At 32.3% G+C, this 62,074-nt stretch overlaps 2 protein-coding genes and 3 long non-coding RNA genes across 12 annotated transcripts; 2 read left to right on the plus strand and 3 right to left on the minus strand.

Annotated features, from left to right (window-relative positions):
• Nucleotides 1-29,625: 29,625 nt before the first annotated feature.
• On the minus strand, nt 29,626-31,445 carry LOC139086811 (uncharacterized). The gene is made up of 3 exons (XR_011544067.1): nt 30,746-31,445; nt 30,613-30,689; nt 29,626-30,190 (listed from the first exon to the last, which is right to left on the minus strand). It is a non-coding gene; the product is annotated as an uncharacterized lncRNA (long non-coding RNA).
• Nucleotides 31,446-31,915: 470 nt separating this feature from the next.
• LOC139086810 (uncharacterized) lies at nt 31,916-41,473 on the minus strand. 7 transcript variants are annotated; one of them, XR_011544062.1, is made up of 5 exons: nt 40,541-41,473; nt 36,441-36,680; nt 32,383-32,641; nt 32,240-32,316; nt 31,916-32,144 (listed from the first exon to the last, which is right to left on the minus strand). It is a non-coding gene; the product is annotated as an uncharacterized lncRNA (long non-coding RNA). The 7 variants fall into 7 exon arrangements; XR_011544063.1 differs by having other exon boundaries at nt 31,917-32,144; nt 36,441-36,612; nt 40,541-41,472; XR_011544065.1 differs by lacking the exon at nt 36,441-36,680 and having other exon boundaries at nt 31,920-32,144; nt 40,541-41,469.
• LOC139086812 (uncharacterized) lies at nt 34,038-36,886 on the plus strand. Of its 2 annotated transcripts, none has more exons than XR_011544068.1 (2): nt 34,038-34,202; nt 35,527-36,886. It is a non-coding gene; the product is annotated as an uncharacterized lncRNA (long non-coding RNA). The 2 variants fall into 2 exon arrangements; XR_011544069.1 differs by having other exon boundaries at nt 34,038-34,182.
• A 395-nt stretch (nt 41,474-41,868) lies between the features above and the next one.
• On the plus strand, nt 41,869-45,167 carry Eaf (ELL-associated factor). Its single transcript, XM_070635427.1, has 6 exons — nt 41,869-42,196; nt 42,291-42,383; nt 42,464-42,818; nt 43,759-44,062; nt 44,204-44,447; nt 44,800-45,167. Exons 1-6 carry the CDS (start codon nt 42,109-42,111, stop codon nt 44,898-44,900), a joined length of 1,185 nt encoding a protein of 394 aa, XP_070491528.1. The 5' UTR covers nt 41,869-42,108; the 3' UTR covers nt 44,901-45,167.
• A 3,788-nt stretch (nt 45,168-48,955) lies between these two features.
• Nucleotides 48,956-55,592, minus strand: LOC139086832 (neurotrimin-like). Its single transcript, XM_070635441.1, has 6 exons — nt 55,241-55,592; nt 51,501-51,713; nt 51,178-51,441; nt 50,946-51,115; nt 50,008-50,494; nt 48,956-49,160 (listed from the first exon to the last, which is right to left on the minus strand). The coding sequence occupies exons 1-6, from the start codon at nt 55,401-55,403 to the stop codon at nt 48,988-48,990; spliced, it is 1,470 nt and encodes a 489-aa protein (XP_070491542.1). The 5' UTR covers nt 55,404-55,592; the 3' UTR covers nt 48,956-48,987.
• Between the last annotated feature and the right edge of the window lie 6,482 nt (nt 55,593-62,074).

Genomic DNA, 62,074 nt, shown 5'->3' on the forward strand with positions numbered 1-62,074 from the left:
CCAAAACACCCAAAACCAATCCCAATCAGTCATTCAAGTCACACAAGTCAGCACAAATTGCAATCAAAAGAATTTCCTGTTTAAATAATAATTACACGTGATTCCAAAGCAATTGTGTCGTCGCTACACCAGCCACAAACGTTTACCAAATAATATATCCACATATGCTTCACATATCCTTATTGAAATTCTAAATGGGGGATGGATTTTATTATATCTATGTAAATATCAAAAAAATGTCTGTTGTCGTACAAAATGTTTATCTTCTTCTTGAGCATACAACTTTACTCTTTTTACTCTATTTTTTATGTGGCTTAAATATACAAAAATTATACAATTTTTCCTCATCTTTTGCATTTTCTATCATGTGAGTGTCTAACTGCCTGCCTTTTTTTTCTCATGGCAGATCCATGAGCAAAGGAATGAAGAATTGAAAAAAATTGAAAAAAATTGAAATTTGAATTGATAAACATGGAAATGAGAATGTTAAGAAAAATATTGATTTAGAGATGCAGAAAGTGATGCATAAGATAACATTGAGGCTAATATTTATGCATAGGAAGTTCAGAGAATTTAAAATCAAAGAAAAATTTATTAAAATGATGCAAATTAATGGTTTTAATTTGAGAAAAAATGAAGCTAGTGATGCTAAAAGTGAAGCAGAAATGAGGCAAAATTAAATAAGTGATGCTAAGATGCTGGAATTGATGCTGAAATGAAGCAAAATTAAATTACTGATGTGAAAATGCTAGAAATGATTCTGAAATGAAGCAAAATTATATAAGGATGCAAAGGTGTTAGAAATGATGCTGAAATGAAGCAAAATTAAATAAGTGATGCTAAGGTGCTGGAAATGATGCTGAAATGAAGCAAAATTAAATAAGTGATGCTAAGGTGCTGGAAATGATGCTGAAATGAAGCAAAATTAAAGAAGTACTGGAATAAAGTACTGGAAATGATGCTGAAATGAAGCAAAATTAAATAAGTGATGAAAAAGTGCTGGAAATGATACTGAAATGAAGCAAATACAAAATAGTGATGCAAAATTGTTGAAATTATACAAAAAGGAAGCAAAAATATTTTAAATCAAACTGAAACTTGAAATTAAGATGCAAACCTAAATCATTAAAATATTTCCAAAAATTCCTCAAAAAATAACCAATTTTTAAACTCCTCCACATCATCAAATTCCAAAACAAATCCAAAAGTATTCAGCCCTAAAGCATAACCACCATGTTTTCTGATGATGCCATATTTGTAAGCAAACAAATTTTTTTGCTTGTCGTACGACTAAATGAAGACGAAGAATGGAAATTTAAATAGAAAAGGAACAATGTTTATAGGTATAAGCACACTTTGCGGCTTCAAATATTTCCATTTCTGGCTTCGTCTTCAATATACACATGAACACTCTCATGCCAAATCAAATAAAATCATTTCTAGTACATTACTGCTAAATTTTAAGCTTTAATATTTACATTTATTCAGTTACTGAGGATTGTGCTGTGAAAACTTAGAATTTTAAGCTTAAAAGTCTGTTAATGTTGATTTTCAACTCATTGAGCAGCTTTAATTGATTTTTTGGAGCTCTTTGGATCATTTCTTGCCTGTTTGAGCTTAAAAATTAACTCTTTCTTCTGTTTCTTTAATGTATTAAAAGTATAAAGGGAACAAGTCTAGACATGTCAAGAATGATAATTGAATCATTCGGTAAGAAGTTCTTTAACAATAAGAATTTCGTTTGTGATGCTTTGTGAAAGGATTTGACATATTTAAGGATCGAGGAGTGTTTTGGTTGCATAATAATCAATACTTGACATAAATAGGGCGATCATTGGTCGATATCACTATAATTAGGTACCAAACTACGAAGCCATTCCACCATCGAGCCACCTCGACGCATAAAAGCATTAGCAGAGCCTTCTTCATTAGTGTCGCTAAGAGTTACTTCCTCTATTTCATCAAAAAACTCAAAAAAGCTCAATTTTTTGTTGAATTGTTGTGTCAACGAAATCATAAAGTAAGTCGGGTAATTTTTCATGACATAAAATGAACATACAAAAGGTACGATAAGTTGATAGACAGAAAAAAGAGGAAAGTTTTGACAGAAAATTCTCTCCGCTTATTTTTTTTCGGGTAGAATTCAATTTCCATAATTCTGTTGTTGCTGAAAAGTAAATGAAAATAATTTTCATGAAAAGTATATTATTACATGACGAATGAATTTATACCTTAACGAAAAACAATAAATCTTGTTCCTTCTTTTTTGTTTTTGGAGTGGAAAGAAGACAGAAAATGAATAAAGCTTATAATGAATTACTTATTTTGAGTTTTGTTACTATTGTGCCTTATATTTTAATGGCTTTTTTGAGATGTTCATTTAAATAGTCAATTTTGTGATGATGTAAATGAGTAATGGAAGTAAAATCAATCAATTTATTTGCATAATTAAATTTTTGACAGTTAACAGCTATGAAAAATTCAAATTTCAAAATTTCTTCCACTTCAAAAAGTATTTTGTGAATTTTTTGATCTAAGCATGCTTTTTTCTATCCAGTTACATCCAAACGATAGAAAAAAGTGGCAAAAAGCATTTAATCAATCAATTTATTTGCCTAATTAAATTTTTGACAGTTAACAGCTTTGAAAATTTCAAATTTCAAAATGTCGTCCACTTCGAAAAGTATTTTGTAAATTTTTTGATCTAAGCATGCTTTTTTTACTATCCAGTTACATCCAAACGATAGAAAAAAGTGGCAATCATCATTTAAAGTCAAAAAAAATCATACAATAAATACTTTAAATCGCCAACAAAGAAAAGTTCATCCTGACAACATGATTTTTCATCCAAACAGATCAACAGTCAAGCTTACTGCTGTAAATCTTTACAACATTCATGGATTAAAAAAAAAAAATATTGCCAGCACAAAGTTCAACAGCAAAATAAATCCATATTTATTTATAAAAATGTAATTGCAATTGACTCCATACAGCACAAAGAAGGAAGACACATGTACTGCAGTAATATATCATAAAATTGTGGGTGGAAAAATAATGACAATTTGATAAATGAGTCTTTATAGATTGTGACATTTCGATGTTAAATTTATAAATATTTTCATCTCATGCTCTCTGCATTTATGTTTGTCCTTTTAGTTCTTTTATGACATATAATGTTCGTGTTCATGTCAATACAACAGCAATTAATGCAGGATAAAAAGATTGTTGGAAATTTAAATGTTGTCTTTTGGATCTGACATTCTCAGTGATTCTTGTTACATTGGATATACTGATTTATTTGAGTTTGGGTAATCAAATGCTTACATTGACATACAAGCCACATGCTTAATGAATGTGCTCATTACGGTAGCAAAGAATATGCTTAGTAGTTACCATAAGATGCTCATTGTGCATAGAACGATTGTTGAACGATGAATCCACGATTCCATCTCCAGACATAAAATGAATGACTGTTGACTCAATCGTCATGCCCCATTGGATTAATACTATCAATTCTTACTGTAGTCATGCAACATAAACTCCAAAAAATCCCAAAATAAGCATTTTAAAATTGAATTTCATACAACAGACATAACAAAAAGCAACAAGCACTTTCAATCCACAAAACCTCATATTTATCGTTCAAATTATCACAACTTATCACTTCGGCCACATATCCTTGCATGTTCCTTAATATCCATGTTCTTAGTATCCAAATATGTCCATAATAAATCAAGCACAAGCTACAAAAAAATCTCCATAATTTTAATAATAATGAACAATTTCACTCCGAAAAATTAAAAAAGAAATTCCTTCAACTTCCCATAAGGAAGATATGAAAATATCCTCGAGTACTGGCTTTTGTTGTGTAATGAGAAAAGGCATGAGAGTGAAGCACTCTGTTCTATTTATGATGACATCATAAATTATTCTTTTGTTGGATGAGAAGAAAAAAATGGGAAGAAATTTGTATGTGAACGCCAAACGAACTCTAGTCGGGTCTTTTATGTGAAAAGTTAAAGCATAAAATAATGGTGAATTTCGTAAGGAATTGAAATAACAGCTGTTGATGTAAGTCATAGAACGCATTTGATTTTAGTGTGATTTAGTGAGAAATTTGGAATTTTTTGATTGGAAAGTAAAGGCACTGTAGCTGAACATAGTGGAGAAAGATCTCTAATCGCCTATTTTTAGCAAATATATGAGTTCGATTCCTTCAAAATTCATACTTATCAATCATGTTGATCTTTATTCATCAAGTAAGGCTCAATAGCTGATATTGCATCGGTAGCCTAAATAGTAGAGCGTTCGCCTTACGAACCGAAGATCCTGGGTTCAATCCCAGGTCATGGCATATTTTCGAAGCTCTTATTTCACTCCCAGTGTACCGCGACACGCAGATCTAATGGATATAATACAATAGAACGTTGTCTGCTTCAACTCAAGCAGCCACAATACTAACAACATTCACATCTTATTTTTTAAAACAGCACAAAAAAGGAACCCACAAAAAAATTTTTTTTAGCTCCACACCAAGCAGGTAATCATAAATTTTATGGCTCTTTCTTTTATCACCTTGCACAACTTTAATGTACATTAAAACAAATAAAATGAATGTTTCCTCGTTCCTTGATTAGGTGTGAGTCAATATAAATTCATGTGTCATGGATGTTGTGCGTGCAAAGTGTTGTGTACAGGAACAACAACAACAACAAAAAATCGTTATTTAAGGTAAATATCATTTGTTTAAGGTTTCCTCTATTTTGTGGCAGCTCCCTCCACCTCCTTAGCCTCTATCCATCCTTAAATAACTCTTATTTTCACCGTAATGGTTTATGAATCACGACAAAAAGTATAAAGTCAAAATGTTGTGTTGTATTTGCATGATACACATTAGTTAATAGGCTGAATTGTAAATTATATCAGCAGCATAATCTCATGAAAATATAGTAATTGTATAATTTGTAGTTGCGGATAACGAGGGAAATAATAAAATTAGAAGTTCTGTAGTTTGGAATTTAATGAGTTTAGCGTGGTTATGGTTGAAACAGGAATTTGTGAACATTTTAAAGTTTTTAATAAGTTTTTTAAATTTTATAGATTGTATAAGATTTATTAGGATTTTAAACCGTAGTTTATTTTCAAAATGAATTCACAATTTAATTTAATTTGAAAAATTTTAAAATTTGAAAATTTTATTTTAAAAGTTTAATTTTTTTTTATTTCAAATTTCCATTTAAATTTAAAATTTTGCATTCAAGTTTTTTAAAAACTATATTATTTTATTTCTTCAATTTGTAATATTTTTTAAAGTCTTAAAAAAAGTTCATGATAAAACCACAAAAAAAATTATTTAAATTTCTAAAGTTGCGCTAAAATTTTATTTAAATTTTTTAAAATTTTTTTAAAAAATTCATAATACAAATTTATTTAACTTTTAAAACAAACAAGAATGAATTTTTAAACTTTTAAATAAAAAATTAAAGAAATTAAAAAAATTAAAAAAATTAAAAAAAATAAAAAAAATTAAAATAATTAAAAAAATATATAAAATTAAAAAAGTTAAAAAAACATTTTAAATACTGAAAAACATTTAAAAAAATTAAAAATTTAAAAAAGTTTTTAAAAAATTTACTTAAATTCTCAAAAATATTTACTTTGATTTTCAAAAAAAAACTCAAATTTTCAACTTTCAGAAATAAAAGTTATTTTAAATTTTAATTTTCAATTTTTCAAAAAAAAAATAATAATAATATTTGTCAATTTTTTACTTAAAGAACTGTTTAAATTCACTCACATCTCCACCCATACTCAAAAAAGCTTTTAAATATTAGTCAGAATATATTCAACACAAAAAAGTTATGGATAAGCCTATCTGATATTAAATCAAATTAACAGCTAACCAACTATATATTTCAAATCCCATAATTTTATCACCACGTTCACTTAAATTATAAATTATTTATTAGGTTTCCAAAAAATCTATAAGCCGTAGCTATTTCTATTTTAGAAAGTTGTTTAGGTTGTAAAATTTTTAACTTTCGGGGGAAAAAATGAATTACGAAATTGAGAAACTTTATTTTTATTGCCATTTGACACTTTTTTCAGTAATATAAAGTTCTTTAAGCTTTAAAAGGATCCACTCGATTTATAAATTCAACAATTTTGGCTTTTTGTTGTGTTTGATGTGCTTTTTAATTGATTATTGTTCTTTTCAATTGTGAATCCTTTTTTTAATCACATGTGAAAAAATATGAAACTTTTTTAAGGCTTTTATTTGATGGTTTTATTATGATTGGATTAATGTTAATGATAATTTGGATGCGATTGCATTATTAATTATAATGAGCATTTAAAACACATTTAAATTAATTCCACATAATTATTGGATATTTTGGAATTAATTTTGAGAACAGAACCGATTCAAGGGTCATGATGTGCTTTTCATGCATCTGTTACAGAACTTACTTATTGGAAAAATGCTCAGACTACAGGAGTACCTAGGCTGCTACAAAATTCATTTTTTTTTTTCATGTATATACAAGCTTCTGTGGAGTAATCGTCAAGATGCTGGATTCAAATTAGCTGTTACTACTCAAAAATCATCGGTTCGAATCCCCGTTATTTTCAATTTTATGATTTTTCCAACGTTTCAGATTCCTTGACTGCTTAATGCATGAAATCAAGATATTAATCAGTTCATTCAGGTCTGATAGCTAGAGAAGCACATATTCTTTTAAATGTCGAAGGTTCAAATCCTAAGAATGACTTTACTAATGAATAACTGCACAAAATGCACGCTGTGTCGCCTAGATCGATACATTATTTAAAAAATTTGCAATCGTGGCACATTTATAGCTAAATTGACATGGGCATATATCCATTCAGCAATAAACCACAAAAACCTAGTCTTAAATCCAATTCTAAGTTAAATCCACTCCAAAATATTCTAAAATGTTTAAATTCATCTATCTTGTATTACTGTCTCTATTTGTAACTTGATGAAGCATGAATGAAAAGTATCTCGTCAATAAAAAGGACTGTTTACAGATATATACATTCACATTATGTCCATATTAATTTCCTCGAACCCTTTTTTTCTCTTCTTTACTACAATCAAATGGCATTTTAGTAGTCAAGCCGATGAATAAAATATGTTGTGTACCAAAAAAAGGAAGTTGCGAAACATTTGGCGCATTGATGATGAAAATCAGAATCAAGGCAGTCAAATATGAAATGTGTTACGCTACATGAAGCATGATTTAAGGCGAAAGATCACCAGAAAAAAAGGGGACAAGAAATTTTTATTCGAATGAAAAACTTTTCTAATTATTTTGATTAAAAATGAATAAATTTTGGAGCATTTTCCTTGCTGAAAAAGATGCTATCATCCGCTTTTCGTCCGTCTGTCTGTCCATCTCTGTCTGGCCGTCTAACTGTCCGTCTCTGTCTCTCCGTCTCTATCTGTCCGTCTTTGTCTTTCCATCTCTGTCTGTCCGTCTCTGTCTGTCTGACTCTGTTTGTCCGACTCTATCTGTCCGTCTCTGTCTGTCCGTATCTATCTGTCCGACTCTATCTGTCCGACTCTGTCTGTCCGTTTCTGTCTGTCCGACTCTGTCTGTCTGACTCTGTTTGTCCGACTCTGTTTGTCCGACTCTGTTTGTCCGACTCTGTTTGTCTGAATCTATCTGTCCGTCTCTGTCTGTCATTCTTTGTCTGTCCGTCCCTGTCTGTCCGTCTCTATCTGTCCATTTGTCTGTCGTCCGTCAGTCTGTCTGTCCGTCTGTCGGTTCGTCTGTCATCCGCCCGTCTCTGTCTGTTCGTGCGTCCGTCTGTTCATTTTTGATAGTTCGTGATGGAAAATGCGCTTCCGTCGGTCATGTATGACCATATCTATACAAGTTTGTATTTTTAAGGTCCGTAATCTTATTGGAAATGTATTGTTTTGTCGTAAATCTTGCTGAATTATTTAAGGCCAACGAATTGTTATCATGAAAATATGAGAAAAAAGTTGTAAATTGGGGGTGAAATGGAACCAATGAAAAAAGGCTCAAGTATAAGAGCGAGAACTAAAAGAGGAAATTGTTGTTGAGTATCAAATATGATTGAGGCGTGTTTTTCAAAAAATGAAGCAAATAACATTCAGTGCGAAAGTCTCGTGTGCATTATAATGGCTGTAACTATATACTTATTCACAATATATTTAAGTGCTGAATAATATGAAACAAGCTAGCAGATATACAGACAGTGATGAAAGGAAAATTTAATTTAATTTTGTATTTTCTTGTGCTGCACATGAATAAGCATGAAGAATAATTTTAAGGATGTGTGTATTTTGTGGTCACAGAGTTGTTGTTTGAGTTATTTTATGAAGTACCCTGACAGTCAAAGATACTGCTGCTTGGGATCGTAATGGTCTTTTTGCACCAAGAAAGCATGCTCTTTGCCTGTTAGTGGTAATGATTCTTGATGCCGACTCGGATTATACATGGAAAAGTCGATTTAAAGTCGACTCTACCCCATGTAACATTCGAGCCAACTCCGAGCTCTAGTTCATGGCATATACGACTAACAAAAGCTAGAATCTAACATCTTGAAGACAGTTTATTAACGTGTTGCAAAAGAGGCACCTGTGACAGGCAAAAACCGTACAAATTCTTGGTAATTTGTAAGGTTTTTCTTACAAAACCATATAAATTATCAAGAATTTGTACAGTTTTCGGCATGTCACATGTGCCTGTTTTGCAACCCTGTTCATTTCATACTTCAATTACTAAATACTGCATAATAATCCTCCATGTCTGCAGTCAAAATTAACTCAAATTTTCGTTAATTAATCAAAGTCTTTCATGATAATATTGGCAATGAAACTTAATTAAACAAAATCAAATTAAAACTTATTCAATAAATTGCAATAAAACTTTAATTTAAATCCAAAAATCATCTATTATTGCCAATCAGATATGATAAATAAGAAGCAAAACTATAAATGGCAAATTGATGATTCAATTTGACAAAATAAACCTTGAGGTGATCATTAATGAACCAACAGAAGGAAACAAAGATTGCATATAGACATCATTTGACAACGCCTTCAAGGAGTCTGTGAATCTAAATGATGTATAAAAAAAATAATACGCCCAAATGTCTTTCCTCGGATATTTTTACTCTCCTTTGGTAGGTAACATACGAGATGGTTTTTAATGATCGAAAATGGAAAAAATTGGAAAATTTATGAAGTAATTAGGGTCGGGTGAATAGAGCGCATTTCTTTGGAATAAGAAAGGATGGTTTCTGAAGAAAAGCACATCAATGAAACTTGTGAGCTTGTGACATTGCAAGAGATCTTCAACTAAGGCTAAGTCTCATAGAGATAGTACTGAATTGGAGTAGATCTGTGGTGGGCAACCTATGGCAATCTGTGTAGTAGATCATTGGAGGAAAACCTGTGAAGTAGATCAGTGGTGATCAACCTCTGGTATCCTGTGTAGTAGATCAGCTGTGGGCAACCTTGGACAATCCGTTGGTTAGATCAGTGGTCGGCAACCTAAGGCAACTTGTGTAGTAGATTAGTGGTTGGCTACCTATGGCAACCTGTGTAGTAGATCAGTGGTGGGTAACCTCTGGCAAGCTGAGTAATAGTTCAGTGGTGGGTAACCTTTGTGAACCTATTTAGTAAATCAGTGGTAGGCAAGCTATGGCAATCTATGTAGGAGCCACTGTATCAGATGCTACAGACATACTCACCCCTCCTACATTCCACCCAAGGATAGAAATTAGTATTAACTCCTATGAGAGATGGATTAGGAGTTGATATTTCGTTAGATGAAGCACGAAAATTGAGAATGGAGATGATTTTGGATTTTGTGTCTCAAAAACCATTTGAATTTGGGAACTGTAGCCCAAAACAGTTAGAGTGCAGAACCTTCCCTTTTCCCTAAAATGGATACACTCCTGGCTCCTGCTAACTCGCCATCAATGAATTAACATCAAGTCTAACTTGAATATCTCAGTCATGTAGCCAAAAGATCATACAGCAACTTCCATATTAATCCACAGCAACATTTAACAAAAAGAAATCTGTCAATGAAAATTGTAACTGTCAGAATCTAACAGAAGTGGAGATTAAAATCGGCATCATCAAATGTTCTATAGCTCATTAGTGTTGACGCCTTTCTCGAGTAAAATTTTATCTATCCCAACATAGTTGCTCGCTTTTAAGGAAATCAGAATGATATTGATGACTATTTTTTTGTGTATGCCATCAATTGACCGTAATTTACTAATGTATTGCTCGAGGTTACTTGTTATTAAATATTTTTGGTATTTATTGATAAATTGTCCAAAATATTTCAATTGGTTTTTTGGTTAAATTTTGATTTATTGATAATAGCATGAGTATAAATAAATATTGTGGGATATTTTTGATGTGGTTTTGTGGATGAGTTGATACAAAATTCTTGAAACTACATCAAATGAATGTTTACAACCTCATTATTATAATTAGAGCCAGAGTTGCTAAACAGGCACCTGTTACAGGCAAAAACCGTTTAAATTCTTTATAATTTGTAAGGTTTACTTATAAAACTGTATAAATTATTGATAATTTGTAAGGTTTTTTATAAATCCATATAAATTATCAGGAATTTGTAAGGTTTTCTATCAAAACCATATAAATTATCAAGAATTTGTACGGTTTTTCTTACAAAACCATACAAATTATCAATAATCTGTACGGTATTTACCTGTCATGTCTGTTTTACAATTTATGGATCATCAATTAACAAAAAAAAAATAGAAATAATTTCAATAATTTACATTAATTCAAAATTTTAAACAACTGTGTTTATGCAGCATGTTCTTCAAACAGCAAATTCCATTCATTCACTTGATAATAACACTCGAAAATTTTATTTTATCGACATTCGAGATTGAAATGTTTATCACAGTCAATTCATACCACATATCTCTCGCATTTATGAATGTATCGCGTACAACATCTATGTACATATCTGATGCAGGATTTTTAAAATTGATGGTGCTGTAGATTTGGATTATATGAGAATGATTTAGTTTTGTCTGTGTGGTGCAACGATGTAAAAGTGCTGGGAATTAACGGAAATGGGTCGCTAAATTCCGCAATGAGCCCTCGTACCCCCTTTTGTGCCATATGTTTTCAGTTGAAGCCACGTGGTTTAATGGAAATTTGCTTATAACTGAAAATTTAAAGTGCATTTGCTACTGGAAACTTTTTGTTTGTATTCTTGCCATCTTTTTTGACCAATTATAAATAAAATATTTTTAAATTTTTGTCTGCCTGCAGAGAAATTGACGAAAACTTTTTCGAGGTGGAGAAATTTCTCCATTTTGAAAAAAATTGTCATGATTCTTCAAAATTAACATATTTTGAGGACTAAGTATACTAAGAAAAAATAGAAAAATTAAGCATAACAAGTTAGAAAACACCAAAAATGCGCTTTATTCACTTCTTACTTATCATTATCTTTACTCAAGAGGGATATTCTGCATTCGCATTTCACTGAAATGCACCCATTATTTTGAGAAGGCAATAACGATAACAATAATAAAGAAAATGAAAAAGAGGAAGAAAATTGTAGTAAATCATACGTCATCTCACTCATACTTTTTATGAGACAAAAAAAAAGCAATTTTCAATAAAGCTTTATTGTTTTTATGCATGTAGATGTGTAAGAATGCGCTTGAATGGCTGAATCAGCGAGGAGTAAAAACAAAATATGAATTTTTAGACGACTGGAATGAGAAATGTTGCGCTTTTTTTTTCACTGTCACGCTTAATAAAACAACTCTCAATGTTGCTTACAAAAATATGAAACATGAGAGTACTTTGTTGAACATACAGAACATGTATGGATGTCATTTGTCCCACGAGAAATGATTGTTGAAAGCAGCAGTTTTCATGAGCAATTTACATGGGACAATTCAGCAAAGCATCTTCCTCATACCAAAATTTTTTTCGTGACACTGTCAATTTATACACAAGCACGCAATACGATGTTCTTCCGTCATTTGATGACACCGAAAAAAAAATCACTTTAACTCAAAACATTCACCTCTCTTTTGTCATTCTACCATTCACGCCTTTTGTTGATGTCGATTATAAAAAAATGAATAGAATTTCTGTGCTTCTTGTGGCATATAAAATGATATGAAAGATGAAGGAAGAAAATTTCCATTAAAGTGTTTACTTTTCATCATGACAAATTTTCACCTTTCGTCATTTGTATTCATGAAGAATGAATGTGGTAGGAAGTACTGCTTTCACTTGTTCACTTTAAAAAGATTCTTTTTTTGGAGACACTTTGGATGATTTGGAATTTTGAAGTTACGTTTATGTGATTTGAGTTCGGAAGAATACTTCAGACTTGGATTTTCTTTTTGTCATGTTGTGCCTCGAACCCATGATCACTTAGTTGTTGTGTTTTAAGTTCAGTTGAAGGAAATCACTACGCCACTGACCCACGTCATCTCACTAAGCTGGGGCCGATATCTTCAGTGATAGTACGGTATAGTCCGATATTGACGCACCATTGGGAAGTTACCATGGTGCTCTTGCTATGGCATAGTGGCATACTTGTACCGTACCGATGGTAAACCAATGACACACCGGCAATACGGTATAGTGTACCGTCGCAACACTATACCACTGATGTACCATTAGTAATCAGACAGGAAAGCTCCTTTGCTATACCAGGTGTAACATTGAACCTTACCAGTGGTGTACATATACCGTATTGCATAGTACCGTACCATACCGTATCGCCACCGAAGAGATCGGTTCATGGTGACAGTTGTCATTTGACTCTGCTTAATCAATTGCTTGTTTGTGCAAAGCTAGACCCGATAGATACAATTAAAACCTATTTTTGGCAGCTATATGGACGGCAAACTTAGGCGTTTTCTTTTTGGTCTTAAACGGTCATATTAAAGAAGGTAGGGTTTTGAAAGCTTGCTCCGTGGAGGAGCCTTCTTAATTTATGTCACTCGGATAGAGCTCCCGAATGCAACAGTGTGGGATCAGTCGACCTTAAGTTAAATTTTAATCTTAGATTTCATGGAAGTTGTCATGATTTATCAATTTTATCTCAACTCGAGATAAACTCTTTATCAACAACCTGCTCAACTCGAGTTTAAAGCTAGAAGTTACATTTTAGATCCTTCTAGGACCTCTCAGGCAACATCCTCTCATAGAACATAATCATAATGACAATATTATACTCATTAAACTCACAATATACACTCCACAACTATTTCAAGACATAAAATCATAATTCAATAAACCTCAAGAATCTCTCAACCATCTTATTCATTCACTTTTCCGTTAAAAACCTCTTCAACCACTTTCTATAAATAGATTTGATCTAAAGCTGTAAGATTTTTAGTCTCTATACATAGCACATTGTGAATTATGGTGACTTACGTCACCATTGCTGTAGACGCTTTATTGTTATTCTTAGATCCAAGGACTTTAAAGCAGAATTGAGTAATAAATTTCGTAGTTCATTGAATAAGAATTGAAGAAGTGGGCTTGAAAAGCCTTTTTGTTGTCGATACTCGTTGTGGGCGTCAGTGATCTTCTTAAAATTTATACTTTATCTCAAAGGATGAAGCACAAAATTATCAAAAAATTCAATTTTTATCAGAAAAAATCCTTGAATTTAACAATCATAATCCCAGCAACAATGACAATCATCTAGCCGCAAAACAAATTCCAAATCGATTTCAATAAAATTTTATCGGCAGACACAAAATTGAGGAAATCATTACAAATATTTCCCATCCACATTTGCAAATTGTGAATATTTTTTTTTCCCAAACATTTTTTCACGCCACTCAATTTTCCATCTCAATAATCGCTCATTAGAGGCACAAAAGCAACGACGACAAAGCGATTTTCCATCGGCAGTCAACTCATTGGAAGTAAAAGCCAGAGTGTGGCCTCCTCAAATTCGAGTTTTTCGGCATTAAATTGTCAAAAAATTCGAACTCAACTTATTTTAAAATCAAAATTTACGTTATAAAGAAAAGTAAATGTAACGGTCAAAAAAAATTTGAATTTTAACGATATAAAAAAATGTTTTTTGAAAAAAAAATTAACGGTCGTTTTTGAGACAGCTACACTCTGGTTAAAAGCGTTGAATATTTTTTCCTCGTTCAATTGATAAGATATATAAAATTTGGAACACGGAATTTAGAACGAGAGCAAACATACCCGAGTGACACATATGAAGGAGGGTCTCCCGAGGAGCTTTTAAGGCTCTGCTGGATAGCTTTTATTTGCACCAAACGGAACCCGCCTTTATTTGACTACCAACTGTGATTCATGGCCTCCCTCAGATGTCGCCTAAAGCTGGTTCTATCACCACCTTCCGCCTGCCAATTGTCCAATACCAAATGAAATACTGTTATTGCTAATAAACAAGATTAACCAACCCCTTAAAGCTCCATCACAGATCCTTCTTCACTTGTGCCGCTCGGAATCAAACATGCACACACAAAAAAAAATTGCCTAAAGGTGATGACAAGATTCTTAAATTCAGATTTGATTGCGGAAATTTTTTATGCGATATGGAAGAAAAATTCTACCTTTTCGTTCATTATCAAGTCATGTAGATATGTGTGTGTGTGTGTGTGCAGCATTGAGGATGATTAAAGAAATGAAAAATTTTAAAATGATGAAAATTGACTTGATAAATAAGGTAAATTGATTCCAATTTTACATGTGAAATGAGAAGGAGTTGATTAAGTTGAAGATGACTGTGAATAATATTTGGGGATTTAGGTTAAGAAGTGTAGGTAGATGAGGATTGAGGATGATCCATTCATCCTCCCTAGTTACGCTTCTGAGTCATCTTTTTGTCAGACGTAGATATGTAAAGGTCTTAAACCAGACTTTGTGGATGATAAAAAGCTCGTGGTAGACCGAAGAATTCCTGGAAGGAAGCTGTCGATAGAGACAACATTGCATTTGGTAATGACAATTGGCAGGCGGAAGCTTGCAATAGAACCAGCTTTAGGCGACATCTGAGAGAAGTTATGGATCACAGTTGATCTGTACGGTCATCGAAGTAAGTAAGTAAGTAAGTAAGTAAGTAAGACATGGGAGAGGGAGGGTCTTTCACAGGTCGACTGTCTAATTATGCCTCATTAGTGGCTATGACCGCAATGACAGAATGACCTGCAAATGACTTAATATACCAAATTCGACTATGTCTCAAAATGTAAATCGAAGTGGCTCGGTGGCGGAATGGTTAAGTACTTGTGTTCATAATTATTTGCAACGCCGATCCAGCGATCAAGGGTTCGAGACTCGGCATGGGACATTTTTCACTCGCTATGGACTTAAGGTCTGAATAGCTAACGTGAATGTTTGTCATAAAGCGACACAATATACATAGTGACCAGAGTTGAAAGGACTTTGGGAATCTGAATTCCAAAAGTTCAAAAAATCGCATCCTCTATAGAGTCTTATTCCAAAGAAAAAAAGTGAATTCACCTCCAATAGAGTCCTGATTTCAGTAAAGGCGCCTGTTCATAGAAGTCCTGCCAACTTCGATAGTGCCACAAAAAGTCAACCAATCTTCACAATAGTAACAAAAACAACAAAATTCTCACAAAACAACATTCAACACGTAATATTCAAATGTCATGGATACACAAAATAATATTAATACTATTAAGTACTTCCTCTATCCTCCTCATCATATATTATCTATGTCTCTCAATTCTCATCGTATAAAAGAGTCATTAAAAACACTCTTAAGTAGTCATAAATTTTAAAATCATTGATATTCAAGTGATCTGCATAATGTGTATTTGTATATCCATATTAAGTACTATCATCTTTCAAAAAAATGATAAATATTTTATTTTAAGTCAAAAACACTTCACATAAATGATAAACAGTCTCAATATTATGCAATTCATGCTCGTAAAAGTGAAAAGTTATTGATATGAAATGCTTTTTCAACAAGCATATCAATTGTATCATGTATGTGCTTCTCTTATTCATGTAACTTGTATCAATTTACCCCTTTTTTTCATTGAGCTTATGTTTAGTGATGGCATGTAAGGGTTAATTGACAGTATGTCTGTGATTAAAGGTTGGTATCTGATGTAAATTGGAAATTGACAGTAGTTTTTGATGTCATGTATCCTGAAAGGCACAAGGCGTATGAAAAGGTAAAGCATGTTGTCTCTAAGAAGTAAAATCTATGTCTTTATCGAATCCGACGATACGGCACAGTCAAACCAGCTTAGGAACACTAATTTTGACTATTTCTACATGGTGTCGGCTTCATGGTATCCAAGAGTAACCCTCCTACTCCAGCTCTTGAGTACCTGAACCTGACCCTACCCTAAGTATCTAAAGTATCTGAACCTGACCCTACCCTGAGGACCTAGAGTACCTGAACCTGTTTTCCCCTAAGTACTTAGAGAACCTAAACCTGACTCTTCCCTGAATACTTAGAGTAACTGAACCTGTCCCTACCCTAAATCCCTTGAGTACCTGAGCTTACCCGGGTAGGTAACGTTATCTTAGGATAACCCTCCTACTCTAGGTCAGCTTTATCCCTACTTATCCGGATAGGGTATCCCGGGTATTTTAAGATACCAGCCCCTGATCTGTGATTACAGACGCTTTCCATTTACTTTTCCAGTTCACAATTGTTCATAATATCTAGCTACATCTATGTATTGTTTATATTGCATATGACCTCTATTAGCACCAATTCTCAAAATTCACCTCCCCTACCCTCCCATATACATACATTTCCCAATAACTACAATCCAAACAATCCTAACTTTCTTACTTGTTGATATCTTTTTACATATATATGCATACTTACTTATTGAGAAGAGTTTCAAGTTGCTGCTTCATTCCCATCACAAAAGCTCATTCTTATTTGTAAGACTTGAATAAATACACACACACACAAATATTTTGACCTTCCTCATATTTACATCATTCATTCATCCATTCATTTTTGTGATACAACAAAAAAGTGTTGCTTTAAGATGCTTTTATGTAATTGTTTGCATAGTCATGAGGAAGACGAGAATGTTTGGAAAGTTATTTGTGCATATTCTTATTCATATTTATGTGTCATTATTATCAACAATTTTGATGTCAGTTGGGTTACAAAATTTGACTGGAAAGCAAAAATTTGTGTTGTCCATAAAATGGGACATGACGTATCTAGTACGAGCTGCAATCAAGATTTTCTTGTATTTGGATCGATTTTCATCAAAAACTGACAAACGGTTGTTTATTTAATATGAAACACAAACTAGAGGGTGGCTTACCACCCTACCTCCTTTTTCCTCTTTCTCTCCTCTCTCTCTCTACTCTCCCTCCTCTCTCTCTTCTCTCTCTTCTCTCTCTTCTCTCTCTTCTCTCTCTTCTCTCTCTTCTCTCTCTTCTCTCTCTCCTCTCTCTCTCTCTCTCTCTCTCTCTCTCTCTCTCTCTCTCTCTCTCTCTCTCTCTCTCTCTCTTCTCTCTCTCTCTCTCTCTCTTCTCTCTCTTCTCTCTCTCTCTCTCTTCTCTCTCTTCTCTCTCTTCTCTCTCTCTTCTCTCTCTTCTCTCTCTTCTCTCTCTTCTCTCTCTTCTCTCTCTTCTCTCTCTTCTCTCTCTTCTCTCTCTTCTCTCTCTTCTCTCTCTTCTCTCTCTTCTCTCTCTTCTCTCTCTTCTCTCTCTTCTCTCTCTTCTCTCTCTTCTCTCTCTTCTCTCTCTTCTCTCTCTTCTCTCTCTTCTCTCTCTTCTCTCATGTGAAAATTAAGCACAAAATTAACAATTCAAGCACTCACTAATGAAATCTCTCTCTCCACGTCTTTATCCTCTCTCTCTCTTCTCTCTCTTCTCTCTCTTCTCTCTATCCTTTCCTTCCCGGCAACTCTCCTTTCAAATTATTAATTTACTCCAATTTCACATCCTACAGCACAAATCTGATACATTTTTACAGTTTTAAGGAAACAAACAAAAAACTAAGGAAGTAAAGATTTACATAATTAACTCATAATGAACTGAAGCTGTTGTTCTTGTTGTATCTCGAGCATGAAAGGTGTAAAATATCATCGTAAAGTGGCACATGCATGTGAAAATTAAGCACAAAATTAACAATTCAAGCACTCACTAATGTAATCATGAACTTTATAATTCTCATACACACGAAAAAAACAAGTTAAAGATTTAAGTTACAGCATAAAGTATGCAGACATAAAAAAATAATTTCCACGTCTTTATCCTTCATCTCACTCACTCATCATGATGAACTCGTACATTTTTCATAATTTTTTAATTAGCTACAAACTCAATTTTCATCTTCGTCTTTGACTTTATTTTTCCATCAAAGCTCCATTAACCTGTATATTTATGTGATGTCTTTAGGTGACAAAGAAGAAGGAAAAAAGCGAGAACTTTTTTTTTGTACAAAAGGTGTAGAATGAATGACAGTGTCAATGTGGATATGAAGTTCTGGGATAGAGATTCTAGGTCAGGTTTGCATTCAGTTTTTGGATATTTTCTGTAGATTAAAGCCGTTCACTTATTACGTAATGCTCCTGAAGTCTCGTCTAGGGATTGTCTAGGGACATTAAGGGAACGGCTCCATACTCCATAGCCAAGATGAACTTTAAGTCTGACCTACGGACGTAGCCAGAAATATTTCCCAGGAAGGACTGGCCGTTTTTTTGAAATTTTTAAAAAACCAAACAAAGATTTTAAATTTAAAAAATACGTTACAACGTAAAAGGTTTTCCTATTCTCAGAGGGGTGGAGGGTAAGGCAGTCCCCTTAAGCTACTTCGTTGGTGTGGCCCATTGGATATACTCGTCATTTTTAAAACTCTATTCTTAAACGCTCCATTCATGTTGTAAATATAAGCAGTTAAAAAAGCAGTTCCTGTACTAATTCTTTTTGCTCTTCACATCACAGTTGGCGTCATTGCACAACAGCACTAAATAATTTTTTCACTCCAGTAAAGTTCCTAATTTTTTTCTCTGTTAATTAATTTCGTACTTTTACTTAACAGTTGGTATATTCATTCTAGTCGTACAATGAGAAACTTCAAATTAACAAGCCACACTGCACAGCTTGATTATGTTTTGTAAACTGGGTTGGGATGGAAAACTTTCAATAAGGAGGGAAGAGAGGGAAGAGAGGGAAGAGAGGGAAGAGAGGGAAAAGAGAGGGAAAAGAGAGGGAAAAGAGAGGGAAAAGAGAGGGAAAAGAGAGGGAAAAGAGAGGGAAGAGAGGGAAAAGAGAGGGAAGAGAGGGAAAAGATAGGGAAGAGAGGAAAGAGAGGGAAGAGTCGGAAGAGAGAGAAGAGAGAAATAAAAGATGAATATTCATAAAATTCCTTTGAAAAACGTCATTTTCCAAATCAACACTCTAATATACACGATAAACTCACAAAATCAATGGCTAATTACACAAGTTGAAATCATTGCAGCATAAATTGCGTAGTCAATTTTCCAATAGCTTAATTTTACACTAGAATCATTAACTCATTTAATATTTTTTCTCTCATTATGATATTATTCGCTATTCTGTTCATCTACATACATTATTTAGTACAATATACGGAAGTACTTAGCGGTTAAAAATACCCAACCATACAGATGTACAATTCTCACAGTTTGCTTGTTGTTTCGGTTTGCTCGATAAATGTCTGTGGTTTTAATTCACAAAAAAAAAAACTTTTATGAATGCTCATTTTATGAATATTGCATAATGTACAAAATGAGATGGAAAATAATTTTTATTATTTTATTCATCCTGTCGGATATCAAAAAAAAAAGATAGGATGATGTTTCTCTTGTAATTTTGTGTATGTCAATTTGATGTGAACAATGGAGATGATTAAAAATGTTTATCGTCAGAGTTGGCTTTGGTGGATATTTTTTCAATTAGGTCCATATTTAAAGAGCTTATGGGATTGCTGTGTGAGCAACGATGCAAAAGTGCTGGGAATTAGAAACTGGCAGAAGTTATCTAAAGACAGATCCAACTTTCGACGAATTCTAAATGCGGTAATGGACCTCCAGGCGCCTTCGCCAGGAAAATAAGTGAGTAAAGTCCACATTTAGTATTTAATTTGCAGCTAGCGAGTCAGAAGACATCAATAATGGGATAGAGATGAGAAAGTATGACTTAATAGGACATACACATCAATAGAAGAATGCCAGAGAAAATTTCATTGTTGGGACAGAAATACAAACTTGCTACACCGCCCTGGTTTGTAATTCACAAGAGAAACAGTGACCAGAAGCTCCAAAAGCTACTTGGCGCAGAGGAATTATGTAAGAATGTCAGCTAAATGTGCAGACAGGCAATTTGTATAAACTAGGTGACAGAACTAGCAATAGAGCCAGATGGAAAGCCTTTTGTTGTAACCTAGGCTCTCTCAAAGGAACGTGATTGCAATAAGTAGGTAAGTATTAAAAACCAGCACGAAATTTTTTTTTTTTTTTGCATCAAGGAATCCATTCAGAAAAGTCTTTGAATTTGACATTTTAGATAGTAAATCCGACCATATGACCACAGAACTCCTAGAAGGAGGCTATTGATATAGACAGTATTGGTACTTGGTATTGGATATTGGCAGCTGCTGATAGGGCCTGGGTTTGATACCAAAAACCCCTCCATCCTGAATACGCTAATTTCACAGATCACAATTGATCACTACGGACAGTGAAGTTTACAGCTTCCTACTATAGTCATGAATTCTAGCTATCTTCTCTAATTCGAATCATTTTCTAGATTTTAAAATAATAAATAAAATTCTTATTCAACTCTGCCAACAATTCATACCTATTGTGTTCTCAGAACTCAATATTTAACCGCATAATCAATTATTTATCCGGATCATTTCGTAATTACAAAAGTTTTCCACTTCCAATTCAATTTTATATTTTTAATGAATTTCCAATGTTCTTACTGAAATAATGAACAGCCAATCAACTGTGAAACAATGAGTTTAATTTCATCAAGTTGAATCAGGTGAAACTTAGATTGTTACCTAGTATTTTGACTTATTTGCATGTTCAACATTTTAAAACGTTCACACACAATAAGCAAAGTTTGAATATCACATAGAAACCTGTGCCAAACTTTAAATTCAGTTTTTAGAAACTAGCACAAATTGCTCTTTAAGGAAATCAACTGAAGCAATTTGCAAATAATTCTATTATTTGGTACAGAAGATTGTTGGATTTGGAAACCTGTAATGGATTTTCAACTGCATATAATTAAGAGTACAGTAGTAAAAAATAATACTGAAAACGTATTATTTATACATGACACTTTGCCATATACTCGAACAACCCCCGATAGCTCAGTGGTAGGAGCATGTGACCGTAAATCGTAGAATGTGGGTTCGAGTCTCACTTGAGATCGATCATTCGGAATTGTCCTTTTTCTATCAGATCAACAGATACAAATTGGATTAGATGTATCTAAAAGCTGGCTCTCGTAATGGTGCCAAATGCAATAATTTCCCTATCGACAGGGCATATCCAAGAGTTCTTGGGTCGTTCACGTCACCAACAAAATTTGGCTTAAAGACCTAGTTTAATGAAGCTTCTATAGATCTTCTAGCAATGTTCCCAGCCAAATAAAGCCTATTAATTTTAATTCTTCTCACCAATATCAGCTTCTCCTTCCTTCTTTGATCCAAAGAATACTCTCAGGATGCTCTTCTTAGAAATACCAATAAGCATGCTCGCGCTGCAAGTCTCGGATTCCATGACTTTGATTCATTTAGCGCTACAAGGTACATAAGATGCCTATTCATGACCAGTAAAAGGTGTAATAAGAACCTTTTTGATGTCAGCATGTGTCTTAAAGTCAAATTGACTGTACCCAAGAACGTACTCAAGGAGATTTTCAAGGTAAACTCCCTATCTTTAGGCCAAATGTCCAATATCCCACCCTTAACTGTACTCCTATGGTACGTAAGGTATGTTTCTAATTGTACCTTGTCAATATGACAGTCCTCACCACTCTGAACAAACTACATCAGTACTAATCCAAATAAAATGTCTAGAGACTTACCAAAAAATAAATAATCTCCAACCAATCTCCAACAAAAAGCATCAAACAAGCATAATTCATTTGTAAGAATAGGAACAGAACACAAAAAAAAAACTTTTTTAATTATTTATATGCAGTACAAAAGCCCTAAATGCATTCTCAAACTTCATAAAAAGTAGCCATAGCTGCAAGGCTTTAAAGGAAACGATAATTGAAGTCTCGAGTTGAAACTTTTTTTTCTGTATTTCATCTGACTAATTTAATTTAGATTTTCTTCATGCTGCATTCATAAAAGTTTTTTTTTTTATTTTTTTGATATTTCTCACAGCAGTAACAGCAACAACAAAAGTTGTTAAATTAAGTTTGTTATGATCCTTTTATCTGTATATGTTAGTTTTCAGGTTTCTGTTTGTTTTAAACATAAATGTAATTTAATCAATAGGAAAAAAGAGTAAACAGATTGAAAGAAGAACTAAAGTTTCCCTTTTTTTGGTCAAAAATTTACATTTTGAAAATGGTAAACAAAATTTGAAGTTAATTTTGGGATCATTTTCACATTTTATATTTGAATTTTTATTGTTTTGTAATATGTTTTCGTACCTTTTTCAATTATTGGAACGGATTGTTATAAATTTGTTGGTTAGATGTGTTTCACGTGTTAATATATTACGCATAAAATGGTCATGTGGATGTGGAGTCGATGAACGAATTTAGAAGCATTCGGGCCAATGACCCTTCAGATTCATGTCAACTTGATGCGGGCTAGGTACAGGTCACATAGCTATTGATAGTTGAACGAGTAAGGGCTCATAGCCAAACCTGGGAAACTCAAACATGACCCTACAAAATTTATAGTGACTTTTATTTGACATCACTGCCTATAGCCTACAAAAAGAAGGATAGATGCAGCAATTCTAGTACAAATGATACGAAAAAGACATGTAAACAATTTCTTATACCAAGTCTCGAATCCACAATCATTGGGTCGGTTTCGAAACTATTTCGAACCGTACGCCGTGTGTGATTTCGCTCAAGGCTTACCATCAAGGTGTACCGCAAAGAGTAAAAGGTTGGTCATCACTGATTTAGATCAAGACCCGTAAAGCGCGATAAGCCAAATTTCATTATTCACCCTACCAAAAATAACCGACATGGTGCCATTAAGACATCCTCACGTATTACCATCAGTACGACAATATAGCAGCACACTTGCAACAAGAAATCATCCAAAGCTTCTTTTTCTAGTGCATCAAAATGTGTTAAAGACAACCATAAGAATATTATCGAATAAATTATCAAAGTATGTTACACTTGCCGTGACTCAAACAATAGAATATGATGAAAAGAGAATAAAAGACAATTTTCTTCTTCCATTTCGTGAATGGAAACAATAATCTTCTTTTGAAAAGGACTTTTTTTTTATCAGCAATGAGCAAAACTATCCCCCACAAGCTGTGAATGAGATGAAAATGCGAGAAGAAAAGAAAAAAAGAAATAAAGATTTTCATTTCTCGTTGGTCAAAACGATAAGGTCATCAGCGACTACGTGATAATGAATGTGATTTTCTCTCATTTAAGCTTAAACTTATTATACAGAATTAATGAGTAGTTGTGAGGGTAATTTTGTGTGCTTGACTGGATGAAATGATGTCTTATTCGACACAAAATTTGGGTGGAGTTCTTATGGATTCCAAATGTGCTTTGGACCACAGTTGCAGAACAAGAATCGGTGAAAAGCGAAACCGTACAAATTCTTGATAAGTTGTATGGCTTTTCTTACAAAAACCATAAAAATTATCAAGAAATTCTACGGTTTTTGCCTGTCACAGGTGCCTGTTTTGCAACTCTGCTCTTGGCTCTATGTGGCTTCCGAATAGCTGCCAAATGAAGCATGAATTCGTCGTATAGACTATGAAGTTACTGTCTACGAATGAATCGACTAAATCATTTGCAATTCAGTCAAACAAAAAACCGTTACTTATAAAAAATTTGTATTTGAAGCCGAATTTTTTCGCGCTTTTTTTGAATTTTACACTAAAAAATTTTGTTTTAAGATTTATTGCTAAATATACAATGAATTAACTATTAAACTATTCATTCTGTCCTAAAAAGATGGCATAAATCATCCAATTCAACTTAAATCCTGAATATCAAACTCTAAAGTGATTAATTTTGTAAAGTTCTAGTGAAAATTTCTTTGTTTACATTTTTATTTGGTTATTTTGATTGCTGTTAGAATCATTTTTACCTTGTTTTAGCTGTTGGATGTCTTTTAATTCATATCCTTTGGTAATTATCATCGAACAATTCACAATCTTAAAGCTCGAAGTCAACTCAAATTGTATATGAAGTTTAGTCGACTTTTTCATTCAAAATGCAAGTGAACATTGAGCTCTACTTAGTCCGAAGCAGCATTATATGCAAATAAACCTTCAATTTCAATCCAAAAAACTGCGTCTAACTGCTCACATCACATAAACACATTCCAACTTTCCAGCAAACTTCCTTCTAAAAGCAAAAGAAGATTAAATTGTCCTTCTTGTGCCTCATACAGAAAAGTCAGAGGCATATTGTCTTGATTAATTCTAAAAGAAATTATGAAATTTTCTTGCCTCGTAGTCTTGACTCTCATCAACATGCTACAGTCTTTGATGTTCATTCGTAGAGTAAAATAAATTAGTTTCTCGTGTTTATACTTGAATTAGTTTTTCTGTCTTTTTTTTGTATTCCTTCATCTTCAAGTCTTCTTATTCCTTATAATTACATCGAAAAGCCTTCATCTGATGTTTAATGTAGAAAATTTATAATTATAACTAATGAATTGAAGGGCTTTTTCGAACGGGAAAATATAAAAAATAAGAAAAATAAAGTTTTTATCTTGTTAATTAAACTTTACAATTTTCATGTCCAACAAAAATAAGCTAGAAGCTCTTTTCAATTGAAAATTGTTTGTTTTTGTTGTAAATTAAGCCGTAGACAGGCTTTTTTTTGCTGAGGATTACGTTTAATGATTTTGACAAGGTTGAAAACTAATTGAAGTAACGAAATTTAAGAGAAAATAAAGAAGGAAGGATTATAGGTTGTGATGATAACAAAAGGTAAGAAAAGTTTTAAATTATTGCTAATTTTGTGAGTTTTATTAAGCAAAATAAATCTACTTAATTGACTAGCTACTTCAGGAAGATTTTAATGAAGTTAAAGTAAATTTTGAATGCAATGGGTTGAAGCTGCTTCATGCAGGGGTGCAGTCAGGCATTTTTGGAGGAGAGGGGAGGGGGGATTGAGTACTAAAAATTCTAGCAAATTGATGATTTTTCCAAAATTTGGTAGAAGGGAAGTATGGGGGGTGTCTAGGGTGTTGACGGTGTTAGGTGTGTTTGGGGTGTTTGGGGTGTTTGGGGTGTTGGGGGTATTGGGTGTGTTTGGGGTGTTTGGGGTGTTGGGGTGTGCTGGGGGTGATGAAGGTGTTGCGGGTGTTGCGGGTGTTGGGGGTGTTTGGGGGTGTTGGGAGTGTTGGGTACAAGAGGTTGAACCTTCAAAGCTCCTCCCTGTATACATCCGAGACTCTTACTTTCCTGAACTAAGAGATGATAAAAGAAAAGCAAATAGACATTATTTAATTCTGATCAAATATTTGAAAGTTTAATTTAAAATTTCCATCATTTTCTTAACAATCTTTCATCATGATGAAGCTATCCACGAACATCTGAGTATTTTAATTGAAATCCTTTGTGTATTTAAAGATTGCTGAATATCACTTTAGTGAATAATTGATTACACTATAGAGTCAATTCATTTTTTATGACCAACATTAAAACAGAGTACATTAAATATATGAAGAGATTATGGCTATATAGTGATAAAATATTATAGATAAAATATCTGGATAGCGCAGATTTATAGGAATATTATTTAAATGTATTTGGATGGGAAAAAGCTAGTCGAAAGTCAGCAGTGGCTAGCTTCAACAAACTTATGGATATTTAGTTACATAGCTGGTCGTACAGATCAATTGTGATCCATGACCTCCTACAGGTTTCGTCTGAAGCAGACTTTATCTCTGGTTCCCACTTGCCAATTTCCAATACCCAGCGCAAACTATTCAGAACTTAATATACAATCCAAAAAATGAATAAAACAACATTAAAACTAGTTTAAAGCATGTTGATCTCTAGTTCTAATCGATTTTAACCATTCGCACTCGATCCCTGACTCAAGCCATACTTTTAATGTCATAACTGAACGATAAAATTGAGTAAGTCATTCCAAAAGTTCTATTCTTGACATAATTCTAATCATGCTCGTGTACACATGCAGATTCATATAATCATCTTAAATTGGAAGTATTTTTAAGAATTTTTCTTGATGATTTACTTAAAGAAGAAAGCTCAGCTCATATAAATGCCTAAGTTTGCTTAATAAAAAGAATCTTGAAAGACATAACAAAGCGTGTTAAGATGAAGAAGATACTTCCAAGATATATGATGCGGCATTTGAGGCGTAGAGTGAATATATAAAAAAAGCATTTTAATGTTACAATTTTAAATTTGATCACATTTAATGCTGTCATGTCCTCTGTGACATTTCCTTGATATCTAGTTCATCTCGTTATACTTTTTCTTTACAATTATTTGTGAACGAGCGTGTTTTGTCATATTTCAGTCAGTTGATGATCTCAGATTTTGAATAATATGATTTATTTTTGTGTATGCAGATGACATGATTCTGTGTACACATATATTTTGGATATTTATAGATCCCGAACAGCATGATGAGGTACATTTCACTTTTTGGTGTAAAAATTGGCCAAAATCAGCCGTAATGTAAATACCAATTAGGGCACTGCAGGTATCTGCTGTCAACATGGCAACGTAACAGCATTCTAGCGACTTCATTGTGCTGTTCGGGAATCTTATTAAATATTATATTGTGATGTTTTGTTAGATTGAAATGGAATTTTGAGGACGATGAACGTATGCATGACAATTGTGATATCAACAATATTTAAGCATTTGAGGATATTTCCGACACTTTAAGTTTTCGGTAGTTGAGATGCAGGAAGACTTTAATTTTTTGTATTGAACGTCAAAATTGAAGGATTTCTTTAATCATCGAGCAGTTTAGAGTCAAATTCAAGTTTCCAGTTTTCCTAACAACCTTCCACAGTTTATTGCCGGATTCTAAGTAAGTGATATTTGTCCACAGCTCGAGATTTTTACAATTTAATCTATAATCTTGAATCTAATCAAAGAATTTCCAATTTACGCATAAAAATTGAATTTTTTCCTCAAATTCATTCCTTCAGCAGTTCCACTTTCTCCTTTTTATTGCACACACAGTCTACCTCTCTCTCGTATCCAAACAATGTTAATGTACGTAAATTAGCATATAAATATTAAACAGCATTGATTTATTCATTGAACGTGATTAAAGTTAAAATTGAGCTCCTCCTGACTAGGCTTTTTAACCAAACACAATTGAAATAAAAAGAAGAAAATCAAGGGGAAGTTTGGGAATGGAAATAAAAAGCTTTTAAAAATCGTTAGCGAGGAGGCACACACAAAAAAAATTGAATTACACGCATTAATAAATTTGCGTGTGTGTATATGTATGTTAAAGCATGATGTGATGCATGATAATTTGTATAACACACAGGCAGAACAGAACAAAAAATTATCCCATTAAAAATTATTTTTTTGGTAACTTTTTATTCGGATGGATTTGCGATTTTGATGTCAATTTGGATTTTGGTTGTGTGACTGACACATAATTGTGGATTTGTGGGTTATTTTGTGGATAAATTGAAAAATTATCAGAATCTGTACCAAATCTGAACTTAACTCAAGTTCATTTTTGTGTCATCTGAGATCGGATTTGGTATTGGCAATTGGCAGGCGGAAGCCGGCGATAGAACTAGCTTTAGACGACAAAAAAAGGAGGCCATGAATCACTGCACGGCCATCGAAGTAAGTAATATTGTCCTGGAGCTGGATTTTTGATCAATAAACCGATTGGTGCTTTTCTTGAAAACCTTTGTTAACTAAAATTCTCAATTTGAGATTTGCAGTTGGCATATGATCACGAATCCTGCCAAAGAACCCATGTCGATCAAGATTGTATTGCTCTGGGAATCTGAAATTGTCAAGCAGAAGCCAGCAATAGAGCTAACTTCAGACAACATCATTGGAATATCGTGAATCACAATTGATTTGCTCTGCCAACAAAGTGAAGTAAGAACCGTCACCAGAAACTCAGCATTATGCTACAAATTTCAATTTTTCAATTCAAAACCCAACAAAAAACATTCAAACTTCATAGTCATCATGCAACTTAAAGTCAATAACCTAACATATCACAACAATCTCTCAAAAATGCTTTAATTGTCATCTCCACTCACTTTCATCACTGCTTCACATGTCCTTTTACATTTTACAAGTGATTTCGAACTGTTTGAAAAATTTATTTCGACATTTTTTTCATAAAAAAAAATAAATTTTTGTGTCACATTTAAAAAACCTCCCTATCCACAGCTTTTTTTTGGTTCCTCATACCAAATTTGTACAGTTCCATATGTCACCCCCAATATACATTTACATACATTCTGATTGTCACATAAAGTATAAATGAACGTGGCATGTATGCGTTTTCCGGCTTATCACTTCTGTCGATTTTAATAGTGTGAATAGCTACATACAGCTACATGGAGGACGTTCCATATAAATGTCAATAGGATGCGTCAAAGGGGAAATTCTGTAAAATGATTCGACAAATTCCCTCTGTGGATCATTTTTCACAACAAATATATTTTATTACTTTGATGGAAATTGATGTTAAAAGTCGTCAACACTTTTGTGTCGTGTCTTGTTACACAAGCTGTCTTTCTTGCTTTTAAAATAATTTTTTTTATCAAATTTATGAATTGATTGAATTGGAAAGATGGAGTTTTTATGTTGGGAACTAGATTGGATTATTCTGATGGTTGCTGATTGACAGAGTTGACGTCTATCGATTTGCTTTAAGATGGACAATTCTCTTTACTTACTTACTTACTTACTGGAACCATACTCCGACTTAGAGTCTAGATTATTACAAAAGGCCTTTCATCTGACTCTGTTGCTGGCCACATCACAAAAGTTAAACAAATTCTCTGTTTTGACATTTAATTGACATTCCCGCATTCATAGGCAGGTCTCTAAGCCTAGGCATATCTAGGTACAGACAAAACTTGTGGTCTAGGCAAAGGCATTACCTGAGTAAAGTCAAAAACTACCATGATTCAGTTAGGCACCTATCTGACAACTCTGCTGAACTGAGCGACACAAATGTTGGAGGCTCCGCTTTATAGTCTTCGAAGCTCTTTTTTGTAGACTTCTTAATTTGTGTCGCTCGGGTGATTGACATGAAATTGGAGAATATTGAGACAATTCGTGTCAAAAATCTGAAAAATTGACATTTTTACTGTAAATGACCTGAAATAAATCTGCACAACCTGAATAAATCACAACAATAAGATTCCTACATTTACTGATATTTTATTAATAAGACTCTAATATTTTATCAAATGCACATGACCATTGTTTAATGTATCTTTTAGATGCTTATAAGTGTTAATAAATTCTTCAAATCATGAGATGTCTATTCTTCGCTGTTTCTATGACTATTGAGCTGTCTAAAAATTATCAGCTGCCTATACCAAGCAACACTTCATTGAAGGGGCGTGGGAAAGGTTTTTGGGATTTATTCACGAAAAATCCATGCAAATTGAAGATTCTCTTCCTAGTTTCAGATTCCCTTTCCTGACTCCAACCCCTCCCTCCCCATCCCTGAATACACCCCTGCTCCATTGTTTGTAACAATACCAATTAAATCTCGGCAAAAATAAACCAATTCATAATTAAATTACAACTATATATTTTACATCAAGCATATCTAAACAGCATGATGCTGTTCGGCATCTGAAAATATTGTATACAAAGAGAATGCACACAGATAGATATAAAGATAAAATAATAAGCCAAGGAACAAAAATGGTGACATTGCTGCTACTGCGATGAAGGTATAGAAAATTATGTAGACTCCATTGAGTACGAGATATGGTAAGACACTTGCTGCAAGTTCCTGTGGATTAAGAGAGATTGTTTAATAGTTATTGATTGGGTATTACGTCTTTAGCAACTGTTGGTTGGAGTTTTTATGTGACTAGATTCGATTTGGAGTTCTACTAGTCATGCAAATGGAAATATACGGACAATCAGCATCAAGGGATCGGATTTCAGCGATTCTGAACAAAAACTAAGGTGACGCTGGACTTTTTCTGGATTTTTCACCATTTCTACGTAATGTGCTTTCCGGGAACTACATGATTCTATTAAGGAACTACTTTAGACACAGACATATTCCAGATTAAACCTAAATCTTATCAAAACAGTTGCACATGTCTATTTGACTGTGACTAGACATGGACTAAGCATTCCACCAACGATTCTACTTCAAATTTCCAAAGAATCACATTTTCACTTCTATTTAATCTTATATCTTACCTTTCTAATAGCTTGTACGAAGAAGAAGAACACAATTGCATTTACCGTATTAAAAATAATAAGTAGAACGCAAAAGGCTGTCAAAAAACAAACAAAATCAATGAAAATGTCAACAAAAACATAAAATTCTTACTTATTGGAGTCAAATTTTTAATGCCTGGATCTAAGTAAGTATAATCCTTGCAAATAAGAATTAGGATTATCTGGAATATAGCCAAGAATACTCCAAGAATCGAGAGGACTAACTTAAGTCCAACAAAAGCAAGCATAGACCTCTTTAAGCCCAGAGGCCCGCAAAGTTGATTAACTGTTTCAAAATTCTTTGGTTCTAGCGGTTCCTTCATTTTTTTCGTTTAAAACTCTAGATTTGATACTTTAAAATGAGGTAGTAATATTGTCACTTGATTGATACTTTAATTGCGGATGTACTGATGATAAATTGACACTGAATTAACAATTTAAACTGAATTTTGTTTCCTACGTGATGTAATGAACGCGATATTTTGTTGTCCTTTAAGGATTTATTGGATCCACTAAAGTGGATAATTTGGGTTTCAGGATTTATTGGATATCAATTCAAATTTTTGAAGGTTCTTTAATTTTTCAAATATTTTCCTTCAATTAACCTTCAAAAATTTTAATCCAATTTCAATAATCCTCATAATAATTATCCAAACCAGTGAATTGAGAACGTCGCTGACTTTCAGCACATGCGCCGTGTTGCTTCAACAAGCGACTGTTATTTGATATGATAATGAAATATATTCGTTGACCTTGCAAATGTGAATAGTATGTTCATGAATGTTTTAAGGTTAGTGAGTATCAGAAGTACTTACTTATTTCGCTGGTCGTACGGATCAGTTGTGATCCACGACTTCCCATTGGCGTCGTCTGAAGTTTGCTCTATCGCTGGCTTCCACTTGCCAATTTCCGATAACAAGCATTTTCGTCTAAACGTTTCCGCCGCACCATGTGGCCTGAAAGGTGAGGTTGGTGAGGTTGGTGATGTTGGTAAGGTTGGTGAGGTTGGTGAGGTTGGTGAGTTTGGTGAGATTGGTGAGATTGGTGAGATTGGTGAGATTGGTGAGATTGGTGAGGTTGGTGAGGTTGGTGATGTAGATGAGGTTGGTGAGTTTGGTGAGGTTGGTCGGATTCAGCCCAAATCCAGAACCAAGTCAAAATCACGACAGTTTTATTCAAAATATATATTTTTTATTATTTTATTTGAAATTTAATTTCAAAAGCCTTAACAAGAATTAGCAATAAATATAGTTATGATTGATGCTATAATCAAAGCAATTCCATTGTTCATAGTTTTTGGCTAAAATTATTCAATGATTCTAAACAACATTATATTCAGTAGATATACTTGAAAATATTGAGTATAAATTAAATGCACAAATATAAATGTAAATGTAAACCGCTAATCCAATAAACATATAAATACTCAATGCTGCAACGGCAGCAAATAAGAAGAAGCAGATGACAACTCCGTTGAAAATCAAATAAGGAAGGATCTTTGAATCGTTATCCTAAAAGAAAAAAATAATTACAAAATTATTTCTATAATAGTTGTATCCAGAGCAGCACAATGTATTCGTTAGGGCACCTCAAGATCTATACTTACAAGCTTGATTCCCTGAATGAAGATATAGACGACATATGCATTTAAACCACAAAATACTATAATAAGAATTGAGAAAGCTAGAAGCATAAAAAAATATCAAATAATTATTCAAAAATCCAATTTAATCCAAAATCCATGCTTACTAATGACTCCTAAACCTTCCACATTGACGTACAGATATTTTATATCTTCATTAATAAGGTAGGCAATAATCTGAGCAAAGGCAGCAAAAACAGCAAGAACTGAAATTAAAAACTCAATCCATCCGACAATTGACATTCCAGTTTTTAAGCTTAAGCAACAGCAGAGCTTGTTGACGGTTGTGAAATCTTTTGGTTCATTTGATTTTCCCATTTTGCTAAGAATTTATTTGCGTTGATTTTTGAAAGGTAACTGGATTGTCTACAAAAATAAAGTATAAAAATTATTGAATGGATTTTTGTGGGATAGATAAGAAATTTGTTTGATAATTTTTGACAATTGTCTGTCAATAATATTAAATAGTTTTAAATCATCGCTTGATTATTAAATAATAATTATTTAATGATTTTTGGAAAAATTCTTAACAAAAATGGAAATTTATTTGAATACATTAAATTTAAATAAATTAAAGTTAAAGTCATAATTTTTGTGAAATCTTGTCAAACTAGTCGTGTCTTGTATCTTTGTTAAACTCTATGGATAAGCCAAGAGATAAGTATCTAAAGATAATTTCATTTTCGTTTGGTGCAGTGGTGAGCAACCTGTGTGCCATGATATATTGGGTTGCTATGAAAAATCTTAGATGTGCCGCGAACATTTTCTTAGTTGTGCTGTGACTTGGCCGTGAAGGTTTAAAAGGTTGTCCATCACTGGTTTAGTTTTTCGCCGGTAAACATATACTCAAGCTCAGTTTTGTGATAATCCGCTTTATTGATTATTAAACATAATTTTAAAATTTACGAGTCTTTTTAATATTATTGTACTATTCGCCTACAATATATAAAGTTTATTTCATTAAATGCGAACGCATTATCATTTGTTAAAGTAAACAAAAAAAAGTTCAACATTCTACTATAGTTGAGAGAAAATGCATCTGATTTACTTTTATAAAAGGGGACATGAGTATGAAGATAGAGTGACTTCATATTTCAGAAAAATGGAAGAGCTTCTTATAGAAAAAGTATAATCCTGACTAACGAATCCAACAGTTGGACTCAAACTCTGTATACAGAGTAGTAATGGGACTCGAACCCACGACGACCGATTCCTGATTGCATGCTCTAACCGCTGAGCTATCGAAGGTTACTCGACTACATACCAAAGTGGACAATTCGACAGTTTTATAAGAATAAACACCATTTTATGCTATCCAATTCACATCAATTCAACAAATTTTATAGTAAACAACAGCATCATAGCCAGATTCACACCTCAATATTTTCATTGAACAAATTTTCTTCATCATTTACTGCTCATTTCCTACGCTTGACGATAACCTTCCGAGAAAAATACACGTGATTTTCTTGAAAATTTTCTATTCATCTCGGTCGTCAAATAGGATTTTTTACTTTCTATTATTATTATTGTGTATAAATGTGAATGACTAAGGGTTTTATAACCATCCGTCACTTTATTTTTAGCACATGAAAAAATTGACGTACAAAAAAATTGAGTACAAAAAGTAAATGAATATTTAAAAACAAAAATAATAATGAGACAGAATGCGTAACATTGACATTACACTCACTGGTGTTGTGTGTGTGAGTATGGAACTTTGATAACCTTAGACTACATATTGTTTATTATTGATTGGAATTCATGGACGCATATAAAGTAATCTTTGATCGAATTTTTTGAGCAGTATTGTCCAAACTGTGGGTCACGGAACACTAGTATGGTGCTAAAGTTTGTTGGGAACGGCATGAATAGCAAACCGGCTGCGGTCGTTGCTTAAAACAAAGGTGTGTTTTGGAATAGTAAGGTATACTCAATGTAGCATTCATATAGCTGCCAAATTAAGGCGGCTATCATTTAGTGTTAATAAACTTTAATAGACATCATTTATGAACCAGACTAGTACATGCCGGTTGATTGATTCAAAATTCGACACCAGTCCAAAATGACTCTGGCATGGTGTCGGAATTCCGAAAGATTAATCAAAATGTCGCATTGTATAAAAACTTCATTACCAATAGCAGTTTAAACGGCAATTGACTTCTGCCAATTATCAAAAAAAATATTCAAATATTTTCGATAATTTTAAATTAAATTTCAAATCAAAAACATCAAAAATGACATCGACTAATTGACCTTTTCAAAAATGTATCATGTATCTAACAGAAAATATACATCAATTGGTCAGAAAATTAAATACAAACATTTAAATGGATTCTCATATGATCTACAGCTGAGAGCCGTTCATATGATTTGAATTGTCATAGACTAATACATATGAGCTCCTGCCCGAGTGACACAAAGCTTCATATAGAAGTCGTTGGGGAACTCAATAGAGTATGTGCCCAGCTCAACATAGTGTGTGACTGTCATATTGAGTCTTGTGTTGCTTGGAATGTGTATAAGATTAGAGGATGACTTCCCAAGCGACACAAGCGAAGAAGGCTCTGCCACGGAGCATTAAATGGTCCGCCGAGGAGGATTTAAGGTTCCGCCACGGAAAGGCTACGCTGGTATTAGTGAAATAGATTAAGTTTAGCCTTAAAAGCTCCGTGGCAAACCCTTGTTCATTTGTGTTGCTTGGGAAGTCGTCCTCTAATCTAATACATGGCTTAATCCACACAAGACCTAATATTGCAGCTTTTCTCATTTTTGTCGCTCGGGCTTTGATGTCAAGCATTTGAATTTGCAAAGAATTCAGATCCGTTCTGTTTTAAAAATTAATACAGTTTGATTCTTAATCTAATTTTCTGATGTAACTAGTTGAAACGATTTGTAAGAATCTATGGAGACTCTGGAATATTCAAGGTTATTTATGTGATTTTTTTGAATTTTTCTACACACTTAAATCTGATAATCTTTGATATAAACCAGTTTTTTCACAATTTTTCAATCCGTTCTCAATTTAATTTCACCATTCACACACAATATGATCACAATTCCAAAATTCCACTGAAGTTAATCTACCCACTTACTTTAAATGTCTTTATAAATGCAACGATTATTTGAGGCTTCAAACGATCACTTTCACTTTTATTTGAACAATAATTTAGTTCCTTAGAGAAAATTTAAAAACGATATATTCTTAGATAATAGACTTAATTTTTGAATCTCTCAATTATTATTTTTAGAATAATGAGATGAACATACTCCCGCGTGCTTGAATGAAAAAAGGCAAATGAGTGCTGAGATGAGAAAAAAAAAGAAAAAAATATTAATTTACACATTTTTTGAAGAGAAAACTTCTGAGCTGATGTAGCATAATGTTATACTCTCAGGTTGGTTCTATTCAATCATTCAGTAATAGGCAACTTTTTTTGTGTCACGGCACATTTTAGTGCTAGACCATTTTATGACTCAATTCATGTCACACCTGAAATTTTTAACGGTTCTTAAAGTGCCGCGGCACACAGGCTACAAACCACTGAAGTAATTCATTTGTAAAGGATTGGACAAGAGGAGTAGCCAAGGAGACCATTGGGATCACGAGCTCCTCCTCTGAGAATTGGATAACCGATTATTTTGTAACGTTTTTTTTATTTTTGAAATTTTTTGTATTTTTCTTAACAAAATTACCAACAACACGGCCGGGCCCCTTCGAACGAAATTTTCTGAACACCCCCTTCCTGATTCTGCTACAGAAGTACTACTGCAAGTTAAGGTTTTCACTATAAACTAGGCCTGTCCCATCTAACCCCCTTTTAATTCGATGTCTATGGTTCGCCTTAGAATACACAGGCCTTTTCAGATGCGCAGCCTTTCACAGCTAATAGTAGCCAACCCAAAGATTTTCTCTAAATCAACATCAATCTTACAATCATAATATCATGCTACAGCGTGGAAGCTCAATAATAGCCTTACTCAACAAAGAAGCTTTTACATCATAAGACACTTAGAGGATAGTAATTGATACAAATTTTATTCAATTTGAACCAATTTAATTTTGAACAAATGAACACGAAAAACGTAAATTCTTGATGTTGACCTTGGCAAGAATTTGTTTATTTTATGATTTAATAATCGATTTATATTTTGTCATACTTACTTACTTCCTTGGCGAAGCAGCGCACGGGGCATATTGTCGCATTTAGAATTCGTCGGAAGCTGGATCTGACTTTAGATGGTTTCTGCCAGTTTCTAATTCCCAGCACTTTTGCATGGTTGCTCACACAGGAATCCCATATTTTGTCATAGATTGCTTTAATTTGAGGCATGCTCTAAAAATCGTTAAAGTCAGTTACTAGAGTTCGTTGTCGACTCAGATTCCATTTGGACAATCGACTTCCTGGATCACAAAAAATCCATTTTATAGCATAATTACTCAAAATAAAGCAACATCAAGCATTAATCTTACCACCCAGCTCATCACGTCAAAACATACAAATTAAAGCATGATTCATTTCACTTTAAATGATTATAAACATTAAAATTGCAAAAGTGTAACAAAAGCAGGAATGTAAGTGTCATAATAATAAAGCAATTCACACTATTCTTCGTGTGTCATGTTCTTCTATTGTTTCTCACTGCCATATCCACCATTTCATGCTTTTTTTTGTTTTTCAAAAAGCATTTGTCATTTTGCCTTGTTTGTTGAGGATGTACGAAAAGATGCGGGAGATGTGAGGAGTTTTCAGGAGAAAAAGAAGGGAAATTGTTGGAGATTTTGTGGAAGGCGCATGTGGAATTTTGGATTTTAAAAGGTTTCAGGACCAGAGTTGCAAAACAGGCACCTGTGACAGACAAAAACCAAATTCTTGATAATTTATAGGGTTTTTCTTACAAAACCGTACAAATTATCAAGAACTGTATAATTTTTGTCTGTTTTGCAACTCTGGTCTGGACCGATACCATGTCGGAATGGCGGACGAAATGTATTAGTTTTTAGGAAACTTATCATTGCACACAGATCCGGCGAGTGGTCTTTTTGTACCATAAAAGCATGTTCTTTGCCTGTTAGGGGAACAAACAAAGTTCCAGATCCTACTACAATTGCGAATTTTATTCCTTTTCACTAGGTCATTGAGATCCAAAGCCAAGCTAAGACATTTCGTGGCTAATGAATGCTTAACGAGTGAGGATACGCCAGAACTCTGCACTACAGTTCATATTGGAATCAGAAGCACTCATTTGATGACATTACTGTCTGTAAGCTTCAAATGAAGGTTTTAAGTTTGCTTTTCGAAAAAGGACAATTGAAAAAGCTTCTCCTACCGAGTCTCGAACCCATGACTTCTTGGTATTGCAATAATTAGGTACCGTACTCCTAAGCCATTCAGCCACCAAGTCACTTCAACCCACAAAATCTAAAAAAGCAAAATGACAATGTCTTCAAGACAAAATAAAGCTATTCTCATAATTTCCATTCTCATCTTCATCTCATCCTCCCCCGTACAACTTGCGAGAGTAAAAAATGGAGAAGATGGATATTGAGTCACATCTGGTGTGATTGAAAGAGTTATTGACAGAAGAAGGAAAATAATCGGAACATATTTTAAAAAATGACTTTTACAATTCTATTGATTGTGCTTTCTTTTTTCTAGTCTTCCTTACTCTCTCTCTCTCCATCCATTCTGTGCTAAACGATGAGTACATAAAGTAACAGAATAAAAAAAGGAGTGGATTATATAAGAAAAGCTCTTTTAACAAATCGTGACACATCGTGTGAATGAAGTGATTTAAAAAAAAACTATAAAATTGCTGACGCCAAACGTTTGCTACGTGAATGGCACTGCCATCACTCAAAGCTTTAGTTCCGATTCAAATAGAGAGGAAAACTAGGGAATTAATGAAAAAAATTATTTTTTTTTCACATAATAAATTTTTCGCAGCCAGTTAAGAAGGAAGGAACAGAACTGAGATGAAGTTCAATGGTAAATGAGGAAAAAATAAGGAAAGAAAAATGAACCCATGCCGTTGAAGCTATATATATTTTATTAACAGCGAATGGGAAAATGTAATAAAAATAATAAGGAATTGACGGATTTGGAGCTGTTGTGGGTAGTTGGGGTATTTTTGGGAATCTTTCTTTTGTAAGCTTTTTATTAAAAAATTTTGAATTTTTTGAAATTTTAAAACTTTTTTATCAAAAGCTTATTAAGCTTTTTTAACCAAAAGGTTTTTAAAGCTTATTCAAGATTTTTCAAATTGAGCTATTAGCAAATTTTTAATTCATTTGTCGAAATTTGAGCTTTTTAGAAATTTTTTGAGCTTTTTTAATCTTAAATTTTGAAAAAGCTCAAAATTTCAAAATAATTTTTTTTGGAGCTTTTTTGAAAGTTTGTTAAATTTTCTTTTTTGAACATTTTTGAGCTTTTTGAAATATTTTTGATTTATTTTTTTAGCTTTCTTTAAAGCTTTAGAGCTTTTTGGAAAGCTTTCGAGTCTCTTAAAGCTTTTTTCTTTAAAAATCAATTTTCATCTTTTTTCAAATTTTAGTCCCATTTTCCTCGTCCACTCCTCAAACAATAACACCCCATAGTACAAGAAGAAAGGCAGCATCACGTTTAAATACTATACTCAGCTCATAAGCTCTCGTTTTCGTTCATTTTAACTCTCACATAATCCAACAAAAAATGTGAATTTGTCACAACATTAACAAAATTGTTAAAGAGACAAAATAAATATGAAATAAAAAAAAGGACACAAAAAAGCTCACAACAAAAAAATAAGAAATGAAAGTGCGAGGCCAGGCAGTGAGCATTTTAATGAATAAAATTATGAAAGATGAAAATTACATTTTGATTTAAATTGATGATATTTGAAAGAATAACGAGTGGAAGTGCTAGTGGAAGTAAGAATAATTTTTATTTCGCAAAAAAAAAAAAGCTTCTTTTTTTCTGCAATTTATGATGCTCATTATGAGGCACTTTCCACATTGTGAACAAATGTGGGTGCCGACGAGAAGTTGGAACTTTGAAGCACATTAAAAAAGATTTTTTTTTTTTATTTTTTATTTTTTCATTAAAATGTATAATGAACAAGGATGCAACTCAGCGATTCAAGTGGCGAGAGCATGTATGAATGAATTAATGGTACGAACGGAAGAAGTGTGTCGAGCGTATAAATAAATGAAAGTGATGCAATTAAAGCAATCTGTTGCTTATTATTTTTTATGAGTAATAATTTTTCAAAAAAAAAAAAAGCTTTCGCATGTACTGGAAATAGCAGATGGAAAAGTCACCATTTGTAGCCATGCTGTATTGATGACCAGCAGCGCATATTAACCCTTACAATGTTATGTAATTAAAATTTAGTGTGGATTATTATTGGGACATTAGCCACGTGTTTTTATTGAAGTGTGCTACTATATGCTATGGTATATTGGAGGGTTTGGTGTTTATTGATACTTTTTAAGGACTATAATAAAAGGTTATTGATTCTTAATTTGAGTTTTGAGTTGAGTTTGGTCAAAAAGTTCGTAGATAACACGCATAAAAATTGTTTTTGTATTTATTCTGTTTATAAAGATAACGCGCGTTTAATTTCATTTCGAAGATAACGCGCTGGAATATTTTAAGACAATGCGTTAAAAATTAGTTTTATTCTATGTTTATAAGATAACACGCAAAAATTGATTCATTCTTTGTAAGTTAATATGTAAATTGATTTTCGTCTTATTTTTGAAGATACAACTCTGATAAAATGCACAAAAACACACAATTACTTCACAATAAACAGTATTTCTTAATTTATCGTGTATAATACGCATCATAATCGCATTATACGAATGTAAAACATAATTTGACAAATCTACTTCGTACCTTTACAAACGGTGACTTCCTCTACATCTTTACTTAAAAAATCCTATTGAATTCTTCTGACTTCTTTCAGAATTCACCAACAACAAACATTTCAGATGAAGCAATGAATCCATAAATAATTCAAGCCTCAAAAGTGGTAAATGAGGAAGAGAAAAAAAAAAATTCTTCCATCACGTCCGTACTTTTCTAAATTAACTAATTTTACAGAAAAAAAAACTACAATGCATTGCATCATTTATGAAGTGAAATTCGTGATCTAAATTTCCAGGTTTTTCTCAACCCGCTGGAAGCCAAAAAAGTTTTTCATCAAGCTCAACATTTTCACGAAAAACTCATTTAAAAATATTTCTTAAATAGACATTGTTAAATTAGAATAATGTCTCACCTTAAAAACTCATCAAGTTTTAATGATGTAAATTCATTAACAGCAACATAATACTCGAGCAATTAAAAACTTTACCTTATGAATTTTAATTTACTTCTTTTTTTCGTGAGCTTACACTGTCTGACATGACATGAAATCTAGAGATAATTATTCTATGAAGGAAAGCCAAGTATTTTGTGCATTCATACACGCTCCGCAAATTTATTAATTATCGCATAATTCATGAGAAGAACAGAAATTTTACTGAATTAAGTTTTGCACGGCTTTAAGGCACATGCAGAAATTGCAGACAGGCATGGTTGACTTGTTGCTGATGATAGCGCATTTTGATGGTATAGATTGGAAGCTCAACAGCAGATTGGAATTTAAATATATCAAAATAAATGTGAATTAAAGGAAATAAAAATTTTGAAAAATAACGGCCAAAAAAAATTTGAAAATTAACGGCCATGAAATATTTGAAAATAATACACTGTATTTGTCAAAATCATGTAGATAATGCGCATCAGAATCGCATTATACAGATGTAAAACACAATTTTTGGAATTTTTAGAATTACGTATAAAATATTTGAAAAATAACGGCCAAAAAATATTTAAAAAATTTCAGTTTCACCCATTGTAAATGTCCAATCCAAATACTATCATCCTATTCCACTATTGGACAGATATCAAAATCACAGACAACAGCACAAATTCCACACAATAAATTACAGTCAAAAGAAGAAATTTCATCATTATCAAATATTTGCTAGTCGGTGGGAAGGAAAATGAAACTTTTTGTAATTAAAAAATTAAAAGTTTTTTTAAGCCCCCAAGAAATGTTGGTTCTTAAAAAAAATCTCATTCTGGATGTTTATTATCATTTCTGTATCTTAACATAACAGAAACTTTCCAATTATCACCATGTACTTTCTTGTTAATACTAAAAAAGTGTAATAATTCATTTTATGGCACTGTTATTGTTCAGTTTTTGTCAAAACATGATAAGATAAGGCTTATCAAACAGAACTTTTCTGTGTTTAAAGAGAATCAACCTTTAATGATGAAATCGGTTGATTTAAAATTTTGAATTTTTCGCTTCAATTTTCAGGTAATTCCAATGTAGTTGATGTGTAAAAACTTTTTGTGCGATTCTCACTGTTTTTGAGATTTTAATGTTATGTAAATAAACTGAGCATAATTAGTTTTTTATTTTAAACAAAATTGCTAAAGAACGAAATTCTCAAGTGGTGTAGAAAGAAAGTTAGCATAACTGTCAAAATATATTCAAAAATTTGCATCACAAAATACATTCGCATCAATTGACGCAAAATTTACTTTCTAAAATTTCATTGAAAATAGTAGAACATTTAATAACATCAATTAAATGGAAATTAATCCTAGAAATGATGTTTTAATTGTGAATATTGATCTATAGCGTATCAGTGAACTCAATAAATGTCATTATAAATTATGTGGATATCATAAAAGTGCTCATATCATTTAATTTTAATTAAAAAAAAAATTTCTTGCTAAGGCAAAAAATTAAAAAGTTAATTTAAAAGAATTTCAAGATAATTTACAACAATGGATCGTGGACAGGAGATTAGAGAATTAAAATTAGGTGCTAGTTTTACAAATCCAAATGCCAGAGCAGCGTACCATACGTTAAAATGTAATTTCCATATGTTTTTTACTTTTATTTTCAATTACGTCCCAAAAATTGCCACATTTTAACTTCCTTCTTTTAATTTCAATTCTAATTTCAGATGATTTTAAGCCAGCCAGTGTTGATGCGCATAAAGAGGCAACATTAGAGACAGGGTCTAATAGTCAAGTCACTGTTACAGTACCACATTTAGGTAATTCCTTAATATCCAATTTGTCTTAATCAATAAAAGGAATTCTAATTTTAATTCTTATGTCCAATTTGATTGATTAGATGGTTCTGGTGTACCGAATACAATATTTAAAGGAAGTGCTCGGGATTATACCAAGAAAGAATGTGTTTTGATTTTTAATAGGGAGACAAATGAGATAATTTTGGAGAAATTGTGTGGAAATATTCAAGTCAAAAAGACAAGAACGGATTCAAGTAATAAGCAGCAACCGCCACCACCAGCCATTATTCCATCAAAAATTGAAAATCAGACGGCACGACAAAGCTCAAAAACTCGTGTATCGACTGGAACAACGAGGAAGAATGTCCTACATTTTGTGCCAAAACATTCACCTCATCAGCAACAGCAACAAGGCTCACCATCATATCCTCATCGAAGTCCGCAACAACAACCACCGTAAGTGATTTATTGATTATTTGCAACATGTAGCTTACGTCTCCTGGAAATTGAATGTATTTCCATATTTTATAAAAAATCAAAGCTGATTTCGTTGTCTTCTTATTAGTCAAGTAAAGGAAAAGATTTTCACAAGTACTGAAATAGAAAATTTTCCATCAAAACATTCCACAATGAGAGAGACTTTTCTTCTTAGAATAGCAAGTGTAGACATCGATAAGGTCGCATTTAAATTTGTTCATGTGAAAAATTGTGAGAAATTACGATCTGAAAAAATTTGAATATTAACGGTTAAGAATAATTTGAATCTTGTGCAAAGAAAATCAACGGTTATGAAATATTTAAATTGAGTATAAAACTGCTAGAAAAATAATGGCCAGGAATTGTTTGAATTTTAACGGTTGAAAATAGTTTAAATTTAGTTCAGAGAAAATTAACGGTTACAAAGTATTTAATTTGAGCGAAAAAAGCTGATAGAAAATTAACGGTCGTTTGAAAATATTTGAATTTAGTTCAAATAAATCTGCAAGAAAATCAAAGTAAAATACCAAAAAATATTTGAATTTTAACAGTTAAAAATTATTTGAATTTGATTACTAAGAAAATCAACGGTTAGAAAAATAACGGTCAAAAAATGTTTAAAATAAATCAGTTCAGTTAAATTTTTGAATTTTACGTAGCCTTTACGTAAAGAAAAACCGTTACGCAATTTTTGTACTTAGGTCATTTACACACATTTTTCACCTTATTTTTAAAGCTGCACATTTACTATCAAAATAATTATAATTCATTAAATTCTATCCATTTCGAGAAAATGCGCTAAAAATCGTTTTTATATCGTTCACCTTGAGACAATATTAAGTTTGGCTTACGTTGCAAGTTTTTTACTTTTATGTCAATATCAAAAATGCATATTACAAATATTTATTCATAATAATAGATGGAATGCAAATAACAACACATCAACATTGCCAAGTATAACGAGTTTATTGGATGATAATAATTTTGCCAATAATCAGCAACAACAGCAACCACAACAACAACTACAACAACAGCAACCATCGTCCATGTACAATAATAACAAAAATAATAATAATAATATAAATAATAATAATAATAATAATTGTAACATAAGTAATAATATATCAACTCCATCAACTGCATCAAATATGTTGCCAAAAGCGACAAGTGCAATACAAAATCAGCAGCAACAGCACCAACAATCACATCCAATTGTAGATGATGTAAGTATTTTATTTCTGTGTAATTGCACGATGTTCATTTATTACATGCAATACTTGATTCCGTCCTTTATGTAACTCAATATCAATCCTTATGTCTAACTTACTAATGACATTTTTCATTCTACTTCCATCGATCCATAGATTGGCGTACTGAGCTCATCAGAATCATCAAGTGACTCAAATGATGATGACGATAGCGATTCAGATTCAAGCAATGATAGTGCTGATAGCGTCGACAATCATCCAATGAACAATAATAACAGCAACAATATTGTACACTTGCCAAATCATAATAGCAATTCAATGAACAGCATGAATATGAATACGAACATGAATATGAATATGAATGCAAATATAAATATGAATATGGCAAATCATAAAAAAGGTTTGTATGGATATTGATTTTTTGTGGATTTAGATGTCAATTATGATTTGAAAATGGGAAGCTTTGGGACTTTTACGTGAAACTTGTATGTGAGACTTTTACGTAAAACTTGTACGTAAACTTCAAATGAATTGCTTACGTAAAACATAAGACTTGTACGTGTAACTTTTACACAAAACTTGAACGTAAGCTTCAAATTTATTGCTTACGTAATACTTGTACTTAACTTTTACATAAATCTGTATCCATAACTTGAAATCATAAAACATCTAATCAAAACTATTCCATAACTTTTCAATTATTTCAAATTAATTTAACATTAATCCTTTATTTTTAATCTCATCCACAACAGCACCGACATCAATGAGTAATCACTTGGATAGCAACTCAAAGGCACAATTGCTCACAAAGGATCTTTGTTTATCGGACTCAAACTCTGATTCGGATTACTAGACTGTAACTCCAATAATGAGTTTTTGAGATTTTTTTTTATACTGAAGAAATTGAAAAAAAATTTTTTGAAAAGAATTGCTTAAAATGAGACACGTGATGACAAATGAGAGACATATAGATGGAAACAAGTCTATGAATAAATTAATTATTTTTGTTATATTGCAAGCATGGTAAAAAAAAAAAGTTTGTGACTTGGTGATTTTACTTCTTTAATTAACCTATTATCTACATTCATAAACACAATTTTTGCCTTTTTTCTATTTTTTTGTTTTTCTTTTTTTTTTTTATTTCTGTGGAAATTATTAATTAGATATTATTTTGTTAATTATGAGTTAGTTCAAATTGAATTAAATATATGAAAAATCTGAAATTAATTAGTGATTATTTTGAATTATCTGGTAGTTAGAGTTAGGTCGTCATAGATCAGGAAATGCGTAGCTACTAATTAAGATCCAAAATGTCATAATTCGATGACCCATGATAAACTCATGTAGAAATTGGATGTAAAAGTCATCAGATTGTAAACAATCATGGGATGTCATACGCTACAGTTACTGATGAGATTTACATGGATATAGATTTCAATCTCATGAGAATTACAGGAAACCTTAAGTCATACTTTGTAGAACAGAAATAATTTCAGCACAAAAAAAAGGCTCTGTTTGTTATTCACAGACATGCAAACAAGCACATAAGCCATACGAAGGTAAAATTGCTGTATAACAACGGATTGAATGAATTTTATCCCCCTCATGTTTATCCACTTGTTTTTGCGGTATATCTTGGTACCAAAAAAAAAGGAGATGCTCTCTTTAAGGGTAATTTTCCACATTCCGGCCTTTTAAAATTATCAAACATTATCCACTTCCTTTCTCATTCAATGTTATTTGGATTGTTCATGGCGGATGAAAATGCTGTTTTTTGAAGATATGTACCTTTTTGAATCATTTAATCATGTGGGAAGAAGAGGTACTGTCTGAAGTTTGGTCGTGTGTCTGCCAATCATCTGAATTGGAGTTACTTGCTTACTGAATGGAGTCATGCTCCGACTTGGTTTTGTATGTAAACAAGAGCGCATTATATACGAGTATGTTCATATTGTATGCAACTATGCGCGTATTATATACACGTTTGAACATATTGTCTGTGCTTGTGCGCGTATTATATGCTATTGCGTATTATATTATATCTATTGCTGCTACACATCACATCTGATTTTGAGTGCTAAAATTCAAATTTAAAATTTCTGTTAATTTTTTGAATATTTTTTGGCCGTTAGAATTCAAAATTGACTGTAATCCTCAAACTCATTTTGATAGTGACAGTTCAAATTTTGAATTTCCGTTAAGTTTTCTTTGCCAATCAAATTTGAATTTCCATTACTTTTTCAAATATTTTTTGGTTACTTATATTCAAAACTTTCATTTCCGTTATTCTAATTTTTGAATTAAACTTCGTTTCCGCCAATCTTAAGTAATCACTTTCATACTTATTCCTCGGTTTTGTTGGAATAATTGTAAAAGGACAAAAAAAAAATAAAATTTCTGATAACTTTTTCAATCCCTTTTTCATAAGCTAGGGTATACCTTTTTCCAGAGCTCGAAGTCGAGTCGAGTCGACTCGAGTCGACAAGAAAAAACGAACTCGACTTCGAGTCGACTCAAGTCGATTTCATTTTTTTTAGACGACTTCGAGTCGACTCGAGTCGAGTTTTTTTTTTCAAGTCGACTCGAAGTCGACTCCGAGTCGACTTCAATTCTCCAAGAAAAATAATTTTTTCTTAATCAAACTCATTTCTGTTTGCGCTTGTGAAGTATATATTTACATATAAAAAGATTGCAAAATCTACTTTTTTTCAAATTTTTAATTCTTTTATGATTCTTTATGCAAGATACTTTCAAAAAATTAATGAAATAGGAATTTCTCCAGCTTTTTACAGAAAGAAATTTAGAAAAAGTTTATAAATCTCTTAATTTATTTTTTATTTGTTAATTTTATTATAATGTTTTAAAATTAAACAAGATAATCAATTAATGACTATTAGTTATTTATTTTTTGAAAGTTTTTTGCATGAAAAAAATCAAAAAAGAATAAATGAACTCGGAAAAATTTGATTTGGTAATTTTTTTGTATGTAAATATATACTTCACAAGCGCAAACAGAAATGAGTTTCGTTAAGAAAAAATTATTTTTCTTGGAGACTTGAAGTCGACTCGGAGTCGACTTCGAGTCGACTTGAAAAAAAACACTCGACTCGAGTCGACTCGAAGTCGACTAAAAAAAATGAACTCGACTTGAGTCGACTTGAAGTTTAGTGTTTTTGAGTCGAGTCGAGTCGACTCAAGTCGACTTCAATCATATCGACTTCGAGCTCTGCCTTTTTCTCTGTTCTCATCCTTTAAATTTGTCCCCAATTGCTTTTATTGTCTCTCTCTCTGTGTTTTCCCCCAAATTTAAATTTTAAAGTTTAATATCAATTAAGCGATTAAAATGCCATTTCTCGCAGTTCCTAAACTTATCAATCAATTAAATCAGACAAAAAATATATATTTTTGCGGTTAGAGTTTGGAAAGGTTTTATCAATATTTAATAATCTCCAATTAGACAGTCCGATCCCTTTTTTTTGAATTATTCAATTTGCCACGAAATAATTATTTAATTTCCTATTTACTTATTCAATAAACGCTGAGGAATAAAAAAAAAATTTTCATCCCTTCTTCTGCTTCTTAAACTTTATTTCATGTACTTGAAAAGAAGAAAAATCTTTCGATGTGGAAGGAAATTGAAAGGATAGAAGAGTTTGTACTTTTTCTATGGTTTAAAACCGGATCTCTGAAATAAGATGAAGATAATGTGGCTATTTTGGCTTCTTTGAGGAAATTTAATACTTGGCAATTGAGAAGGATCCAATTTTTGAAAGAGCTGATGCTAAGCACTTGATGATCTTGGGGTGGAATTCAGGATGAGTAGCATTAGTATTCTTAGAAAAGCAGCAATCTTGTTCAGGCAATTTAATGTTGTTCTGGAAAAAATTCATTTATATTTTAACTGCATTTGAAATTTTGAATTTTCGCATCTTTGAAAGTTGAAAAATAGTCATGCAATTTTTAACGGTTTTTCAAATTTTAAATTTTTGCATCTTGAAATTTGAACTTTTGCATCTTTGAATGTTGAAAATTGTCATGCAAATTTTAACGGCTTTTTAATATTTGAATCTTTGCATCTTTGATTGTTGAGAAATTGGCATTCAAATTCTAACGGCTTTTTGAAATTTGAATTTTCGCATCTTTGAATTGCATGAATTACTCTTCTGTTGACAAAATACAAAACTTCCTTAATTCAATTCATATTCTTATTAAATATGTATTAACCTAGATCAAGGAAGGTGAGTTCTTTATCATTTTGTTATTCACATTACACTTCTTATCTTACAGCTTATTTCATTGCAGTATATGGAGTTGTTTTGATCTTAAATTTATTTTTCTGTATGAACAGTAAATACAATGTACTGTTAAGCTGCTGGAAGAAGAACAAAGATTCAATTAGGTAGTTTACAATTTAATGAACTCTGAGAAATGTTTAGTCTTTACAGGAAAGAAATGGAAACAGTTTTGAGGAGAGTAAGAATTTTTTAGAGTGGATCTAAGCAGGCGATGGAGACTTAATGGAATCAAAATCCATGTGGATTCCTAATAGAGCATTGTTGGTTCAGTGCATTATTGGTATTCAGCCTAACAAGTCATCTTTCTAGTTCCAACAATACCTAATTCAATTTCTGGATCTCTTCTTTTCAATCTCCAGAAGCTTCATTCCTTACATCCCAAAAATCTGAAAATTTTATCTGCAATTTACATCGAAATTGAAATTACGAATCACCATGTATTCAACATTCGGCACGTGACAAATTATAGAAAGCTCAGTTGACTGAATTTCAATTATGAATTTTTTTTCCACTGTCATGCAAACTTGTGTTTGACGATGTGCTGAAAATATTCATTAAAATCGTGATTTTTCACATTTTTACACATGAAAAAAAAAGTCTTTTTTTTGTGCACAACGCAATGAAAAAATATTTTTTTAGTTCTATTTACAGATAAATGCGACAAAAAATGAGAAAAACTGTGAATGACATTGTGTCCATGGTTGTTGAATGTGAGCCAGCATTGAAGGGTGATGGATAAATTTCATTCTCTTGATCGTAATCAAAAGGACTTTCATATTCATTTGATTCTGTTGATGAACTACTACTGATGATGTCAGCTGTTGAATGAGAATAAAAAAAAGATATAGCAGAAATGGACACACAGCAACAACAAAAAAAAAATTAATTGAAAATTGAATTTTTCATTTGACAGCGGTTTGGTGCTTTTTTTCGTGTGTGCAGGCTTCTGTGGATGGAGTGTGGTAATGTTTGGATTTTGTCTGTCTATTGTACTCTTGAGTGTAGTTTGAGTGACAATTTTTAAAGTCGTTGACTTTTTGATTAGCAAAAAATGAGAAATTTTTGGATGTGCTGCTCGATGTCTTGATGGGCTTCATTGTTGGGCTTCTTCTCTGGTCTAGACAACAATTTAGCTAAAACATGTTTGTGACAGACCGTCTCAAATTCAAGTTTTTCGGCATTAGATTGACGAAAAATTCGAACTCAACTTATTTTAAAATACAAATTTCCGTTACGAAGAAAAATAAAAGTAACGGTCAAAAAAAATTTGAATATTAATTTGTGACAACACTTGATATTGGCAATTAGGAAATAAGAGCTTGAGATAGAGCCTGTCTAAGAGTTTTAGATACCAACTCAGACAGACCATGGATCGCAGCTGATCTGTAGGGCCAGCGAAGTAAGTTAGCAAGTAGCAAGTTAACATAACCTCAAAATTCCATCAAAACATCCATTCCCTACTCAAAAATGCGTCAGCATCACAAATCTCCATCAACATCCATCCTTGCCATTTTTCACGTTTCACCAAACGACTGCCAAATATGTATCTATCGCCATACACACACTAAACTAGTGCAATCAGCTCGTACAAGATACAGTTTTTCAATTAACTTCCATATACTGTGTCTCGCAGATCGATTTCAATTTTATCAATTTTATACTTACAAACGGCAGGCGTACTGAATTGTAGAATATTGCTCTGCTCACTCTGACCATACTGATTTCTTGCCTGAATGGACACCTCATAAACACGACTTGGCTCGAGTCCTTCCAATTTATAACTTTTCGTATGAAACGGACCAGTCGTGTCTCTATCAGCTGGTATTGTCAAAGTTCTCCAATAAATTTTCCCTTTAGGCTGAAAATTTTCATTTCCGGTCTTTACAAGTCTAAATTTAAAGCTATAATCAATTATTGGTGATAAAGATTGGGTCTGCCATGATAAAAGTTTTGTCGTTGGTGTGGCTGGTTGATGCTTATTCTCAAATACAGGCTTCAGTGGATAAGCCATTAATGTTACCGTTCCAGTCGATATGCCTAAAGCATTCTCTAACTTACACTCATATTTTCCAAGGTCAGATTCACGAACACTACGAATTGTAAGCACATGTCGTTTCTTTGAATAATATGATGGTAAAGCTTCTGTGACAGTCTAATTAGAAAAGTTTATAAAAGAAGAAAAAAAAAGGAAAGACAAAAAGTTAGTGAAAGAATCTTTTGCGGTATTAAGACTAGTTGGTCGTCTTTCTTTAATAAATTTTCTATGTAATCGAGATCCTTGTGGTGAAATTAAGTAAACTTTTTTGATTGGATTTGTTAATTCTGCTGTTTTAGCTATCAAAATTAACTTTTTCTTTGAATTGTAAATGCGTTGTTTTTGTTTTGGTTTACGTACGTATTATTTTGAAGTAAGAGATTTACGTACGTAATTTTATCACGTAAGCACTTTACGTACGTAAAATAAACAAAAACAAAAATTTTTTCGCATTTCCTGCTAAATATAGAGCATTTTAAGACTTCAAAACTCTTCCATTATCAAGAATCATCCAACTTCCGTAGAAAAACTCCACAATACAGCTTCCAACACCACAAAAAGCACTCACCAAATCATTCTCATATGCACTAAAATAGTTGTTAGTTTTCACAACTGGCTTTCCCTCAAAAAACCAATGAATTTGTGCTGTCGGATGAGAAAACACAATGCATTCAATTTTTGCTTGTAATCCAGTCTTAGTATGCACAATGGGATTTTTGACAATAATTTCCGGTGCAACTATATGGGGAAAAAAAAAGTTATTCAATAGAACATTGGATGTGGATGAAAATTCATCTCACACTGTACAAGAAGAAGTAGACCGCTTGATGCCGGCTCGCCCACACCATTATCAGCTACACATTCAATATAACCAGCCATGTCGTAATGTTTTACTTCAACTGTAAGTCTTCTGTTGCTGTCATCTGTATTTGTAACTTTTTGACTGTTGTGACGCCATGATATAATTGGATATGGAACACCTCGTGCCTCACATGTTATTTGAAAAATTCCACCCAATGTTATATTCATGATTTTGGCTGGATATGTTATTACGGATGGTGGAACTGAAGGAAAATATAAAACTGCATGACATTCAGCTATAGCTTTATTTTAATCAAATTACCTTGAACTTCAATTGCATTCACTTGCTTAAATACTCGGTATCCGATTGTGACTTCACATATGTAATTGCCAGTGTCATTTAGTTGAACATTTATCACTTCAAGAGATCCATTTGGATGTAAAATTCTGTCATATTGTTCTTGTAGTTGTGGCAATTGGCTATCTGCTATTACATTATTATCATCATCAAACCATCTGACTCTTGTGTGACGTTCTATTATTTTTTATGTAAGGAACAAAAGATAGAAAGTTTTTTGGAATTAATGGCTTGGTTTTGTGGTTAGAGCGCATTTTATATATGGTATTAATCTCGGTAAAATGTAAAATTTTCAAAGGTATCTTATCCGTACCCGCATAAATATCAATCCCAAACATTTCATTCCCAGACACAAAGGCACAACGACTTATTACGTCCCATAAAAAAGATAATTTTTCAAAAAATTATACACATTTTACTGACATATACATCATATGATAAAAAAGAGAGCAGCTCTTCCTTTCTTTTTTGAAACATTTTTCACAAAGTTTTGAACTTTAATTTCCTTTATGTACCCAAAAAAAAAAAAGTAAGAAAAAAATGTGCTAAAATTAAAGTGGAAATAACAATGCTTTTACGTGCGGATACTACAAAAAACATTTTAAATTATTCTTGTCCTTTCATTTTGCTTGTTTTTAGCATAAAAAGTGTTTGAAAGTATCATTTTGGACTTTTAATCAATTTTAAACGGACATTTGGAATTTAAATTTTGGCATCAATTGAAGCAGAAGAAAAGTAAATATTGAAAACGAAAATATTCAAATTTATTGTTTTTTAGACGAATTAAGTGATTAAGTATGCAAATTAATAGTGAATCACGAAGCTAAATTCATCAAGATGCTTACATACTTAAAAGTGAGTACAAATTTAATACATTTTGATGGAATATAAGCATTTCAAAATGATTTAGGTGTTTTAAGTAAACAATTTTGAATTTACATTTATATCAGGCATTGCCATACGAAAATAGAATCGACTTCCAGCCCTTACTAACGCTAAGCATTAGGTATTTACTGAAATATATTACAATCCATTAAAAAAAGCGCGACATATCAGAATCAACAACTGTCACTTTCTCTTGAGCTGCTCATTTTTTTCCTAGAACAGAATATTGTTCCAGCTCAAACATCACACGAATATTTCAATGTTTTAAGTACTTTACATAAACATGCCATGAGAATATGTGAAAAGAGTGAAACAAATTTTCATTCCCTTTTTTTCTAAGCTTCTCGGAAGTAATTTTTTATGATTAAGTTCCTCGTGCTTTATCTAATGATAAAAAAGAGTGAATATTTTGATAACCAAGGATGTGGAAATGATTTTAATGAATGTAGAATTCATTGTTTATTGATAGAACCTCTAAAATCTTCCACCAACTACGTAAAAAGTTAGCAAAACAAAGAAAAAAACTTTTCTGTTGAATTTCTCCTCAAGTATTAAGCAAATATTTATTCCTTAAAATGTTACTGTCTTTAGCAGATAAATTTTATGTGATGAATTACTTCCAGCATGTTGAATGAGTAAGCACAATATTCTTTTTTTTTGTTGTTAAATTACAAATAACTTGTAAAATTTGAAATAAAATTGTAAATTACTGTTTATGTCATTGATGGATTGTAGTTTTGTGTAATATTTCAAACTCGTTAATTTTTTCGGAAAAAGTTTTATGAGATTTTAGCAAAGTTAAATGAGTTTTTCAACCGGAAAAATAAATTATGTGGTTTATATTTTTGACTTGAAACTTTAATTGAGTGAAACTACATGCTGTTGGGTATATTGAGCAGTTCTGAGTTAAATTATGTAGTGTAATAACCAAAATAAACACTTTTGGTCTTTTCATTTTGCAAAAATGTTGAACTCAAGCAAACTCAAATATCATACTTTTAACTTCATAAGAGGTCGTTCTAATGGAAATTGGTGCTAAATGCAAGGCAAAACGTAATAACCAGATATATAACGTTCATTTAAGATTTGAACAGGAATCATTTTACATAGTTGAAGCCCCCTTTTCATTGAAAAAGTCGGATCTGTTTTTAAACTCTGAAGAATAAACATAATTGTAAATAATTAAATCCGTAAGGAAGTCGTTTTGATTAAACTACAAACATCACAATTGCAAAACCAAACATTGCAAATTTAAGCCAAAATCTTAAATTTTTGAAATTGACTGCAAAATCTAACAAAACTTAGTCTTAGAAACGTTAAAATACCGGCAAATATGAGGTTTTATCACCAGGGTCCTTCAATTGATCGAAAATCGATCATGATCGTGATCGTCGATCTGATCGAAAAATGATCGATCGATCTTCGATCATTCGATCACTTTTTTTACTTTCTGATCGATTGATCGATTGATCGATCGATCAAAAAAAATTTTGATCGATTCGATCGCGTGATCGATCGATCTTTGATCGGAAAATGATCGATCGATAACGATCATTTTTCAGCTTTGATCGATCGATCATCGATCATTCGATCACAAAATGGAAAAAGTGATCGAATGATCGACGATCTTTCGATCATTTTCGATCACATGCTCGAATTTTTTTACATTTTTGATCGATAAATCAAAAAATTTTTTTTCGTTATAATTTTCTAAATTTTCCTTAAATTTTCAATTTTCTTCTTTTATTACATCAATCTAAACCCATTCCTCCATTTACTGATGCTAATATAAAATTAAAACGGCCGTTTATGAACCTCATGGATTAAAAAATCCATAAAAATTTTGCAAAAGTATTAGAAGCTTACTAAGAACTAAGGATTTCAATCCCGTCATTGATTTTTTGGTATTACGATATTCAGAAATTATTTGAATTTTCAATTTTTTGTTCAAATTTCAACAGTGCATCGGAAAAATAATAAAAACGATAGTTTTGAGGGTTGATGCACTATGCATCTTTGTGAAAAAAATGTTGTCTGAACTTTTAAATCTTAATGCATAGCAAAACTCCTATTTTTATACATCAGTACTCAAAAGAACCATTTTTTTAAATTTTTAATTTTAATGAATTTTGCATGAGAAAAAAATCTATAAAGACAGAACTTTTGAATACAGTCTGGAAAATACTGGAATCAGTAGTCAATGCTTTTTTACACAATCATAAAATTATCGATCACGATCAATTTTTTCGATCGAGCGATCAAAAAAAATGATCGTGATCGATAGATCATTTTTCGATCAATGATCGATCGATCATCGATCATTCGATCAATTTTTTGACTTGCGATCGATCGATCAGTTGATCGATCGATCATTGATTGAAAAATGATCGAGATCGATCGATCATTATCGTTCAATGATCGATCGATCATCGATCATTCGATCATTTTTTCCATTTTTGATCGAGTGATCGATTGATCGATCGATCAAAAAAAAGTTGATCGATTCGATCGCTCGATCGATCGATCTTTGAACGATTTTGATCGATTTTGTCGATCTCGATCGCATCGATCACGATCATTGATCGTTGAAGGTCCATGTTTATCACGATTGTATCCGGATAGAAAAGGGGTTCGTTAGATCTAAAGAGAGAATGAAGACTTAATTCAATCAAAATTCCTCAATTTCCCAAAACCCCAAATTATTGACACTCTAACTTGCATTCCATACCAAACATTTGAATTCAACAACCCCTAATTAGACTCTCTACCCCACTCAACATTACACAACTTCAAAAAGTCCTCAAAAACCTCCTTCTTACCTGTTGAATAACATGGCAACAGAACTGAATCACTTTCATAAACCTTTGCCGTTGTTGGATGACTTTTAAAATTTGCATCTGCTTCCACAGTTATATCACTAATTAAAATTAAAATAATAGGCAGTACACCTGTAAGGCACTTTTTTAAACTATAACTTTTCATTATTTTTTAATTTGATTATTCTCTGTTTTATGAATTAATCACTTGGCACTTAAAGGTTGTTGAGTTCTTATTTGTTGAGAGAGTTTGTGCATTAATTGATGAATTTGAAAAAATTACATTTTTTATAGCTTTTTTGCAATTTTTTAATTAGATTAATTTAATCTTTTTTAATTTTATTTAAATTTACTGCAATTTTTAATCACTGAATCAGACAGACACTTTCAAGTTATTATTGCAAAATTTAACTTTTTTCAAAATTTTCCACTTTTGATAAAATGTTAAAATTCAATTTTTTTCCGTTAATTTTTAAATTTTTCACAAATTTTCTTTAATTTTTTCTCAATTTTCACCTCAAATTCATCAAATTATCGTTCAATATTTCAATTCATCATGTCCTTATTAATCCCAAAATAATACATCATCATACGTTTATCCACAAGATGATCCGATCACTTATAAAATCAACTGATGACTGATGAAGCAGATGGGATAAAAAAAATTGAAAAATTTTTTCTCTCATCGTTCTTCACATCTTTAACGAGAAAAGAAGAATGAAATTAACTAATAATGTGAGACGATAAGTCACACACAAATTTCAATTTATTAAATTATTGTCATCTAATGTGTTGAAGTGTAATGATCATGATGATTATCGTTGTAGTTGTGATGGATATTCATGGTGGTTGTAAAATATTTATAGGCCGGTTAAAGAAAAATATAAAATATAAAAAACCTTAAATTGAGTAACAATATAACAAAAATGGTCAAATAATGAAAGCAAGAAATTGAATTAAAGTCAGAAGAGTGAGGCAAGTAAGGGAAGTTTTGGGGTACTAAATCATAAAGCGCATTTTTAGTCTCAACTCAATTTTGGTCTATTATAATGACTTTGTTCATGTTTGAGTAGTGCAAAGTTGCTTGATACATGCTTCGACCCTACTTAGTTGCTTCTTACATTTTTAGAATCTGTAGAGCCGTATTATGCGGGTTTGGAACTTGTAGAGTCATTGTATACGTGTTTAGACACTGATGAGTAATCTTTTACTTTTTTGATCTCTTTAGATTAGTGCTACGCATGCTATAACTTTGTAAATTCGTTTCAATATGTATTTGGTTCCTTTAGAGTCGTCCAATTCCTAGTTGGAACCTTTACAGTCGTTTAATATGTACTTGGACGCTGTTGAGTCATCCTTTACATCAATGCTGTTCAAATTTTATTGTATCACGACACACCTTAATAGTAAGCCAAGACTGAAGCCTCATACAGCATGTAATTCATGACATACAGTTTAAACAACACTACTCTACATGACTGGACACTGTAAAGTCATTCAGTTCATGTTATGACTTAGTTGAGTCGTTATTTACGAGTCTTAAACCTACAGTGATGTCATACACGTATTAACCAGTCCATTAAAGCCTTCAAATAATTCAACCCCAGACATATTTATTGACAAAATCAACAAACAGCCAACACTCAGCCATTATAACTCTAAAACTCCAGCTAACAACGATCATATAGCTAAGATAACAGAAAAAAAGGCAAAGCATAAAGAATGACGGAGAAGGGTCGTACATAAGAAAAAGAAATTTTGCAATTAATGTCAATTTGGATCATCATTGTTCATTCGTGCCATGTGGTCTTATTTTATGCTGGTTCCGTAACATTTCATTCATGCTTAATTAATTAAAATGACACTAAATTGCATAGCCTTAAGACGAAATGTTCATCAAAGTCATTGCTACAAATTCTTAATATTTTATGTCCATCATCGCGTCTAATCAATTCATCTACAACCCAATAAAGTATTAAATTAATGAACAGTGTAAACACAAGAAAAAAATCTTTTTTTGGAAAGCAGCAGCAAAAAAGAAGAGAAAAAATTCCGACATATTAGACAAATTACCCGGCTATATATGATTGAACTATATCACGTCACATTTGTCTCAATGACAGCACATGTTTAATGATTAAATGCGGGAGGTAACCGACATACACACAAACACATACTCATCATTATGGAAATAGCATTAATAATCATCAGATTCTTTTGTCTGATAACTTGATTATGGTGACGGCGACGAACACAAAAATCTTTTTTGATCTAAAGTTCAATGAGGGTCGCAGAATGGGGCACATTTCTTAACACAAGAGAAAATAAAGTAATCGAATTTGAGGTATTTTGAAATCATTGATTGGATGTATAGAAATTGGAATTTGGTCGTGAATGGCAATTGATATTTGATACATGTATGAGAGAGATGAGACATGTATGAGAATTTGTTGCACAATGTAGAATTTTAGTTAGTTAGTTGCTGTTAAAAAGGCTAACTTTTGGTTTGGTTTTTCTGAGGATTGTCCTCTATGCTTGCTCCTTGTTTTTATGTATTTTTAGGCTATAAACACCTAATTTTCAACAAAAATTGGGCATAATTCCGGCTACAGACCGTTCACTTCTTAAGTTCAGCCGCCCATTTTCCCTCCCTCGTGCAGTTATCTAAGGGTAAATCTGATTTGAACAGTATAAATTCCTAAAATTCCATTGTACATTTTTGAAATTAGTCCGTTATTCTTTAATGGTCCCTTAACTACTCAGCCTAAAATTTACTTACCCAAAACACCAAATACTGACAATTAAGTCATAAATTCTTTTTAATTGAGTTCGATTCCTATCAAATATTGATTTTCGATTTGAAAATCAAATAACCTCAGATGTCGAAGTCAAATTGAATTTTGTATGGATATGAGTCTACTTTTCATACAAAATCCGAGTTGACTTCAAGATCTGTGCATAACCATTCAAAAATCTATCCTCAATCTCTCAAAATCAATCCCTACTTTTCTTAGTAAAACTATGAGCTAATTCGGATAAAATTTCATTCATGATTGTAAGAATCAACAAATTGTTTATAGCTGAGTACGCAGAAAAACTTTGTTGATCATTAATATTCCTTTATGATGCCAATTTTTCACTTCAAAAGCAGTAAACAAATCACTTGCAATTTTAAATGGGAATTCCAGATAAATTTATTTATTTCAAATGAGAATTGGAGTAATACTTAAAGATGTATCTTATCTTTATGGCTTAATAAATATGAACATTAACAGCACAACATGTTTGCTAAGGTACTGGTATATCATCGTATCAACGGTAAGGCACAAAGTTACTGATTTTGTCCCATTTTTACGGCTGAAAAGAGGGCTATGATATTACTCAGAGCTCGAAATCGATGTCGACCGCAAATAATGAACTCGACTTGAGTCGACTCGAAATCGAGTCGGTTTTTTCTTGTCGACTCGAGTCTAATCGACTCGATTTCAAGCTCTGATATTGCTATTGGTACTGGATCAGCAGAGCCAATAGTTTTCTTCTACGTACTGATTGCTAAATATCTAAATGACGTGCCTTGGATGTACAATAATGGTTTACTATTGATCCATTTTGTTGGGAAACAATGAATTCTATCATATCGGATCACTCAGGGATGCTGGTGGTTGCGAAGCTGTAGCTTCTGATAAAGCCTGTTTTAGACGTCATCTAAGGAATACCATCAATCCCAATTGATCAGTCCATTCTACGAAATAAATAAGTGAATGGATAAATATTGCAAATTAACCTAACAGACAATGAGTATGCTCACCTAACTGTACGTGTTCATGACTATACTCAATCAAGATAATCAACTTATGAGGATCCTCCATGTCTATTCGGGATGATTGCCAAAAAATTCATTAAATTCAGAATAAAAATCTGCACTTCATTAAATATCCATCAATTAATTTCAACTAAACCAGAAAATCAACTTTCCAAATTGAAAATGAAAAAACAGAAGCGCGCGAAAAAAAAACATCATCGCAAATTGAAGACTAGATTAAAATATCTTCATAATGATATTATCAAGATAAAGAAAAAGAAGTGCTGATTGTAATAATCGACATAGTAATCACAATTTTTGTTATTGTCAGCAATAACAGCAATGAGCAAGTAAGTGAATAAGATAGCTGACAATAAGAACTTCAAAAAATAAAATTCAATTTAGTTCGCCTCAATGTTATTGAAATTTTCAATTACGATGCTGAGATTATATTCCATTGTGTCGATAATAAGTACAAAGAAACATTTATGCTATTAAAATTTAATATTACGGATGAAAAGAAAGCTGTCATTTCGTTCAGATGCTGATATGCAATGTGGAATTTTATAGCAAGTATTGTTCTTTGTGCATTGTGTTATCGTCTGCCGTGAAATTAAATTCCATTCATAGATGGATATAAAATTTGTGTTTATGTACTAGCAAGAATTGTAATAAGTTTTTGTGAGTGGAATTCGTCAATTAAGTTAGATACGGAATGGATGTTTTTGTTTGAAAGTTTTGTGAAGAAATTTGTGTAAATTCAGTTGAAATGAATGTAGCGTTTATGAACAATTGTGGTTTCGAGGCTATATCAAGCACTTGTTTTAAAATTGAGACATGATTTTGAGTGTAAAACTAGCAGAACTCTGAGTTTGAGTTGTTTAATACACGCTGTATGTGAATTTGATTTTTCTCTGTCAAAATGGGACGCAGTCAGCCGTCACGGTTCGGTCAGGGCACTTTCAAGTCCTATTGCCGGTTTACTGTGAACAAATTTAGGATTTAGGTAACTTTCACTGATTTACCTGAGTTAGCACAATGCGGCCAATTGCATTTTTCGCTATAAACTTTCTTTTTACTTCGCTGATCGTACAGATTAATTCTGATCCATGATACTTAACGATTAGACGTGTCCTAAAGCTGGCTTCCGTCTGCCAATCAACGATTTCAAATGTCATATTATCTCTATCAATAGCTTCTCTCCATGAGTTCTTAGGCATTCCTAGCTAATACGGCGACATACATGTGGCCTAGTGAATACACAACGCTGTTAGAGTTAGCTATACTACTCAGTTCCTGTAAAGTTTTGTGCACACAAATTGAAGTTAACTACATCATATTCATATACACTGCATCAAACAAATGTGAGAATCGCCACATTTGACATTACCAATTCCTGAACATGAACACCAAAAATCTCTATATTTCATATCCTTCTAAAAGTCACAAATCACATTCTTCAAACTCAACCGCTAAAGGTTATTTATCCCATTACACATCGCTTCATATCACATCCATCAATCGACAATAAAAAAAAGGCATCATCAACGTCGTCTATCAGCTATCAAAATAAATATTGATAAATGTAAAATTTATTGCATGAAAGCATATAAAATGTTATGACGGACAATAGAAGAATGAACGGAAGGGTTATTGCTCTTATACAATATCCCCTTCATCAAATGTTCATGTTATCATCAACAAAAAACGACGGTTAATTAAATTGAATAGCAATTGATGTCCATATGGTGCCGTTTTCGTGGCTCTTTTTATTGTTTCGTAATCGAAATAAAATTAATTTTATTAATTTTAATGGAAAAATTTGTTCATGCAATCAATTAATGACTTATAAATGCATTACAAAAAGGAATTGGGGCAAATGTCGATTTTTGGATGTTCTGGAACAACGTAAATTGTTGAAAATATTTCAACTGTCATTTAATATTCAAATTATCTGAGCAACCATAGTTAGTTGATGTGCCCTGTACAAGTTGTTAGTCCCCTTTAACAAAAAATTAGTTTGTTTTCAATTCTCAAACAATAAACGCGTTTTTATTGGACATAATCCATTTTTAAGTGACTAACAGTCAACATAATCAAATAATTATAGAAGATTCACCATAACAAGTCAAAAAGCTAGTCAAATAAACTTAAAATTAAGTCAATAAATGCCAAATTCATTAAAAATACAGTTCAATACTATCAAGAGAATTCAGCATCAAAGTCCAACTCATTGAAAGCCGATAAGTATTTTTCTTTTGATGTGTTTAATGCTCAAAGCACAATATCTGCATCATATAAAGCCAGATGAGAATTTTTTTTTTAATAGAATTGTAAATGAAATAAAAATGTTCATCTGTATCCACAAACGAGCCGTTTTATCTCAATTGTTGGTAGCAAATAACACACACAACAAAAAAGAGAAACTCTTCATCAAAGTTCATTTGATTTTCATGTGTTTTCGTTGCCAATGCTGAAACTATTTAGAAAGTGCTTCGGCAAATATTTGCATAAAATTGCTTCTGTACATTTTCGAAAATTGCAAAAAATGACCGGAATGAGGATTGTGAAATGAGGGAAAGAGAGCATGCATAATAGCATCTATAGGATCATTCCATAACAATATCTCTACATACATGTACAGTCGATGGTAAAAGTTTTTTTTTGTTTCCCTTATTTTTTACGATCCATACAAAATAAACAAACATGAGAAACGGAAAATCATTCCCTTGAGGCTTGTCTCAACAATGTGCTGAAAAAGCTTATAAAACTCACTCTTTTGGAACTGAATAGAATGGAGAAAAAGAACTGCATTGCATTGAATAAGGTAAAGAATTAGCATTTTCGGCTATCTATACAACTTTTCTTACACCCCACATTTCTCAACCTGACTACAGTCCACCTACACTCTTCATGCATAAAAACTGATCCGATTTTCGCTTTTGATACAAAATATACAATTGTTTATGATTGTTGTATTGATAGTTTGGGTATGAAGCGCATGGCAAAGTTTTGGATCTTCTAACCAGAAGCGT

The sequence above is a fragment of the Chironomus tepperi genome, unplaced genomic scaffold (genome assembly GCF_022539635.2).
Source record: "Chironomus tepperi strain 1889 unplaced genomic scaffold, CSIRO-AGI_Ctep_v1 contig_89, whole genome shotgun sequence".
Classification (NCBI taxonomy): domain Eukaryota; kingdom Metazoa; phylum Arthropoda; class Insecta; order Diptera; family Chironomidae; genus Chironomus; species Chironomus tepperi.

Coding starts and splice junctions, on each gene's coding strand:
- Eaf (XM_070635427.1), top strand. CDS start 42,109: ATGGATCGTGGACAGGAGATTAGAGAATTAAAATTAGGTGCTAGTTTT. Junction 44,063..44,203: donor CACATCCAATTGTAGATGAT/GTAAGTATTTTA, acceptor ATCGATCCATAG/ATTGGCGTACTGAGCTCATC. Junction 44,448..44,799: donor TATGGCAAATCATAAAAAAG/GTTTGTATGGAT, acceptor CATCCACAACAG/CACCGACATCAATGAGTAAT.
- LOC139086832 (XM_070635441.1), bottom strand. CDS start 55,403: ATGAAAAGTTATAGTTTAAAAAAGTGCCTTACAGGTGTACTGCCTATT. Junction 51,714..55,240: donor GTTGCCATGTTATTCAACAG/GTAAGAAGGAGG, acceptor AAAAAATAATAG/AACGTCACACAAGAGTCAGA. Junction 50,495..50,945: donor GTGCATATGAGAATGATTTG/GTGAGTGCTTTT, acceptor TTTTCTAATTAG/ACTGTCACAGAAGCTTTACC.